General features: G+C 35.4%; 4 protein-coding genes across 5 annotated transcripts; 3 read left to right on the forward strand and 1 right to left on the reverse strand.

The window, feature by feature from the left end:
- Positions 1 to 6,829: 6,829 nt before the first annotated feature.
- Positions 6,830 to 8,198, forward strand: LOC136815023 (RNA polymerase sigma factor RpoD-like). The gene is made up of 3 exons (XM_067071457.1): positions 6,830 to 6,898; positions 7,086 to 7,352; positions 7,706 to 8,198. Exons 1-3 carry the CDS (start codon positions 6,847 to 6,849, stop codon positions 7,972 to 7,974), a joined length of 588 nt encoding a protein of 195 aa, XP_066927558.1. The 5' UTR covers positions 6,830 to 6,846; the 3' UTR covers positions 7,975 to 8,198.
- A 22,645-nt stretch (positions 8,199 to 30,843) lies between these two features.
- On the forward strand, positions 30,844 to 36,468 carry LOC136815054 (ATP-dependent RNA helicase ddx24-like). Its single transcript, XM_067071494.1, has 2 exons — positions 30,844 to 31,494; positions 34,983 to 36,468. Exons 1-2 carry the CDS (start codon positions 30,891 to 30,893, stop codon positions 36,314 to 36,316), a joined length of 1,938 nt encoding a protein of 645 aa, XP_066927595.1. The 5' UTR covers positions 30,844 to 30,890; the 3' UTR covers positions 36,317 to 36,468.
- A 255-nt stretch (positions 36,469 to 36,723) lies between these two features.
- On the reverse strand, positions 36,724 to 54,247 carry LOC136815053 (uncharacterized). 2 transcript variants are annotated; one of them, XM_067071492.1, is made up of 16 exons: positions 54,098 to 54,247; positions 53,531 to 53,693; positions 52,289 to 52,393; positions 51,638 to 51,835; positions 51,063 to 51,183; positions 49,441 to 49,553; positions 45,472 to 45,543; positions 44,052 to 44,273; positions 42,433 to 42,615; positions 41,390 to 41,578; positions 40,783 to 40,926; positions 39,950 to 40,221; positions 39,341 to 39,449; positions 38,047 to 38,148; positions 37,226 to 37,354; positions 36,724 to 36,866 (listed from the first exon to the last, which is right to left on the reverse strand). In XM_067071492.1, the coding sequence occupies exons 2-16, from the start codon at positions 53,661 to 53,663 to the stop codon at positions 36,760 to 36,762; spliced, it is 2,199 nt and encodes a 732-aa protein (XP_066927593.1). In that variant the 5' UTR covers positions 53,664 to 53,693; positions 54,098 to 54,247; the 3' UTR covers positions 36,724 to 36,759. The 2 variants fall into 2 exon arrangements, with proteins under 2 accessions (XP_066927593.1, XP_066927592.1); XM_067071491.1 differs by having other exon boundaries at positions 54,073 to 54,247.
- A 4,156-nt stretch (positions 54,248 to 58,403) lies between these two features.
- Positions 58,404 to 60,548, forward strand: LOC136815079 (uncharacterized). The gene has a single exon (XM_067071523.1). The coding sequence runs from the start codon at positions 58,404 to 58,406 to the stop codon at positions 60,546 to 60,548; it is 2,145 nt and encodes a 714-aa protein (XP_066927624.1).
- Positions 60,549 to 60,948: the final 400 nt, after the last annotated feature.

The following is a 60,948-nucleotide window of genomic DNA, read 5'->3' on the forward strand; positions in this document are numbered from 1 at the left end:
CGTAATAGCCAACGTAAAACTTGTGAAAAATCTTTGAAATGAGAAAACATCCAAAAACGGTCAAAATCAATTATTGGAGTTCCATAGCCCTTTAAGAGCTCCTTAGTTATTATGGTGATACCGTGAAAGGCGCAAATGTTATCTAATTCCACTCTACCTTTTGAAATGATAATGTTAAAGATTCGGTCCATAAATAAATTTCACTCTCGTTATTGGCTTTAACTGTCAGCAATGAGTTGAGTTGACAGAAGGTCATTACAGTATTAAAAATAGCGGATATAAAAGAAAGCTCTTTTTCGTCAATGGCACAGCGCTCGATGGAGATTGAGACTGATTCAGTGGAGTCTATAGGTTCAACATTGACAACATTGGTTTTTAGTTTGCAATGTATACGAGATTTGAATTCGAAAGCCAGTATTTTGATTTCATTTGCAAATGTCAATAGAAAAGCAATGGTCATCGGAATTGCGAAAAAGAAGATCCAGAAGAAGACTCTACTGCGTGGTAAACATTTTGAATTGTGAATACATTTGTTATTGAGGTTAACGAAATGGTTTTCTTGGCATTTACCACATAAAGGTCCAGTTCGGTTGAAATTAGAAGTTGTTGGTGAGATGCATGCATTTGTTTCACGGTTGCAACAGTAATCGTCAGGACACAATAAAAAGTTATATTCTTTCTTTGTGTTTATGAAACCATAAAAGTTATCGCGAGCTTTGATAGAGCCATCGGTGCACGTAGCACCGGTAGGGCAATCTTGACATACCAAGACTGTATTTTGTAAATTCTTGAAAAAGTGATTCTCAGCTTGATTGATCTTTGTGGTGTTGATGTTAATTTGTTCACCGATTGCGTTTGTTGGATAGGAATCTTTCTCGCTCTTTCGACAACCAATACTTAACAATTCGTTATCCAATTGTTTTTTGATCAATACAAGCCATAAAAAGAAACAAATCACCTGGACTGGACTGTGGAATCACTCCAGAAGCTCTTCTTGACGGAGGCGATGCAATGGCTTCCATTGTCCATGATTTTTGCCACGAAGTTTACGTTAACAAAGTTCCTCCTAAACAATGGATCACCAATTTAATTATTCCTGTCCCTAAAAAGGGAGACCTATCTTTAATGAATAATTACAGAGGTATAACACTTATGTCAATCTGTGCTAAAGTCTACAACAAACTCCTACTAAACAGAATATACGATATCGTCGATCGTAGACTTCGACCAAACCAAGCTGGTTTTCGATCCGATCCGCTCCCACTTGTTGCTACCTTTATCGACTTTCGCAAGGCTTTCGATTCCATAAATCGAGATTCCATGTTCAAGATTCTACGATCGTATGGTATACCAAAACCTATTGTATGCTCCTAGTCTACTTCACTGGACTCAGCGTCATAAAAATTTATCAAAAAGCAAAGTTCAGCCAGAGGTAGACTCTGGTATGCATAGGATAGACATGGAAAATTTCATCAAAATGACATAAAAGATAGCCGTCAATCAAAAGTTAATTAGCTTTTTTTGCTTTGAAAATGTTCTATCGCGACTTCTTTTAATCTCCAACTTGGTGTGCTTGAAGCTTCATACCTTAAAGGAAGAAATTTTGGCGGAAAGAAAATTTGGCGGATTTGGCCCGAATCCGCCAAATTAAGTTCCTGCCAAAATTTCTTTTTTTCGCCATCCGCCAAATTAAATTCCCGCCAAATTAAACTTTTTGAAAATATGAGCTCCTTTAAGGTGTTTTTGCATTTTTTTTGCTGTTTTTACGCCATATTAAGAATAACTTTTTCAGCCAAATTAAATTCCCGCCAAACTTAGTTTTTTCGTTCATCCGCCAAATTAGATTCCCTCTAAAATACTTTTTCGGCCATCCGCCAAATTAAATTCCCTCCAAAATTTCTTCCTTTAAGGTATCTCTATAACAAAGACTTCATTTACAATAAAATTTTCACCGTAGAAGAACGCTGAATAAATGCGCCTCCAGCTAATTCAAATTTTAGTTGATTGAGCTTTAAGTCTTTTCAAAAATTGAGGTGAAAAGTCTAACATCCTGACACCTTCATTGCGACTCTTCCCGCTTTTTAAACAAGATTTTTATTTTTGCGACACGTAGAGGGGTTTCTTAGGTCTAAAAAAGAAACATCAATTTTTCTCCCCCCAAAAAAACACATCAAAATTCCTCCTATGGCACAAAATAGAGGACATCACGTCAATTTTCTTAATCCGGGGGGGGGGTGCTTATAAATAAACTCTCTCAAATGTCATAAGTTCTTGAAATTTGAAAATTTTGGAGGAATAGTCGCTCTAACAGTGGCAAAAACATCAAAAATTTTCCAAATTTAGTCGATTTCGAATACCCTACGTCTCGATAACGTAGTACCTCTCCCCGCCAGGAAGTTAACTTACGTGGGAAAACACAAGAAAGAAGACTTCTTTGTGCCTTGTTCTACTTCTACTTTACTCAAAAGTCATTTTTGACATGCAAACTGTAAGTCTAATTTTTTTGGCAATGATTTTTGTATCCTAATTAAGATATTAGGAGAGCAACAGTGATTTTGACGAAAATGACCGAAATAACAACTTTCTGACCAAAAGTTATTACCATTCCAGCACGCAACATTTTTTGAAAACATGTTCAAAATTTCCGACTTATTTTTTTGAAATCCAAATTTTCAAACTAACTTGTAATTTGAGAGTTAGACAATGATTTTGGTATCATTAGAAAGATTATTTTTATACTCTTTCTAAAAGCAGTTTATGCCCTTTTAAATCAAGTGGTCAGGGGTTATAGCATTTAAGTCTTGGACTTGGTATCTAATATACCAAATTTAAAACGTGTATACACGTCTCCCAGGTTTTGAGGGGTTAACAGGACTCCTAATAGGACTCACAAAAAAATTGCCCTTTCACCGATAAACTGCAAAATCTAATCCTTTTATCCGACAATTAAAAGTTCCAAATAAAACTATCACCATCAGAGACAAAGATGCATTATGGATGACTCCTGAGATTAAGCAGATGCTTTTGGATAAGGCTAAGATATATCGTCGTTGGAGAAAAAAAAATCCTTTAGATGGTCAGACACTTGATGACATGGTTGGTAGGTGCAGATTGGCCATCAAGACTGCCAAGGATAGTTATTTTTCTCGTCTTGGGGCAACTCTTTAAATGATCCAAACATAGGAAGTAAGAAATACTGGTCTACTCTGAAGCAGTTTCTGAACGTACGTAAAACCCCAAAAATTCCACCTATTCGAAATGAAAGAAACGTTCTTGTAAGTGATGTTTCTGAGAAGGCCGATATTTTTAACTCTTTTTTCTCAAACCAATGCTCACTTATCGATACTGGCAGTGTTTTGCCACCTGAACAATTTCTTACTAGCTCTAGACTGGATAATCTTGTATTTGAAGAAGAAAAAATCGAGTCTATTATTAATTCTTTGAATGTTAACAAAGCCCATGGATGGGATAATATTTCTACTCGCATGGTCAGAATCTGTGGTAAGTCTCTAGTAAAACCTTTGCTTAGTATATTCAATCTTTCTATCAACTCTGGCATCTTCCCATCACAGTGGAAGAAAGGAAACGTGGTTCCTGTCTATAAAAAGGGAGACAGGAGCATAGCCAAAAACTACAGACCAGTGTCTCTTCTTCCTGTGTTTGGAAAAATATATGAAAAGTGTATTTATGATACACTTTACAGATATTTTGAAATTAACAACTTATTTTCTCCTTGTCAGTTTGGTTTTCGGGAGGGGGATTCCTGCATTTCTCAGTTGTTATCCATAACGCATGATATTTATACAGGGTTTGACAAAGATCCTTCTCTAGATACCAGGGGGGTGTTTTTAGACATTTCAAAGGCATTCGATCTTATGGGGTGACTGGACCATTGCTTTCCTTAATTCGCAGCTTTCTTGACGATAGGCATCAGAAAGTTGTGTTGAATGGGAAAACATCTGAGTGGAAGCGAATCAATGCAGGGGTACCTCAAGGCTCGATTCTTGGTCCATTGTTCTTTTTAATTTATATTAATGATCTCCCAGAAAACCTTGAGTCAAAACCCAAGATCTTTGCTGACGATACCTCTTTATTCTCTCTTGTGATTGATCAACTCTTGAGCCTTGATGTACTTAACAGAGATCTCTCCAGGATAACTGACTGGGCTCATCAATGGAAGATGTCTTTTAACCCTGACCCATCTAAGCAAGCCATTGAAGTCTATTTTACCTGTAGACTCACTCCTCCTAATGCTCCAGTAATCTCCTTTAATAATTCTAATATCGCGACCATTGAGTACCAGAAACATCTTGGTCTAATCTTAGATTCAAAACTTTCTTTTGATCGCCATCTAGACGAGAAGATAAAAAAGGCCAATAAAGGAATTGGTCAACAGACTTCGCAAGCATGTGCCTAGGAGATCTCTACTAACCATTTATAAATCTTTCATTGGGCCTCATCTTGATTATGGTGATATCGTATATGACCGCCCAGGAAATGCTACCTTTGTGCAGAAGCTTGAATCTATTCAATATAATGCATGTTTAGCTATAACAGGCTGTTTTCGTGGAACGTCTCAAGAAAAACTATATTCAGAACCTGGTCTTGAAAGTCTTGCTGACAGGCGCTTTGCTAGAAGAATGACATTCTTCTATGGAATTATTAACAATTTAGCCCCTTCGTATTTACGTAACTACCTGCCAGTAAGACTTACAGCACCAGGTGGCCTTAGAACAAGAAATCCTATTTATCCTCTTAATATACGAACTGAGCGTTTCCGTAACACTTTTTTTCCCATGCAAGACAATCTTTGTTCGACAAACTTCAGACCCTAGGCATAATTTTTCATCCGCCACTTAACACTCCTTTTTTCTGTCGGCTTTTATCATATGGGGATGAAAGTTTGACTTCAAATCTAGATAAATCTATTCTTTGTTCTGTTGTTGAATTTCTTAACGAAACTGGAAGGTTTAGCGGTGCTTTATTTTAGGCTTTTACCTAATAATTGTAGCTTCCTTCTCCAAGATTTTTTCTTTATTTACTTATTTATTTATTTTTTACATAGTCTAGTACCTCTGGCGATATAGCGGGGGGAGGGACTATATTTTATGTTTAAGTAATGTTTTGTAATATATTTTCGTAGTGTACACGTGTTTTTGTTTCAATAAAGAAAAAAAAAAAAAAAAAAAAAAAATTAAAAGTCGGCGAAACCAAAAGTTTATTTTTGTAATAAGTGCAGTACTGTTTTTTAAAACAACCCCATTTTTTGTGTCAATAAAGCCCTTATGTGTTCTATTTGAAAGCAAAATTTTTACTTGATTAAAACTATTTAAAATCGGGAAATTTTTGAAAAGTTTAATTTTAGATCCCTCAAAATCCCTCTTCATCCCGCTTTAGATCCCTCAAAATCGGAACCGAATTAATTCCCGATTTGGAAGGGCTAGAGTTCTCAAGTTTTCACTGGATATTCGATTTTATCTTCCTTATCGGATAAAAGAAGGATCGTGTCTTAAATATTGTCAATTTTTCTGTACAACCAAAAATAGGCAATTTTTTAATCCGATACATAAAAGATATTACAGATTACCTTCTTGCTCATAGTTATTGTTGTAGTGTTACAGTCCAAAATTGATTAATTTATTTTAGGGGTCGAAAACCGTAAATCCGTATTCATGGAGCTCGCCTTTTAGGTTAGGTTTTAAATAATTAATAATAATAACAATAATCTTATTCTTAAGGCTTGGGTACACGAGAAAAAATGTGCGTGTTACATGGTTTCTTTTTTTGTTTTATGGGACAAAATGTGAGGGAATACCCAAAAGACACGCTGATTTTGTCCCTAGGTGTGAGAAAAGCAAAAATGTTATTAAAACAAAAATAGGGTGGAGACATGAGAAAGTGTTTCAGGTTGGTGGGATGGAGCATGTTGCATTGCACCAACGCGAAAAAAACTTCTCATGTCCCCTAGACTGGCACGCCAGTCGGGTTGGAACGGTATCACGCGGGAGCTAAGGGCTGAAAGCTTAATCAGCAGGCTCTCACCAACTTTTGCTCGCTCTCCTACGCAGCTCCTATTCTAGCAAACGCCCAGCGCCTTTCTGTTCCCACCCTCTGACATGATTAATTAACAGACTAGTTTGCTAGTCTATATGTCCCCAAACCTTTAAACTTCATTGCCACTTATACCGTAGTTATTTGCTGAAATAGTTCTAATGAGTTGTATCGTGTTGGCTTATAATATACCAAGACTAAAGAGTGTAACGTTAGTTAGTGCTGGCAAGGGGGGATTTCACTGGTGACTTCCTTTTATTCCCTATAATCACCCCTAAAATTTCCAGGAAAAATTAAAGTAAAACAATAAGGTGGCACTTAAAGTTCGAAACCGGCTGAACCAAGAATTCGATTTTCCGTATGCCCACACAAAATACACCTTGCAAGAGAGTTTCTCGTTTAGAACCATTAAAACTAAGTAGGAGTCAAGGCATTCTTTGATAGCATCCAATTGGTCGTTAGATTAGAAATAATTGCACTTAAAAATTATCAACAGAAATTGATTTTGCATAATGATGTGAGGGATCCTTTGTTAATATAGAAACTATTTAGGGAAAACCACAATGGCGAGAGCAAGATTGGTTTTTGGAAAAAGATTCAAGAATTTTTTTGATGGCAATAATAAGTACAATGTATTTCTTTCATTCCACCCCCTGACAAAAGTTTCGAACACTTGAGTTAGAGGTGGAGGGCATGGCTATAAAAAGAGGGGAAAAAGCTTTTAAGAATCATTTAATTCTGAAGATCACCAAAAGAGAGATATCAAAAAGAAGATTTGAACAAAGAAAGTAAAAGATGAAAGTTCTTTGCTTGGCATTACTTTGCTTTTTCATATCAACTGCAAAAGGTATTCCTTACTTCAATTTTTTCTCTCCTAATCAGTAATAAACTGATAATGACCATTACTAACTACTCATTTACGTTGCCTTCCAGAAAAGTTACGATTGTCCGGGAGAATAAATTGTGGACTGCTCCCATCTCGATTTTATGTTGAAGGAATAAATTTTTTTTTAAACCTGATTTGTTTTACTTAGCTGACCAAAATGCAAATGAAATATCGCATGACGGTGAAATTGAGTCAAGATTGAAATTTGAAAATGTTGAAGATGCCACCATAAACGATGATAAAGAAGATCAAAAAGAAGATTTGGAAAATGACGATAATGATGATAATGATAACGATGATGGCGATGAGAATGAAGAAGAAAATGAAGACGAAGACGACACAGATAACGATAATGGCGATGACGAAATAAAAGATCTCCAGCTTCAATATGCCGACACAGATCATCCTCTTAAAGGTAATAAATACGTTGAAAGGTTCCGAAGGTCTTTTGTCAAATAGGAAAATATCACCAGGTAGAAGAAGGGGTTCAGAATCTTTCAAAATTTATGAACACAATCTACATAAGCTTATTTCCACTTTCTTAGTTAGAGGCTAATGTTGAATATATTTTTACAGAACAAAAGAATAATTTTCTCACAATAAATAAATTTTGTAAAGCCAGAAAGTATAAATGACTTGATAATAAAGTCAGTCGAGGAAAATTGCTTAATTCATTGTAGCGAAAAACATATTTTCAAAAACCAAATATTGCCTGTCTTATTAAAAGAGGCTGTTCCTAAAATAAAAAGTTTTTTCTTTTATGGATAGTACAAAAGGATCCCATAGTCGGTGGATTGCTTATACACGGAGCGAGAAGTGATGCCTTCCGAAAATTTCGCCGTGGTGGTTTCCGAGGACGTCGAAGCTTCCGTCGAGTTCGACGTGCGTTTAGAAGGTCTAGACGTGGAGGGCGTCGATTCAGACGTAACAGAAGAGGTGGACGCCGTGGAGGTAGAAGAGGACGCCGTGGTGGAAGACGGGGACGCAGAGGTCGACGTGGACGTGGACGGGGAAGACGTGGAAGACGATGGGGGTAATTTTGAGACTTGAAGAAAAATTTTACTACAAATTAGTATGATTATTCATTCTTACTAGGGTTATATTTTTATTTTCTATGCTAATTAATTTCTTTTTGCTTATTACGAGCCTATTTCATAGGATTCGTGCATTTGTTACATGCTATTTTCTATTCAATTTAAAGGGACATAACAATACTTGCAAAATTTGTAAACAAACTGTACGCAGCGGATACAAAATCAAAACAAATGTCACATGTCAAAATAAAAAATCAAACCAAATATGGCTAATTTTGATTGTTCAATTGTTTTACAAGTTTGTTTTGGACACGTGATTTTAATTGTTCTCTTTAATGACACGTGGTTCGCGCAATGTTTACATTTTACTACTTTAATGTCCCTTTAAAGGGGAAAAATGCACAAGTCTAGGAAGATCTCCCTTTAAGGAAGACGTTGAAAAAATAAAATTTTGTTTTCAATTCGCTTGGGAATTCAAGAACTACCTTAAGTGGATAAATTGTGGCGTGGATTTAATTTGGCGATCGGCCATAATACGATCTTTGGAGGGGATTTAATTTGGCGATAGATCAATTTCGTAAAATTTGGCGAGGATTTAATTTGGCGAATTGGAAATTTTTGTCACACTGAAATGGGTGAAAATTACTCAAAAATATACTAAAAAGTTGTGATTTTCTCTTTTTGTTAAAGTTGGCGGGGATTTTGGCGAATTTGGCGAATTTGGGAATTTTGGCGGGGATTTAATTTGGCGAATTTTGCCAAAATTCGCCAAATTCGCCAAAATCCCCGCCAAAATTTATCCACTTAATGTATTTGCTATTGTTGTTACCTTTGTAAAACTTATAATCTCAATTGACAAGCGACGTAGAAAAATATCATGTACAAAGACACGATTCCTGTTATTTTCTTATCCTATAAACCTTATCGGAGTTTTTTATTTTTCTAAAAAAGTGATGCATTGTGGGATTGTTTCGAGTGTATTACAATAGAATTCCCTTGAGGAATTCCTAAGAGATTTCTATTGTAATACACTCGAAACAGTCCCACAATGCATCGCTTTTTTAGAAAAATCAAAAACTCCGATAAGGTCTATTATATTCCTATATTTCAAAACAAGGGCAACTTGTTATTGATAAAATACCTGTGAAAGTTCAAAAAGTACAAAAAATATCAAAATCATCGTTGATAATAATACTCTCTTGTTCAAAATTCCGTCCACGGTGGGAAATTACCCTAAAATTTCAACCCTACTTTGAAATTGGGAAATTGGCTTTTATTTCAGCCCAACCCAATGAGGGTTTAGATGGTTGGTTTTCATTACGGTTTTTTATGGAAAAGTTTGTTAGCGTATGATTTTGTGGTTCGGTAAATTTGAAGTTTACTCCAAAAAAGGAAATGTGTATGTATATAGGTATTTGAACCAGAAATTTATTGGTATATCGGTATTGAAAAGTCCCGTACGCTTACAACAGAGCTTCATACCCCCATTTAAATCGGAAACTTTTTAAAGTATTTTGATCAAAGATATTTCAGTCATTTTGTCAGAATTACTTAGGTTGTCATTTCATTTGCGGTGTTCTTTTGAAGACCTCATTCAAATAATTTGGATACAAGTTTCAAAAAATAAATTTAAAGCTTTCATGTCAATAATGATTTTTGAGTCATTGAAAGCTAAAGCACAAAGAACTGCCCTTTTCATGTTTTTTCGTATACGTTATCAATTAAGCAAACAATTGCTTCTTTTAGAAATAAGGCAGTAGCGTGATTATATAACAGGGGCGGCAGAGGCCAATTCTTTTGAGGGCGTAGAAAGACGAGGGGGGGTAAAAAAGACACCTTTGACGACTAGTTTTATCATTTTTAAGTCAAAAGAGGAAAAGAAATGTCGAATGAAGGTTCGAAATACCAACTTTTGATAGAGTGGAAAATGGTTTTTCTTACATTTCATCATTGATTTTCTTAACCCTTCGAGCATCTTGAGGGGAGGGGGATGAGCAAAGAGTTTTTTTGATAACTTTTGAAATATTCATCCAATTGACTTGAAATGTTATCAAGTGTTAGGTATTGATGAGACAAGCTTGCACCCGAAATTTCAGTAAAAGCTGACAGTTTCAGTAAAAACGAACCGGTATGTAAAATATCAACCACTTATGTGACAAGATTGAAACTTTTCACACTGCTTAGGATGGTAAATATCTATCACTGGTGAAAATTTCAAATCAAAAGTTCCAGTAGTTTTTGAGTCCCGGCAGGTGGTCAACGTGTATTTTACAGACCGGTCTGAAAAGTACCAAATACTCAAAGATGATCGAAGGGTTAATATGTTTTATGATAAAGTATAACTGAGAACTCAAGACCTTCTTTAGGACAAAGAAGGTATCAAATGTTCAAATATCTTGGGTGTATTGATAAAAAATAATAGTTATTGAGTTTAGCATTGAATTCTCACTCCATAACATAGACGTTTCATTCGCTTTTTCATTGTACCCAAATACAACAAAGGATTAGCAACCGAATTCAAAGTTGCCAACAACTGGAAAATCATAATCAATTTAATATGTTCCATATTATATTCATCCAATTGACTTGAAATGTTATCAAGTGTTAGGTATTGATGAGACAAGCTTGCACCCGAAATTTCAGTAAAAGCTGACAGTTTCAGTAAAAACGAACCGGTATGTAAAATATCAACCACTTATGTGACAAGATTGAAACTTTTCACACTGCTTAGGATGGTAAATATCTATCACTGGTGAAAATTTCAAATCAAAAGTTTCAGTAGTTTTTGAGTCCCGGCAGGTGGTCAACGTGTATTTTACAGACCGGTCTGAAAAGTACCAAATACACAAGGGAAGGAATTTTTTCTATTACTAGTCTATTCAATTTGACAAAACAGCCTTCAGAAACAAATTCAGCCAAATCGAACGAGTCAATCAGTCAATACATGATTTTAGTCAAGTTCACATTCTGGTCTGTAAAATACTAATTAGACAGGTGGCCGAACCAAAATTTTGTACATCATCTTCAATTATCTATATCACTGGTCAAAATTTCAAGGTCATAACACTTGTTAATATTGAGATTTTAAGGGGAGGCTTGAGGCCCCAAGATGATTTAGTAAAAAAGTAAAAGAGCGAAAAAAATAGGAAGATGCTCGAAGGGTTAATATGTTTTATGATAAAGTATAACTGAGAACTCAAGACCTTCTTTAGGACAAAGAAGGTATCAAATGTTCAAATATCTTGGGTGTATTGATAAAAAATAATAGTTATTGAGTTTAGCATTGAATTCTCACTCCATAACATAGACGTTTCATTCGCTTTTTCATTGTACCCAAATACAACAAAGGATTAGCAACCGAATTCAAAGTTGCCAACAACTGGAAAATCATAATCAATTTAATATGTTTCATATTAATGTAATTGTATCTCGCTAAAATATATAACCCTGCCAAAGGTAACCAGCATATTGCAAAAGTTACAATTATTAACGTTGAAATCTTCGTTAATTTCTTTTCTCTAAGGGTTAAAGCAGTCTGCCGTTGCCTTTTCAAGGTTTCTGCAATTTCATTTGTATCTTGGTTATTGCCACTTTCGAGTGTATGTCTATTCTTTATCAACCGTTGCCATATCAACAAATAGCAACAGCAAAGCAAAGCACAAGTACTGAAGATCAAACATGGCAATATAATCAGATATACTGAAAGGCTAATATAAAATCCTCTAATGATATATAAATGTACTACTACAGAAATTATCAATAAAGCTAATACCCATAAAGATACACATATGCACACAGCATATTTTCGGCATGAGTTTCGGTACTGTATTGGTTTCATAACACACCAGAGTCTATCCACTGTGATTCCTACAAGATTCATTATGGATATAGCGGAAGATCCCTCAAGGAATAAGAATATCAAATTTATTGAAGTTGATATATGACGTTCAGGTAGAATGAAAATAACAACGATAATAACCACCATTACAAAACCAACGAAACCATCAGACATACAAAGACTTGTTAAAAAAATTGCTGAATTCCCAACTCGTGTGTTTCTTTGATTTAAACTCTTCTTGACGATAAATATAATTTGTAAAACATTCAATACAAACGCTGTTAATCCAACTATAACCCATATTGCTATATACGCTTGGTAAAACAAAGTGAATTTTATAGGGCCGTATTGTATGACGGTTGTTGAATTATATGAAACCATTTTTTACTTTGCTCAAATTACTGAGATTTTTCTCTTCTCTTTCAAGCTGAAAAAAAACTAAAAAACGTTTTAATGCGTAGATTGTAGTTAAGAAGTAGCTGAAAATTCGATGAAAGTTTTAATCAAAAATATTTCTTAAGTTAAAATATATTTTTAACATATCTAAAGTTATTAAAAGAAGCGCGATATAATATGTGACTATGCACACTCAATATTTTTACAAAAGACTATGTCGTTTTATTGATCAACAAGCAGTGTGAAGACTATTTAAAACTTATTTCACATTTACGCAAAAATAATCGTCAAAATCCTTCATTATCACTGTCATTTTTGGAAATATGTTATACAAATAAGGGCTAATCTACAGGGCAGATGTCGTGAAACATCCCAGCTGGCACACAACGTTGTTTTAACGTTCATCTAACGTTATATGGATGTTGCGAACGTTAGATAAACGCTGAAACAACGTTGTGTGCCAGCTTGGATAGGCGCTAAGTAGGCCCAAGTTTCTTTGTTTTCAAAGATAACTGATTAAACTATGTATTCAAAATCAATCACTATTTAGAAGTATAAAGGTCTCTTTGACATTTTCCTCTTCATTTACACTTCATTTTTACTTTTATAAAATATCCGATTTCGAGATTTTCAATTATTTTGAAGTGTCGTAAAGTTCGAAGTTATTCAAAATGCTATCAAAAATCCCTTCAAAAAACCAAGTTTTTCGGACCTAGAGATTACACAATTGAATTTAAGGTCATAAAATCTATACTTTTTAGTCACCTAAATACGCTCGGGGGATTTTGCTTGCGAGTTCCTGTTATTCCTTACAAACGCCCTATTTCAGACTTATTTTTTAGGATTGAGGCTTTCCAAAGTCGGATTCGTGTAATTTTTTCTAACAAAACAATAACGGCGAACTTCTTTCGGTATCTAAATACAAATTGTTTGAGGGCAAAAATATTGCGGGTGTACTACATGTACTATATTACGGCTCTTTACTGGTCAACTAATGAAAAGTCCAGTTCCATGTTTAAATTGTTAGCTATAAGGCTAAGTTGTTTTACGGGCCCGACCGACCCTGAAATTCCAAAAATCGAGTACATTTTTATCATCATTGCTTTACAGACTCCCAAATTTTCAAAAGGTGTGTTTTTTCCAAGGTTTTCAGAATTTTATGATCAATTATGCCTTCTTACAATTTATGTAAATATACAATCAAAATTGAAGTTAGTTTGTTGTGAAAGTTAACAAAATGTACTGTTTTTTCAAGAGATTGCATCTCTCATTCCAAACCAACAGAATGTAAACGAAACATCAAATCCAGAAAGGATAATGATAAGAAAAGTTCATCATCGATCATTCCTTGTGACAATCGTACAAAAATCATGATCCAATTCAACTCATTAAAGCATAAAAACCACGAAAGAGCAAAAGTTGTTGTCTATTTTTTGCTTCCATCTTTGTTTTGACGGTTAGAAACAAAGCAGTATGGTCCGACCAACAATACGCTTCCGAAACGGGCAACGTTGCCCGATCGGCAAGGAGAATAGAGCATATACGCATACGTACGCATATTTTTTCACATACATTTCTGGAAGAAATGACGTCTTCCACCTCGAAAAAAAAACATCCTACTGTTTTTACCGCCGCAGTTTGATTTAAAAAGAGACTCGTGTACAAACTCACGAAAATAACTTTTCTAAACCTTGGAAAAGGAAAATGCCCGTTTTAACAAATATTTCCTTCTCTAAGGAAATATTTAAAAAAGTTAATGAGAAACTACAACAACCTATTTAATAATAATAATGATTTTTTAAGAATATTAGGATCAATTATTTGGCTAAAACCTAAGAACAAATCAATGATAACTACAACTAAAACACGTTTTTATTTTAAGCACAGGAATAGGTAAAATTCGCTAAATTTACTTTTGCATTAGTATGCAAAACAAGTTGATTTGCTAACGCAAGCTCAAACAAAAGCTCGACTATGGTTTCATATCCATTTGCTCAAAGACTTTAATAATGATCTTCATATCAGGTTTCTGTATGAGCCAATGAACATCTGCATAGACATATTTATGTAAGTTACCTACTGTCTCAAAAATTAACAAAAAGATAAATCTATGAATACTAAATCAGTTTTTGAAGGAGGAAAGCGGAGAACAGATGGTTTGTCAAACTCGTGATTATACTAATCTTCAAAATTCATTCAAAAAAAGATTTTTAGAAAACCAAATCCTATTTAAAAAAGGGGAAAGCTGATCACTGCAGTTTGTCAGAAACTTTCCTAAAGAGTCATACTATGTGATTTCCTATTTTGATCAGAAAACAAATTACAGCAAAACACTCGAGATTTATTGGAAAATTTATCTCCAATCATGATAATAAAATACCTTATCGTAGATCGGATTGGTTACCCTAAACATTGAAAAAAATGAACGAAATATTTTTCATTGACTTTGTCATGTTCAGTAGCCTGTATCAGATGGCCATAGATTTACCTGCTCCTAGTTTGCCTAACCTGATAACAAATTACGTTTTTCTGACCCAGCTACGCTGAAGCTCTAAAGATATGAGCGTTTTTAGCGATCTTTAGAGCTTCAGCGTGTCGCGTCAAGAAAACAACGTCACAGCTGCTGTCATTTTAGGTTTCCCTTTAAAGTCTATTAACGATAAGTGCGCACTCTTTTTTCATTCACCTATAACTTTTCAATGAATTCTTTATAAATTTGGTATTATTGGAAAGATATTAGTGAGTGGAACAATTTGAAATAAAAAAATCTTTAAAAACATTTTAAAAATGAAGATGAAAATGAAGGAGAAAAAAATGAAAATCTTGTAGAAAAATGCAATAACTATCATTTTCACTGAAGTGAATCCTTGATCATCGAACGTCATCACTGTGAAAAAATTTCTCAAAAATAATTATTCAGTCAAAAGATATCAAACAAAGTTATAAGCTGATTGACGTCTAAAAACGCTGTCTTCTGCTGTTTTTTGGGGTCAATCCCTTACTAACTTTCTATCATAACTTTATATTGAATAAATATTTTAATGAAATTTCTTCACAGTGATGACCTCCTAAGAAAATGCATTCAGTTTTCTCTATTGAGACTTGGACTAGAATTTGAAAATATTTGGGAAATAGTCTCTCTAAGGGCGACAAGAACATCAGTCGAGTTTCGAATTTTATGGCTCGGGCATACCCGTCATCTCGATAAAGTAGTAATCCCCTCACAGGAAGTTAACTTACGCGGAAGAACACGAGAAAGAAGACTTCTTAGTGCCTTGTTCTACTTCTTCTTTACTCAAAAGTCATTTTTGACACGCAAACTGTAAGTCTAATTTTTTTGGCAATGATTTTTGTATCCTAATTAAGTTATTAGTAAGGAAAGCAACAGTAATTTTGACAAAAATGACCGACATAACTTTTGACCAAAATATACATTTTTGTGATTATTTCTTAACTAGTGTCAGACGGCTTTTCACTATATTTCGTTAGCTTTATTGAAGACTACCAGTGGATACCCCTTTAAACCACATACCCCTTAAAACCCACAAAGCTCCACTTTGGGCTGTCGTAGCCACCAAAGTTAATTTAATATTGTATAATTAACTTTTTTACAACCTCTTATAAATTTACTTTTATAAAATATCCGATTTCGAGATTTTCAATTATTTTGAAGTGTCGTAAAGTTCGAAGTTATTCAAAATGCTATCAAAAATCCCTTCAAAAAACCAAGTTTTTCGGACCTAGAGATTACACAATTGAATTTAAGGTCATAAAATCTATACTTTTTAGTCACCTAAATACGCTCGGGGGATTTTGCTTGCGAGTTCCTGTTATTCCTTACAAACGCCCTATTTCAGACTTTTTTTTTAGGATTGAGGCTTTCCAAAGTCGGATTCATGTAATTTTTTCTAACAAAACAATAACGGCGAACTTCTTTCGGTATCTAAATACAAATTGTTTAAGGGCAAAAATATTACGGATATATTACGGCTTTTTACTGGTCCACCATGAAAATTTCAGTTCCATGTTTGAATTGTTAGCTACAGTATAAGGATAAGTTGTTTTACGGGACCGACCGACCCTGAAATTCCAAAAATCGAAATAAAATTAAAATTTCTTTTGGTAGTACATTTTTATCATCATTGCTTTACAGACTCCCAAATTTTGTGTGAGTGAGTTTTTTCCAAGATTTTCAGAATTTTATGATCAATTATTTTTCATTTTATTGATAAATTCGACCTTTTTGTGCCTTTTTAATTTCTATTTCGCATTTTTGTCAAGATGATGTAATGCTTTTTTAGTAGATTTTATATGTGAAATTCTACTTTTATTTTTATTTTTTCGCCGACCGACCCTCATTTTTGGGTAGCTTGGCCCGCAAAACAACAAATTAAATTGGCCTCGCCTAATTGGTTCATCAATCCATTGTTGCATTGTCGCATTGGTTGGGTGCAAACCTTTTTAATGTTGCAAGTATGTAATTTTTCATTTTATTCACATAGTCACTTGCCTTCTTACAATTTATGTAAATATACAAGCAAAATTGAAGTTGGTTTGTTGTAAAAATTAACAAAAATGTACTGTTTTTTCAAGAGATTGCATCTCTCATTCCAAACCAACAGAATGTAAACGAAACGTCAAATCCAGAAAGGATAATAATAAGAAAAGTTCATCATCGATCATTCCTTGCGACAATCGTACAAAAATCATGATCCAATTCAACTCATTAAAGCATAAAAACCACGAAAGAGCAAAAGTTGTTGTCTATATTTTCTGCCATCTTTGTTTTGACGGTTAGAAACAAAGCAGTATGGTCCGATCAACAATACGCTTCCGAAACGGGTAACGCTGCCCGATCGGCAAGAAAAAATGACGTCTTCCGCCTCGAAAAAAAAACATCCTACTTTTTACCGCCGGAGTTTGATTTAAAAAGAGACTTATGTACAAACTTGGAAAACCTTGGAAAAGGAAAATGCCCATTTTAATAAATATTTCCTTCTCAAAGGAAATATTTAAAGAAGTTAATGAGAAACTACAACAACCTAGGATCAACTATTTGGCTAAAACCTAAGAACAAATAACTACAATTAAAACACGTTTTTTATTTTAAGCACAGGAGTAGGTAAAATTCGCTAAATTTACTTCCCGCAAAATTTAGATTTTTTGGTAATTCGCAAAAATCCATCTCGTCAAATTTAATCTTGTTTTCAATTTGTTCCAGAGTTTCTTAAAAACACTCTTATTCCTTCCTCAGAGATTCAAAGAGGCTTTAAATACCTGGCTGAAAATGTCAAGAGACAGTCTCTGTGTGACACAAATTCTGGAATTCATCAAAGGCTCATGACTACAGTAAGCGAGGTTTCATCTACAGTGGGCGAGATTTCATCATGGGGCCGTCCACATAGTTCGTGCGCACTAAGGGGGGAGAGGGGGTTTTCTCAAAAGCGTATGCTTGCGTACGTACTTACTTACCAGTACATACTTACCAGGAAGGGATATAGCTATTTGCGTACGCTTGCGTACAGGGGGAGGGGGTACCCAATTTTTGATATTTAAGTGCGTACGTACTATGTGGACGGCCCCCATAGTCATTATAAAAAACTCTGGTCTAGCAACTAGCGATTTGTTGCGATTTGCATACTTTTTGATCACGTTACCAAAATCTCCTCTTGGGATTGGTCTAATTTCTAATCACATGATCAAAAAGTATGCAAAACATGTTGATTTGCGAACGCAAGCTCTAATTGCTAACAAAAGAAAGAAACAAAAGCTTTCCAGACATGGGTATTTTAATATTGACTATGGTTTCATATCCATTTGCTCAAAGACTTTAATAATGATCTTCATATCAGGTTTCTGTATGAGCCAATATACATCTGCATAGACTTTTATTTAAGTAAGTTACCTACTGTCTCAAAAATTAACAAAAAGATAAATCTATAAAAACCAAATCAGTTTTTCAAGGAGGAAAGCGGAGAACAGATGGTTTGTCAAATTCGTGATTATACTAAAAAATCTTCAAAAATTCATTCAAAAAAAAGATTTTTAGAAAACCAAATCCTATTTAAAAAAGGGAAAGCTGATCACTGCAGTTCGTCAGAAACTTTCCTAAAAAGTCATACTATGTGATTTCCTATTTTGATCAGAAAACAAATTACAACAAAACACAACATTCTGCAGGGACAGGAAAAAAAATATTTTGTACAGAGAGAAATATTTGGGTAACAAGTCACAAAATACATTGAACTTTTAGCAGAGATATTGGAAACTTTTGGTATTCAGCAAAGGTTCGAAGACGGTAGTATAATCTTAACGATTTATCATACTTAGTCGGACGACAATAATCATTTTGCGAATTTTTCGATTATCCTTTTAACTAAAATGTAAAAATCTCAAATCTGATTGGGAGTGTTAAAACAAGTTTCTATATGTGTTGCGAACGTTGAACGGGCGTTATACTTTAGGAAACTAATTTTAGCGAGAAAGAAAATTTTGAAGGGCTAATTTTGGCGAGTGACAGGGTAAATTGATACTTTATTGTCTAGATATGAGTGTTTTGGACCTAAATCAGGGCTATCATCAAAAAATTATTTTGTTCAGAAATCACTAAATTCACCAAAATTAGTACCCTCATAAAGCATTAAAGGTTCTTCACCTATCTGCTTGAAAAGAGAATACGAAAAGATAATAAAGATACAAATAAAGTGAATACCTTTTCATCGTCATGATAAATTCGTTTCCATTTATTGATCCATTGTAATCTTCTTTAAATCAAATACAAATTCGTGAAATTTTTTTTGATACTTGGAGTCTAGATGAAAACAAAATTAGAATATTAGAATGACAATGCTTTAAGTAACGATCTTTTTGTACAGTTTCTTATTTAATCGTGTGTACAGTTTCTAGTCTACAACATATCAACCCTTTCACAGCAAGGAGGACTGGGTTCGAGTCTACCATGGTCAGAATGAGTTGACGTCAAAATTCTAAAGTTATTGGTTTCACATACTCTTATTAAACGCAGATATTTGACGTTAACATTTTATATAGGGGAAAAAAATATAACAATATAAGTTGAAAATTACAGTACGGGTAACGACCCAGGAAATTCTAATTGTACATATAAAACCATTTTGAGTTTACGTTTTATTTTTATTATGTAGTGTAGTTTTTGTTAATAATATACATAGGGTGATATTTGATATTTGACGTTATTCGGTCTTGGTAAACTCCAAGCCACCAGGGTCGAATACGTCAAATGTCAAAATATGCAAAGAGTTCAGATTTCATTCTAAACTCTGGTAACTTGAACCTGATTACCCTTTTAAGAAGTTTTTAACGAAAGCTTTTAGATAGGTATGTATATCTTCAATCTCTAAGGACAAACACTGAGCAGTAAAACTGAATTCAAAAGAGACCTTAAGCAAATTTGGTTACATAAATATTAATTTAGAAAATGACTGAAATTAATTGAGAGATGATTAAAGATGCATAAAAACTAGTCAGTAGAAATAAAGGACAAAGAGACAAAAGACATAGTAGTAGAGTATTTTTTGAATATTTTGATATTGCTGCTCTTAAGATAATAAACTCAAAACAATTACATACACTTATATTATAATAGGTCGTTAAAAGGACACCATTTTCCAGGGAGGTCATTAAGGGAAATTTTAGCAGAGCTCGGGAGAAAGTGTTATGTGTTTTTGGGCTCGTAATAATTATAAATAAAAATCTATTTACATTCAAAGGATTTCCAACATATATTTACAAAAAAGACAAAAATAAAAAACGTGTCTGGGTAATATTGACCTTGACATTGAACAATTCAGCAAGAGCTGTACACTTTGAAATTCAATCCAAAAAAACATTAAAAACTCAAAGTCAAAATCTTAATGAAAAAATTCGACTTCATTGAATTGGATATGATTCTTTTCAAGAATGTATTTTCCCTATCCATTAAAATCTTAAGGCCATGATCCAGTAATGAAACAATATTGAATTTCTTGTTAATAAAATCTAATGTTACAAAATTCCATATAATTTTCAGTCTTAAACAACTTTTCCAACATTTTCAACATTCAACACCAGATTCATCATAAACCAACAACTGTAATATAACAAACAAACAAACATTTCAATAAGGTCAGATAATGTACACAAGGTTAAAAAAAAACACAAATATTATAATACCAAAAAATCAATCAATTTATTCAACACATAATTCATGCATTTCAACTTCTTCAAATTGTTGTCTCAAATTCTCCCATAATTCATCTTCTTGTTTTTCTGGTTCAACTTTCTCTTTTTTCTTTCTCTTAGGCCTCTTTTTAGGCTCCTCTATTGGGATATCATCGAACCCAGTATCAAATTTACGTTTACTACGAGAAGAATATGTTTTAACCATTGATTTACTACTCGAATTTAATACAGAGGTACTTGCAGATGTTATTGTAGAGTAATTTAATTCCTTTTCAACAATATCATTGAATCCAAATAAAGAATTATCAAGGTTTTTGGCAACTTTGGAAAGATGTGGTGTAGAATGGTTATCAGGAGGTGTTACATTCTCTTGGTCCTCTGGATGCAATGAAACAATATCTCCAGGCGTTTGTATACATTTCAAATTTTCCTTACTATAAACGCAATCATCCAAATTAACAGTACACTCTTGTAAAACTGTCACATTGACTGATTTCTCTTTACTTTTTGTAACCTTAGGTGATATCTTAAGCTTGGTCAAAGATATTCTTGGCTGTAATTGTAGTTCTTTGCAGGGAGATGGTTTTCCATTCCTCGTCAAATCAGTTTCAGAGTCTGCATCATAATCATCACTTACACCTTTCGTTTTAACCATATTCCGAGAGCCTGTTCTTGCTCTAAGTACTTTTCTTTTGACCACAACTTCACTTTTAGAGGCCTCCTCGTCAGATTCACCACTATAAACATTAGATGAACAACTGTTCTTCTCTCTTGAACGTCTTTTCTTACCCATTATTTTTGAAAAACTAAAATCAAACTGAAATGAAATGAAAACATTACCTTAAGTAAACTTTTGTCAAAGAGATTCCCAGTCTACAACAATTTGATATCATTACCAGATCATGACATCAAAAATACTTTTTAATCTACTCCCTCCCTTATATACCAGGTGCACCAGCGAGAAATCGTCAAAATTTGCCATGTCGGGGGGGGGGGGGGGGTAAATTTACTCTGTCCGGGGGGGGGGGTAAAAACCCGTTGTTTGGGGGCAAAAGTCACTTTGTCCAGGGGGTAAATCACTGAAAATTGTTATATCCTCCACCCCCCCCCCCCCCCAATTTAATAATTTAATTTTTTTTTGGAAAAGCCCATTTTTTGGCCTTCTTTGACAAATTCTTTTCCTTTCATTTTTAATGACTGAAACGAAAATACTGATGGATGTTTCTTCTGTTTAATTTGAGATATTTCATGCGCAAGTTCCACTTTTTGCCACATTTTGGTTTAAAATTGACCATAAATTGCATCTTCTGCGTGAATTATTTCGAGTTAGGTAATGAAATCGGCTATACCTGTTTATAAATGTTGTCTGAAAATGAGTTTGAAATTTTCAAAAATTTTCGACCTTAGGGTTTTGCCTGGGGAAAAAAGAAATTGCCCAAAAAAGGGATGTTCCACCAGTGGGATTTTAGGGGATTTTTTCCTGAGGCATAAACATCCTATAGAGAAGGTCTGGAGAAAGTTTCAGTTAGATATTATTTTCCTACAAACAGCCCGAACATTTGTAACACGACCACACTAAAAAAGTTTCCCAATTTTCCGATTTTCGGAAAAAATTTTCCCAGATTTTCGATCTTTTGGAATAGAGTTTCCAGTTTCCGAAATCGGAAAATTTGGCTAAGATTTTGGAAATTTCGAAATTTTTATCTCACGCACGCAAAATGAACATCTCAAGTTGGCAGGTCTGCAAACTCGTTATTTGGAAATCCCATCGGGTGATAGGCAGTTAGGCGGTCGGGCGTTCTCTAATTCTCCAATTGGCGTCCAGTCATTTTGAATGAAAAAAAAAGTTAAAAAGGGTGCACTATTAGTGAAAGTTATCGTGATATAAGACCACAGATTTAAAAAACAGTGTTTGTATATTTATCGGTGGTTATGACAGAAAGTATGATTGGTAAACTTGGTGGAGTTATCAAAACAAATTTGTTTGTTGTCAAAGAAATCTTTAACAGTAGTGAAAATACAGACCCTGAATATCAACAGTCCCAGGTTTAGACCAATCACCCCAAGTTAGAGCAGTTGACGGTATGTGCTAAAAGACCTCACTATAATTATTTTTGTTGTCACAAACAGTACCGTGAGTGATCCTAAATCCAACAGCCCTGTCTACATCCGACCCCCCAAATAACTGCTATGAAAAAAAATTCTATGTTTAGAAACATTCCCTCTCCAAGTTGAACAATAATAAACTATTGCAAGGAATCTTGAAACAAAATATCTAACAGTAACAAGATGACTATAATGTCAAGATGTCAATTAATGTGATCAAAAAAGTGTGAGTTGTAAAAATAATTACCTTTATTTATTATTCTGAATCTGTTGCTCGTATTTAAAACGTTAACAATTTTGTGATATTTTCATCAAAAATATGTTATATAAGGCGAGACCAATTTAATTTGTTCTTTAATATATTATTAATTGTCACAATATTTCAGCAGACAACTCTAAAAATATGCAAAAAGTTTGGTCTGGTGTTAGAGACATCATATCCTCAAAAACAGGTAAGTCTCCTTCTCCCATATCAATATCAATAGGTGACACAGTGGCTTCTAACTCTACTGATGTAGCTAACTGCTTTAACGATTTTTTCACCTCAATAGCCGACTGGGAGCTATCATTTATTTTTTATTTAACCAGATATTTAAATTTGGGCTCTAAAATACTTAAATAAATAAGTTAATAATATTCAATACAATATACTATTTGTATCTCTCAGAAAATAAACACTTACAGAACGACATCGTTTATCATTTGGAATACCCCCGTATTTGGACCATAGTGGGCACAAAATAGGGCGGAAACTAAGTAGCACCCTCAGTGCAAGATTGCCGCCTCATATTTAATCGCCCGCGCAAGAATGCGAGCTAATCATTTTTTTCTTGCGCGCTCAAGGGACAAAGGAAAGTGATCGAGATTTTTTGAAGGAAAAACGTCAGAAACAAACCCAAAGACCAAAAGATGTATTTTGTTGCTAAGGATCGATCCTGTGAAGATGAAAAAGTTTAGTTTCTAGAGAGGTCAAGACCCCCCCTTAGGTAAGAGGACGACCCCCCCTTAAGTGCTAAAAGGAAATTCATCTAAAATTTCACACCCCCCCCCCCTTAGAAAATCAGTATAAATGAAACGATTGTACAAGAGTCATAATTCAAGGAAGATTCCCCTATCTAAGAAGACCCCCCTTAGGTAAGAAGACCCCCCCTTAACTGGTAAACCCCCCTTAGGAAAGTCATACTTTTAACACCCCCTCCTTGCTTTTGGTTCATCAAAACCGAAGACCCCCCTAAATGTAGGGGGATAGAAACTATGGTTTCTGCCTTGTGTTTTTTTCGGAACGCTGAAAAACTCTAATTTTGATCTTCCGTTAAGGTAAAGAGGTTGCGAGATTTGGGTTAGCAAGGCAAAAATCGCTAAAAAGCTGGTAAAATCGTAATCCTCGAAAATCGAAGTTCCAGCCTCCTTGCTATTTTGCAATTATTATTTTATTTCTTTAAACATTTAGGTCGACCCCTGTATTTTTTATTAGAATTAAGTTTCTATTACGGGTGATCCCTCTACCTAACCTGGTAGTAAATATATTATTCAATTCAATTCAATTATATGGGCCCGACCGACCCTATTTTTGCTAAAATCAAAAAAATAATAATATCGAATTTCCACTACAATATATTTTACACATTAGTTATTGGTAAGAATTAAACTTGAATAAAGCTGAAAAGAAGAAAAGAAATTGAAAAATCATGCATTCCATACAGTAAAATTTTATTATGATCTTTTCATTGAAGATAAAAAACAAAGTGAATTTTTGATCTAGATACTAACATTTTAGAAAATTTTCTTGGTACCTTAACCCTGACAGTCAGGCACATCCTGGCAAATGAACGGGGTGAGCATTTGCATGGGGTATTCGTCACCCAGTGTAAATGAAATAGGACGTCTCAGGCTAAAAGCGTGAAAATGAATAAAAATGAACTTCACACTGAAAAAGGGAAACAAGGAAGAAAACTGGGAACTTTATTTTTTCGTTAAAAGTTTCTTCAATCTTCGAAGACAAAATTGACCCATGGACAGTGTAGACCTAAAGCTCTAAACCAGCATCTAATAACATGAAAACCAGAACATGATTCTTCAATGGGAATCAAAACTATAAAGTGCACTTACATACATCAATTTGTCAGATCTAACAAAATTAGTAACCGCACTGTCATCATTGACAATAAAACAAACAATTTTCTGTCAAGAGCCTTGTAAACATTCCAACAACTTCCATCGAAATGATCTATCCCAGCTTAGTCTACCATTTTTAGCACGGTCCGAGGATTGAGCCGAGTACGCTCCGCGAACTCCTGCGCGGGTGAAAAACTTCAATCTGTCAATCATTCTCTCAAGCGAAGAGTACGCGAAGCGATTCTAGCTTTACGATAGTGCCGGGGGTCATCAATGGATAGTATTCAATTATCATTATCCCTTTATTTTCATTCCTAGAACTTTTGCAAAAAAAAGGAAAAATAGAAAAGTTGTATTTTTTACTGCTCTATTCACATACTGAATTTGAAAGATCTTCTATGTGGCGTTTTATTGAAAATTTCAAAAAACTGATTTTTGTCCCGCCTTTGCGGGACTTTGGCTTAAGTGCTTGAGTGCAGCATAGGGTACAAAGTCCAAACATGTGTTTCCCGTAATTTTTGTGTTTAGAGTTAGGTCTATACTGATGGAAAAAAAATTTCATCTATCTGTCTATGCAGTTCTTTGAAATGAAGCAAAATATTTCCAACCCGGTTCAATTCAACTGGGTATTCGGCGCTATTACGTCACTATCGTTTTCGACCCCATTCATTTGCCAATGGTCGCAAGTGAAAAATACCCCGTTCATTTGCCAGGATGTGCCTGACTGCCTGATTTTAAATGAAAAAATTATTCTTATTTTGCCGATCAATCGACCCATATTTTTCTGATGATCTGTCCGTAGAACAAAAATTAAATTGGTCTCGCCTATAAACAGAGTTTATTATCAAATTTTTTGAAACGTAGTTTTTGCAGAATTTGAACAAACTAAAATTAATTGTGTAAAAAAGAAATTCATTCATTCAGTGATCCCCTGGATTTCCCTTTTTCAGATGTGTTAAAAAGGGAAATAAATACTTACTTACTTACTCATCACAAAACTTAAGTTGGTCTATATCAACATCCCTCTTCTGATTTTGACACCCTTCCTTTTATAGAGTAGAGATATATAGATATAGAAATGAGATTTTTTCCTCTCTGGTTGCTAAGCAAAGAAAATTGGTAGTTTATTCTCAAGGGTGTGTGTGCAAAATTTCAGCGCTCTCCGTCGCAGCGTGCTCCCTCTAAAAATTGGTAACCGTCAAACCTCATTTCGGCCGAAATGACAAGTTGGGCTCCTGTGGGGGAGAGCGGTTATCTTTGGAACTGGAAACTATTGGAAGCCAATAGAGTTTATTCTCAAGGGTGTGTGTGCAAAATTTCAGCGCTCTCCGTCGCAGCGTGCTCCCTCTAAAAATTGGTAACCGTCAAACCTCATTTCGGCCGAACCTCATTTCGGCTTCCAATAGTTTCCAGTTCCAAAAGTAGTCACAAAAACTTCAAAATGCAAATTTGAGAATATCAAACGAATATCAAACGTCAAACGTAGAATATCAAACCAACTTCAACTTAATAAGCTGCTAAGCTAAGCCAGGCGTAGTTAATCGATATAATCGATAATCTTGAGTAATCGATAAATAATCGATAAGTAATCGATGGATTAGATATCGATTAACCGATAGAATCGATAGGTAATCAGACTTTCAAAAAATCTTGAGTATCGATCAGCGATCGATTATTTCCAAACTATCGATTACTTATCGATCACATATCGACTACATACAACCTATCGATTACATATCGATCATGTATCGATTGTTAAGAATCATCGATTACTTATCGTTCATGCATTGATTACTTATCAGTTATTTACTTATCTTCGATCACGTATCGTTATCGATTATATATCGATCGTGACCGACTATCGACTACATTACCGGCCCTTTTTACGCCGACCCTTATTCCACCAACGAGCCCAAAAATAACGCTAATAAGGTCCGTGGTAAAAAGGACCAAGATAAGGTATTTAATGAAGTAAAGAACATTTCTGGAATTCGCCAAATCTCATACCGATCGTATTACTTTGAATAAACACCCGCTTTCGAATTAATAATGCTCCTCCAAAAAGGCAAACCATTCAATAACGCCCCTTCTCTAAATAAAACGGTACATAACTTCTTTTTTTTTAACTTTTTTTGTTCAGCCTATCAGAGGGTTTGAGAATGCTTCAGCCGAAATTTACCGCATGCTTATAAAAAAAATGAGTGTAGTAGCTTTTCTAGGCCCTATGCTACCAGGAGATTGGATTCAATTCAAAAGTACATCTCAATTGAGATCAGCGAAAAATGCTGCTTTTAATTTCCGTAGGACGGGGTGAATCGGATACCCGGGGTGAATCGGATAATTTGTTTAATCGCCTCTCATACTTCACTGACGATGTCTTTTTCCATTCTGTTTTCAGATCCCGTTCACTGATCGATCAAGCTATCGGAAAAATATGGCTTCGAAGATTTGGAACATGTTCTTCGGAAATTGAAGAAGAAAACCTTCTGATTTTCGGACCCTTTTTTGAAATACCGAATAAGAAATAATGAAGCGACCGTGATTGAAGATTCCTTTGGCATTGTGTTCTACGAAAGCCAGTTGTATACAATCTTTGGTTCACTAAACAAAAAGCAATGTCTATTCTTCGTATTTTCATTCTAAAGTTAGGGCGGAAAATTGTTCGCGTTAAAACACGAATCGCCCATTTGCGCCCCAAGTTGAAGGCGTTGTTAAGTGATACGGAACCGAGAAATGGAAAGGAGATAATTATTGAATAATCAAGAAATATCAAATGCCGTCATCATGTCATTTTTAATTACTCCCACACTATCCCAAGAGGCTTGTTAGTGTTCAGAGTAGCTAGGAATAAATGTTCAAATGTTAATACCTTATTGGTATATATTTTCGCGTGTTACAAATTTTCGCGGGTACTTAATTTCGCGAGTTTTTTGGTCAATTTTCGCGAAATTTAATACTGTTTAAATTGTTCAAAATTACAAAATCGGGAAATTAAATACACGCGAAAAAATTTTTCTTAGTATTTTGTTAGTATTTTTACATCAAAAACGTTGTGTTTCAAGCAAAATCAGTCTTTTTCTTGCTTTATTTATATTCCCACTTTCTGAAAATACCTAGTTTAGTGAATCGCGAAATTTAATACACGCGAAAATTTTCCAGAAGTCGGTAATCGCGAAATTTAATACACGCGAAACACGTTTTTTCGAAAAAATTTCGCGATTCGCGAAAATTTGTAACACGCGAAAATATATACCAATAAGGTAGTCACTCATTGTTCATGTGAATACAACGTCTTTGTATATTTTGTATAGTGATAATTTAGCAGTTTATATGTCATGTATTATTTTCCAGAAGAAGATAGTGGGAAGGATAAGGCTACAAACACTTTACAACAGGATAAGATAGAACGTTTATTAAAGAAATGGACGCCTCGATCTCTCGTCCTTCCTAGGAAATATCTTTGACGAAAGGGATTATTTCTAAAGGCTTGATAATGAGACAAGGTACAGTATGAAGCAAGACATAATTTCCCGTTCGTTCATATGCTGTTCATTCTCTCGGAGGTCTCGCATCCCCTGGCTTAAATCATCTCTGAGACAGGGGTACAAATAATTCTGCAAGCGGAAATTCGAAAAAGGGGCAAACAAGTATGACACGGTGGAGCCCCTTCCTAGTGGAACAATTGGCAATAAATAATCGACCCGGTGAGAAAATATGCCCCAGACATTTTTATGTTCTATTTTCCTTACCGTTTTTTTTTTTTATTATCCTTCATTTTCCCAAAGGGTATGAAAGTTCTCACCGGGCACTGGGAGAGACAATGTTATAAAGTATTTTCTTTCGCTAAGAAAAGAATAAAAAGTACATATTTTCCAAATAAGAGCTTAAATAAGAGCTTTTTAACGAATTTTTTATCAAGCGCTTATTAATGACTTTTTTATTTGTAGATAATTAGGCAATTTTGTCAACATTTTAGATACAAATTTGTGATTTTTTACCATTCTTGTATACTGATGATGGCGTAAGCCGAAAAGCTTCTATTTTTATGTAGTGAAATAAATTTTGATTTTTTAGCTTAAAAAGTTTGCTGCCAACTACGAGTATACTATGCATCTGAGCATTGAATATCATGTAGAATTAATACTGTCTCCTGTCTTTGTGTTCATGGCGAGTCCACACTGGCGAGTAGTCCACACTGAGTCCACCATATAACACCCCTGTCTCAGTAACTCAGTGAAAATTTGAAATCGACCATCGGAGAAGTTATGAAACAAGTAAAACGTTACACACGCCGGGTCTGTATTTTTAATTTCTTAATTCTCGCTGGAGTACGGAAAAATTCACTTTTAAGCATTATTCCTAGAATTCATTAATAATTTTTTTTCGATTTTGACCGGCTTGACCTAGTTGTAGTAGAGGTGTCAAAATACCGACAGTTCTCCAATAGGGCCATAACATTTGATACAAATACTTTTGCTTGCTTCGTTTTTGTATTTTTGGAATCTTCCTTAAATTTCTGCGTTGATCGGTATACAATTTGTAGGCACTTAAAGCAGAACCAAGGCCACCGGAGCTTTTGAAAGTCACTTTCAATGAAAAAAAAGAGTCAAATTTCTGAAAATGGCTTGACAGTGAACGTGTTAGAGTTCATTCTTTGTAATTTTTTTCACCGGTTTCCATCGAGACGGGATCTGTGACCGGGTCACTGATACAGGGGTATATCATACGTTTTCTCTTATCATTTTGTCGACAAATCTTAGAGTTAACCAGAGCGTTATTGATAATCTTCTCCCGCCTAAATCTTCTCTCTAAGATTGTTCAGTACCACCTGAAATAACGGGAAAACAAAAATATACGATGAACAGGTTAATTTCTCTACTCTTTTTATCGGCTCAGGTATATCACACCCAGTATCACTGCGAATAAACTGGAAAAAGTTAGCTTTTCATAGGGCATTAGTAGAAGTCCAGTGGATACTTGAGACGGGTATTCTATGGACGCTAAACGTCAAAACAACGTTCTTTTATAATGTCCGTAAAACAATGGAATATGTACACTGGGTTTTTTGGGCGAATTTTCTATCAACCTAACCTAGCCTGTGAATGTGAAACAGGGGTGTGGGTATGCTAGACTCTTCTGGGGTTCAAAGAAATACGCACCTGCTGGGTTATGATATTTTTCTGCTTTTAAATTCAATGCTATCTATCCTAACCGCGGAATAACGGCCCCGTCAAATGCTATCCACTTCACCCCGAAACGAGTGACTCGATTTTCTTGTATTCGATTGAAGATTGTTTTTCGTAGAAGAAACTTTTGAAAATGAAATTTTCTAAACTCGCGAATTAGACCCCACTCGTCAAGTTCTGCGGTTAATTAGATGGTAAATCTCGTCGGGAAGAGACTATTTGCCCAAAACCTTCCAATCTAATCTCGCGAAGGCGAAAGTTAATCCAATTAAAGTACCACTCCCTAAAATCTGATAAATAATCGATCACGAATCGATGATTAATAAATTTTTGATCGATATGTAATCGATCAAAAACTGTGATCGATAGCCGATCGATTTTTAATCGATACTTAATTTAATCGAAGTATAATCGATCTATAATCGATAAACAATCGATGAGAAAATTGATCGATAAATAATCGAGCTTTGAAAAAATCTTGAGTATCGATTACCTATCGATTCTATCGGTTAATCGATATCTAATCCATCGATTACTTATCGATTATTTATCGATTACTCAAGATTATCGATTATATCGATTAACTACGCCTGGGCTAAGGTACCCTATTTTTTCTTTAGCTATTCTGCTGAAAAAAACACGAAAGCCCTGCAGCATTTTTCAAGGTTGGGGATATTAAGAAGGTGAGGGATCAGATCAGACTCTTTCCTACAAAATGACATGGTAAATCAATCATAAACCAAAGCTATAAAATAGCAACAAAGAAAGAGAATCTCCATGCGACTTCCACTGCAAATTTCCTGATCCACTACCTGCAGCCATTTTTGAGGACAATATTTTAGAACTTTTCAAATTCCTGGCGCAAATTCGTTCCATTTTAAGAACAATTTACAGACCTTCTAATCGACAGCGAACTGAAGTACTCTCTGCCTCCGATATCTGGTCTGCAAAATAGCTTCAGAGTAAAATAAAGCCCCATTTATTTATAACAAAGCCCTATCTACATGAGCTCACACGTGTAACGCTAAAAAATCAAAACAAACTAAACGAGATTTTGAAAAAGCAAGAAGCAAGTGAAAATGGGAAAACAGAAGAGAACTTGGGTAAATGTTGATAAAACAAAAGGAGATAGTTCTGAATTTGATGATCTTGGCATTGTGGAAGAACTAGCTGATTATAATGATGAAGATTTAGCAGATATAATTGCAGAATCAAACAGAAACGGTGACCAGCCTCCAAAGAAAAAAAAGAAAAAAATTGATAAAGACATTGTAGAAACATCTGAAATAAAAAACCCAAGCAATGAATGTGACAAAGATAAAGCTTTAGAATCAGAGACTCCTTTGCCAGAGAGAAAGACTAAAGATAAAGGGAAGAAAAAGAAAATTAAAAAAAAAGCTAAGAAAACCAAGAAGAAACAAACCGAAGTCAATGAAAAGAACCAAGAAGAAGTTAAATCATCCAATGAAAATCTCAACCAAGACTTTTCTGATACTGATGTTGTTATTCCCACCACAAAACCTGATCTTATTGACATCAAGGATAAATGGGGAAACATGGGGATTCATGATGAGATTTTGCATGGACTTTTGGATAAGAAATTTATGTCGCCAACTGAAATCCAGAAGAAATGCATTCCAAGAGGAATCGGGTTCAAAGATATTGTTGGAGCAGCAGAAACAGGTATCTACTACTGCTTTCTAGCCTTGCTGTCATCCAGACGTTATTAATCGATAAAATCGATAGCTAATCGATAATTAATCAATTGATTAGATATTGATTAAAAACGATAATCGATAAATAATCGGCACCTACAGTTAGTCACACTAGGAAATCTAGCTTTCAGAAAAAACAACATCAGTCATCTACAGGATGTATTTGCACAACAAGGATGAGAGTTACCTGAATCAAGTTAGCAAGACAATTATATAATTAAAACTTGAAACAAAATAAAACGTGACGCAGCAGCCAAAATCAACCAACCAAAATTTGTCATTCAATTCCGGAGACAGGGCTTCGATTTTTAAGGCCTGGTTTATACGCTAAAGTAAAAATAATTCCTCATATGTAAAAGGGTCATTATTTGAGGTCTGGCAAAATTTCCGGGAAACAGCCTATCTGGTGGTGCGCGGATCTAGGTGGGTTCCGCCTCCCCCGTAGATCTTTTTCTTGGGAAGTTGATCTTCAAATTAGTTTTCAAGGTTGGCTTGGCTCAAATTTTTTCACCTATGGCCGCCAGGAAATTTTCGATTTTGACCTGCCTTATTTGGCTAAAGCTTCCTTTTTGTTCTGATTTTCTGAAAGATAATAAATATTTACTAGCTGGTACCCGGCGTCGCACGCCGGTTTAACTGTTTGCTGAACGCATTTAAAGTCCTTTGAGGTGTTGGGAAGGTGGCTACTTAAACACGATGAAATCAAAATTAAAGGGAAGAATTCTCTTCAAAGTTTGACTCTATCCCTCCCGGGTGACGTATCTTTTAACCATATTTTGAAAAAGATTTTTGTGGCAAAAATAATCAGAAAACAGAATGGGCGTCATTCCCAAATTACACCATACCGGCGACCAGCGACGTCCGAGACGGCTCTGCAATTGGATTTTTTATCTTGCCTCGCTCGTGTTATATTTGCCGTAGTTCTTGATGTTTAGGAAAAACTTTGATGTCAAGATAAGCGGAGTGAAATAATAGACATGACACGCGATTCTTCGAAAAGAGGCAGCCCGGGGGAGGGGGTACTTAGGCAAGAGAAGGGTATGGGTATGTGCCGGCCTTAAAGGTGCCGAAACATGAAACATGGCAGTTTGAAAAATCGGAAAATCTAACTTCAGTCCCACTAAGAATTGGAAAAATAGGAAAATTTCAACTTTTTGCCCCCAGAAAATTAGAAATTTGGTCAAATTAGTTCCAAAAAGTGAATTAAAATTCACAAAATTTCCCTTGTTTCTTCTCCTCTTTATTCTGCTAAGGGTCCGAGGGGCAGGGCCGAAAGTCAGCTCGCAACCATAGTCCCCCCGGAAGGAGCTAGGACACGCAGACAAAAAAGCGTGATAGCGCAATTTCAACAATGACTTAGATTTACAGTAAAATAATTATCGACATACATGTTTAAAGGTCCCTTTTTACGAAGAAAGAATTCTAGCTTTTACCGCCTTTTGAATGTATTTTTAATGTTGCTGTTCTAACAAACTTGTTATGTGATTCTTGTGTTTTATTTTATATTTGTTCTTTTCTTTAACATAACAGATTCTTTTTAAAAGATTTTCTTTTGTTTTGAAAAGAATTCGAATGTCTCAAATCAAATAAGGTCGTTAATTACTTTACATTCGAAAACATAAAACAAAAGAAAAGAAAGAAAAAAAAGAAAAAGTCTAATCTATCAATCAAAACAAAGTCTTTATAAAACGGCGCGAATCTGATTTAACACATTTGTGGAGCAAAATTTGTCGTCCTTATAAGGGCAAAGATGTCATATGTGTTTGAAAATTATAAAATTGCATGGTGGAAAAGGTTTTTCGTTTTTTAAAAGTACTCAATAACATGAAAAATTCTAAAATAATATGTAACAAGATCCTGCATCGATGCCGAAACACAGTCAAAAAGAGAAAACAAATCCCCCGTCGTAAGTTTGTTTACATATGACTCGATTTTGCTATCTGCATTTCCGGGAAAAACTAGTTGAAAACAAAACTGAACAAGACACAATGGACCTATTTATTGCGAGGGTGTCAAATACCACGTGTTCAATAATAAAATCAACTTTTATTTCCAAAAACAGTAATTGCCGTTTTTATCTTAAACACCCAACTGCCTAATACTACAGTCAGGAGTTTTTGCCTAATTAGGAAGTATTTTACCATCTTACCAACTTTTCCTGACTCTTTAGGCTATTGTGATGGTCTAATAACAAAATACTCCATACTTAGGTGGATGCGATGTGATGCAAGTGAATCAGTGGGAAATTAGATAAAAATACTTAAAAATAAGTTTTGTTCAAATAGGCGCGTTAACATTCTCCATAATCCATAATTGTAATCCTGAGAGGATTTGATTTCACTGTATGAAGTCAGAGGTGTATCTAAATGTATGTGAAAAAACTTATTGGACTGTTTTTTGAAATTTATTGATGAAAAAATGGTGAAAAATTATTGTTTTTTCGCTAATTCTGGAAGAAAAACAAAATCTTTGTACCTTTTTGTTCCAAGATGCCAAAAATGGACAAGACTGACTTAGGAGTGACCTGTTGAACCTCAATTAACTTTTTAAACACCCATTGCATGGTTTTTGTTGGTACTGTACGGTGAGGACGAGTAACTTGCATCAGCTCAAGACTTGCTAACATTTTTCCTAAGCTGGCTAATGCTATAACTTAAGTAGATAGAAAGCTGCCATTTTTCTTTAATTAAAAGTCAAATTTCGCTAATTTCAAGTCAACCAAAATTACATTCAAAATATTAAATAATACTTTCGCTTTTGATCATCTGATACAAACGTAAGATATTTTAAGTTAGACTACACCAAATGTAAAAGCTGCATGATTACTTCCTCCGACAATTATTTTGACACAGGATTTATTTACAGGTGGAATAACTTGAAATTTTTACAGCTTCCTACTAATATGGTTGTTGTTACTTTAATCGTAGAAATTTTAGCGAGAATAATTTTAGTGTTTTAGCGAGTTTTCCCTATTTTCCCCAAAATAAATCTCGCTAAAACACGCCGAATCGACAGATCGCTAAAATTTATCCGCACAAAATTTCTGGTTATATTGCCTGAAGGGTTTCAGCGTAAAGAACTGCTAGAAAACGAATTCAGTCGATAATTAAATACGAATACGCTAAAATTTATCCACGCGAAACTTTTTGAAATCGTGATTCGCTAAAATAAATCCAAAAAAATTCAAGATTTTCTTGACTCGCTAATATACGCCAAAATTTGTCTCGCTAAAATTTCTACGATTAAAGTAGTGGAATACGTATTATCTAACTTGCCTAACCAATATCGGTTGAAACTTTTGTGCTGGATTTTTCTATAGCACTACCTAGTAGAGGGTTTACTGATTAGAAACTCTTTTTTGCCCAACGAGTTGTGCCCTCTTGAAATATATTGGTAAAGATTTTAAAGAAAGAAGAAACATAGTATTTTAACCGAACCCTTCGTTTCTATTGATAGGCTCTGGTAAGACTTTGGCTTTTGGGATTCCACTAGTGGCGAACATCTTAAGCATCAAGAAAGCCCATCTCGAACGAAACAAAAGAGATTCCATTGGAAAATTATTTGGTGTAGTCATCGCACCGACCCGAGAATTGGCTTTGCAAATACAAACGCACTTGAAGGAGATTACCAAGCACTGTGATGTTGCTGTGTGTTCGTTGGTAGGTGGTCTGGCACCCGAGAAACAAGAACGTCTTTTGAGCCGTTGTCCTGATATCGTAATCGCAACACCGGGTCGCTTGTTGAAAATGATCGAATCCGGTAATGAGCACTTGGAGAAGATTTCCGGAATACGTTTTTTGGTTATTGACGAGTGTGACCGGATGTTTGAAAAAGGACATTTCCGGGAGTTGAAAAATATATTAGAGAAAATGAAATTGAAAGATCGGAAGGTACAAAAGTATGTGTTTTCAGCCACCTTAAGTGTTGAGCAATCACCTAAGAAGCAGTTCTATGATGATTTGTGTGCCAGCATCTCGTTAGATGCGAAAGCTTGTGTTGTCGACTTGACAACTAGACGAATCACAGTCGAACAGTTGAGACAGCTGAAGGTCATCTGTGAAACCAACGAGAAAGAAATTTACTTATTTCATTTCTTGTTGACTTATCCTGGGCGTACCATCGTTTTCGCAAATACCATCGCCTGTATTGATCGATTATCGAGGTTGTTACGTGTTTTAGAGTTGAATCCACTCTTATTGCACGCTAAGAAGCAACAGAAACAACGTCTGCAACGTTTAGACGCTTTCAAAGCATCGAAAAATGGGCTGTTGGTTTGTACCGATGTAGCAGCACACGGTCTGGACATACCCGAAGTCGACAACGTTGTTCATTTTCAACTCCCTAAAGATCCGAAAGTCTACATCCATCGATCCGGACGTACGGCCCGCGCGTCTAAAGATGGTCGTACGCTGATAATAAACGGACCGGAAGATTTCGAAGCTTTCCGATCAATCTCGAAAGTATTGAAAGAAAACGAAATGGAATCGTTACATATCGAAAGTCATCTTATGAGATCGTTAAAAGAAAGAATCGTCCTTGCGAAAGATATCGAACGCAAAATGTATAATCAACAGAAATCGAAGTCAGACGCGGCATGGCAAAAACGTGTTTCAAAAGACATTGGGATTGATGCTGACGACAGCAGAATTGATGTGGGTGATAAGAAAGAATTAAAAGGAAAACAGACACAGTTAAAGAGACTTCTGAAAACAAACCCAGTTGCTAATCAGAAAAAAGAACAAATGTTTTCAAAATCGGGTACCATTACTATCTCAGGAATCGCATTGTGATAGAGTATTTTTATGCGATTAGAAGTACAGTGTGCCTGGAAAACAGTAGAATGGCTTTCCTTATTAAATCATAATTTTGACTATAAAGTGTAATATTTTTAAGGCAATTAGTTTATGTGGAAATCTAATAATCTCTACTAAACGCATTAGAAGTACTTCTCTTCTCCTTTTTACTTTGTTTTGCTTAGGTTTTAGTCGACCCAGAAAATAAGCTGAGTGAAATAAAAATCAATTCGACGTTTACTTTTATAAACAATAGCCTGGATAAGTGATTTTAATATTGACGTTCTATTGTTTACCGTTAAGTGATTTCGGCAATTTAGAACAACTTCGTTAAAATTTAAATTTTATCTGCCATTTTTTTTCGGTTCCTTTCCAAATAGCAAACATTGATACAAAAGAAGCAATATTGTCTCAAATACCTGAATTATATTACGAATAATTTAAATTTTACATATATTACAAGAGGTTTGACAATTCTTTTTCATCCAGGGATGGTCACAATACTTTTTGGCCCAATATTTACATGATGGCCTGTAGTCGACACATTCTAAAAAAGATTAAAAACAGGTTGAATTACTCTTAGGTTCCAGACAAACGGGACAAGCTGGTATTTTTACAAGCTCTCGTTTGATTTGATTGGTCGTTAACCTGTAATAAAACAATTTTGTTACTTTTTCTAAAGAACGCGTAATCTCTATTACTTCAAAAAACCAATCAGTGAAGTTTCTTGTAAAAACTCCAGCCCATCCCAAATAAACGCCCTCCCCCCCCCCCACTTGTTAATTTTTTTGAGTATTGGTCCATTATTCTTACCCCACTGGCTGATAAAATCCCACCGGGTCTGTGAGAAGGTGGTGTTGTAGTGTAGAGTATGTTATGATTTTATTGAATAGAATTTCAACTCACTTCGACAAGATTTACAACAGTTTTTCCACATCCACTTTGGATTTCTTCGACATTCGCCCTTTTTCACCCATTCTTCACATTTTGTCGTCTTGTTTCGATAATCGTAAATATCAAAACAGTACGCCATACCTAAAAAATAAGAAACACATCTAGCCCATTTATCTCCAACTTCTAATCTTTTATGCCAACATTTGTTGATGATTTCTTTGAATAAAGTTCCTTTTCAATGGGAACATTTAAGGAAACTCGTAACAAAGATTTCTTTTTGTCAGGGAGAAAATATTGTCATCAAAGAGCTCTGTCACGCCCTGCTTGACAGGGGAAATTATCTTCAACAACAAATTTGGCAATTCATGATATTCATGACGTAATGTTTTCTACGGAAATACCCCGCTTTAGCCAGTAGTGGCAAATTTAAACTAGACTAAAGTTGTATAAAATTTGCCACTACTGCGGCAAAAACTGGGGTCTCACCGTAGAAAATACGTCATGAATTCGCGTTAAAACTTTGCCAATTTCTTTTTCAATTTCGTCAAACGTATTGCCTCCAAAGGTATCAAAAAGAACCATCCTTACACCCGATTCCCATAGCGAACATAATAAACTTTTTTGACCGTAGCCGCCAATTGCCGCGCGGGCATTTTTTTGTCCGTTTTACCACCCTAAAAACACCCCAGTCTTTTTTTTTGCACCTAAAGACAATAAAAAAGGGTAAAAAAAGATTGTATCGAGTTTAGGGTGGTAAATTAAACAATAAAGTGGCACACTCCTTACCGCGCGACTACGGTCAAAATGGTGTATAGAAATTATGAAAGTCTTACTTGTACACGACAGACAGCACGATTTTAACATCCATCGAAAGTTTTTATGACATTCACCGTATTGTTTCCACCATTTACACATCTTATAGTGGTTTCTACAGCCTGAAACGCATTGAAATTAAAATAATAGTGGTTTCTACACGCTGAAACGCATCGAAATTAAAATTATAATCCATTCACGATAAGTGTGCACTCTTTTTTCTTTTACCTATAACTTTTGAAGAAATTCTTCAATCTTTATAAATTTGGTATCGTTGGAAAGAGATCAGTGAGTGAAACAATTTGAAATAAAAAAATCTTTGATAAACTTCTAAAAACGAAGATGAAAATGAAGATCTTGTAGAAAAAGGCTATGACTTTCATTTTCACTGAAGTGAATCCCTGACCATCTGCCGTAGCATCAACTGGGGGGGCAAGGGGGGGCCCCCCAATAATTTTTTCAAAAATGGTTATTTGCAAACTTTGCAAAATGCAAAGTTGTTCTTTTTAAATTTGTCATAATTGTCTTTATGTGCATGTTTTGAGTGTATTTTTAAGCAATCTAGAGCTCAAATTTTCAAAATCCCCCCCCCCCCCGGGCCAAACCGGTTGGCCCTCGCGGTGTCACTAAATTTCAGCCCCCCCCCCCCAATATGAAAATGCTTCCTACGGCACTGCATCGAACGTTATCACTGTGAAAAAGTTTCTCAAAGATAATCATTTTGTCAAAAGATATCAAACAAAGTTATAAGCTGATTGACGTCTAAAAACGCCGTTTTCTGCTGTTTTTTGAGGTCAACCACTTATTCACTTTGTATCATAACTTTGTATTGAATAAATATTTTAGTAAAATTTCTTCACACTGATGACGTCCTAAGGTCAAAGAATCTCTCCAGTTAAATGAAAGTCATAGCCCTTCTCTACAAGATCTTCATTTTTTTCTTATTCATTTTCATCTTCGTTTTTAGAAGTTTTTCAAAGATTTTTTTATTTCAAATTGTTTCACTCACTGATATCTTTCCAACGATACCAAATTTATAAAGATTGAAGAATTCCTTCAAAAGTTATAGGTAAAAGAAAAAAGAGTGCACACTTATCGTGAATGGACTTTATATTGGTTTTTGCATCCTGAAACATTACCCAAAATTGTTTTTGAGAGCATGTTTGATATTACATCATTTCACTAAGGACCACTAAGCTTTTATCTTGAAAATCATTTTTAAAGTTTATAGATAATGCAACTGAATCCTTCTTCCATGCATTTCTCTATGTTACTCATCCAGACACAGTCTATCATCTGCATATCTGTTATTACCTTCGCTTCCTTCGTTGCTTCCTTTGACACAGCTCCCTTTTTCCACCCTTATGTCATCAATGGCGATATCACTGGGCGGGTCGCGCCCAATCCGCCCTTCTACTATGATCTGAACAAGAGAAAAGCAGAATTATCTCATTTTGTGGTATGGAAAGATGTGTACAACAAATTCTTATGTCATTAAGAGAGAGGGCATACCCAGGGGGGGGGGCAGCTTGGCAAAAGGACCGACGGGTATGTGCGGGCCCTAAGGGTACCTTTTCCAATATGTTCAAAATGCACTGTAAGGGTCGGAAAAACTAGAGATGCACTGTAAGGGTAGAAATTTCAGAAAATTCTTGAAAACCTAGATATTTTGACCAAAAATGCTAGGATTTTGACCATTTTTTGCACGAAAGGGATCGAAAATTTGGGGGAAAATGCACTCTAAGGGTATGATTTTCACTGATTTTTGCTGCACTGTAAGGGTGCAATTTTAAAAGCCAATTTTTGGCCCGCACATACCGTCAGTCCGCAAACCCAGTGCCCCCCCCCGGGAGGGCATATTATCTTCGTAAATCCCGAATCATTCCGACCAAAAGAATTATTAGCAAGAAATTTCAAACTGACCTCGTATGGTTCCTTTTGTTCATCTATGGTGAAGGCACCTCGTTTCCATGAGTTACCTTGGTGACCTTTTAGGGACCAAAAATTCTTGAATCCACCGCTTTTGATTAAACGAATATATAAATCCATATGTTTAATGTTTCTACCGTTTAGTTGATAATAAAAAGTCACGCAGTGTGTTTGATTGAATTCGAAGATTGGTTCGCTGATTAAACGACCATCCTTATACTTCACGTTTGAATCCTCAAATTTCCCAGAAAGGAAAGCATAATGTTCTGAGTGTGAAGAAATAATAGAAAATTTGAGCAAAAGTCTGGTCTGTAAAACAGAATTGATACAATGGAGGTGTTTTCCATGGATCTGCTTACCCAACTCAAAAACACTTTCGGTTATTCAAACTTTACTTATTCAAACCTTCAACTATTGGAAGTGATTCCTATTCCCCTTGGGGTCTACCCTGAGTATCAGAGGTTGAGTTTTCGCAAATAACATATCAACATATTTCGGCCTGTGCTTTTCACGGTACTTGGGTTCAATTATACTATAGGCTAAACCATCTATAGTTAATCCTATTGAGCGCTCGTCGAGTGATAACACTTTTTCTTTTAACAATTTACTCAGAGTCAAATTTATTCTTTCTATCAAAAGTAAAAGTAGAAATTATTTGTGATTGTTGCGCTCAACTGAACCACAATACCTTAATTTACTTCAGAAAACCATCTCGTTTACCTTTAAGAACAGGTTGAGAATTTTTCAGTTATTCGAACTCCCGGTTATTCGAATAAGTAAAATCTCGTCGCCCCCGTTGGAGCTATATATTTCAAAAGGATTCTTACTAGTGATGAATGGCTTTTCGGGTCCAGTCTTCTCATTTGGTGTTCCCCTATCACTGATCCTCCACGGGATGATGTTTAGCCCTTTAACATCCATTCGCCATGGCTCAAAACCACTTTCGAAATCAACATCATATCTAAAGTAATCTGATGAAAGAAGCAACAATATAAATCCAGTTTTGAGGACGTGTAGATTTTATAAAGGTATCGACAAGCTCTCAATTTCATTGATTCTCTCATGCATAGTCGGGCCCTAGATAATGGAGGATAGAAGTTAATACCCTTCACTACAAAATTAGCTTAACGTGACATCAAAGGCTATGTTTTTAAATAAGAGTGATATCGTTTGCTTACTCGTCATCAATTTTAATTTACAAACTTTTTCACATTGAATTGACACTGCTTTGGAGCAAAATTGGTTAGAAAGAGGAAAAACATTTATTTGCTTAAGTTAAATCAGCATAATATAACAATAGGTAGACACTGTCCTGATATGGAATATGTGTCTGATATGAAACGGGAACAATAATGTAAAAATAAAACCTTTAATCTAAAGGAAAGTCCCTCAAATAGATTTTGCATTATGTAATAACAATAAAAGGTATCTTACCGGGACTGCATCTCTTATTACGGCATAACGACGTCTCGTATTTTATCCCTCGGCATCGATCACCACTATCTTTGGCAGGTGGCGGATTATCACATTCTCGACTTCGTAGGTGATAGCCTTCTCCGCAGTCCCGTGAACATCTGGTGTAATGACTCCATCTCCCCCAATGAGGTGCTAATACCTCCTCTTCTAAAAGGTTATGATAGCATACACCATTGCAATACACGTTTTGTTTATAAGAGTATTTCAAATATTTTAAGCCTTTGGATGTTCTTAACTTTTTTAGTTTTAAGCCTAAAAATGTTTGTTATTAACATGTTCTTATTTTTAACATTTTTTTAGCATTTTTGTCCTTTTTCCTAAAAAATTGGGTATTTTAAAGTCCCCAAAATGTTCTTAACTTGTTCTTAACATTTTGGCTATCGAAACCTTGTGTTCTTATAGCTAGAAGAGAAGCTGATTGGTTGTAAATGACATAAACTCAGTCAATACGTAACTTACGACCAATCAGCTGTTGGGTCTGTGATGTAATGTAAGAAGAGGTTGAATTGACGCATATAATGAATAGAGACAAGGTTTACAATAGAGGGTGTTAATAAATGAAAGGATGATATAATTTCTTTCAGATCGAGACACAATGAGCCTTTTCAAAAATTATTTCGTGACATATTTGAAAGCAAAGCCTGTCTCATCTTGAAACCATTGAATACTCCTGTGTCATAGACTCCGAAAGATTGACAAAAATTTCGTCCCCGGTGGGAAAATACCTTAGAATTTCAGCCCCACTTGGAAATTAACTTTTATTTCATCCCCATTCGAAATTCAATTTTTAGAAATTGCACTTGTAACCCATTGCCACTGAATTTTTTAACCTTGAAACAAAGGAATTTCTATCCCCATTGGGATTTCAATAGGAATTTTTATCCCCGCCGAGAAAACAAGTTCCACCGGGGCTGTGAGACAGGGGTGTCATTGTCCAAGACGAGCAAATAGAGCAAACTTTTTAAAATGCAATTTTAGGCGCTAAAGAAAAAGTGACTTACTGCACATTTTTTCATCACATTTTTCAGTTTCAGCTTGTATTCCAAATTCGTTGCCCTCTTTACATTTTTCAGGTTGTGAATCGAATACAAAACAAAATCGCTGTCGTTCTTTCCTGCAACCAAATACAAAGTGATCGAAACAAGATGTCCAATCGGCCCAGGCAGACCAAATATCAGTGTCATCTAAATGATAAATAGATGATATATTACATTAAAAAAACCATCATAAAAACCGGTATCATGAAGGGGTTTTCCTGCATGTAACCGAAATCTATGAGGTTTGCGGGTCGTGCACATCGAGAAAAGCTAAAGTAGTTGTCATGGATAACAGTGGTTATGGGTTAGTAAGATATTAGTTCGGCTGAAACCCACTATCTTAGATTTTTGAAAAATCATGGAGGAAATGACGTAATAATGCAGACAATTAAAAGAAAACTATCGATTGTATATTCTTGAAGGAAAATGTGTAGAATTTTTTGATACGTATTTTGTATTTTTGAAGGAAGGTGTGGTAAAAAAATAAATTCATGTGAGAAGGCAATAATATTATGAAAAAGGCCATCGTGTGTCAAACTTGTCCAGTACTGTGGGAAAATACATACAGCAAAATATAAAATATATCAAATTCAGGATTGAAACAGCAGTTTTGTTTCGTTTTCTTATTCGATTTCCAACTTCATTTTTTTTCAATTTTGGTTTGTTAAAACTCTTTCGAACCAGATATTCAAAACCGTTCTCAAATGATTATCAATGCTACAACAAAACCTGTCAGGAACCACAAAGCATTATAATGCGTAGTTAAGCTGAATGTAGGCTTGTAAGTGAAAGACTGAAAGACACATAACAAAAATAGTGTGATTTTCCAGCAAAACAAAAAGGAACAGATCTTCTTATTCGAGAGTTTGTAAAATGGACTTCTTATGGCTAAATTGCGTAAGAAAGATATCAACAGAAAGGTCCCAAGACCAAAACCAAACGTATGTAGCTTAATACGGCCATTACAATAGAAGCTGTTGTACATGTCCTAGCTGAAGTGGTATTGAAAATGATAGAGCAGGGCATAAAGTAAAGAACGTAAGAGCGTCTGTAACTGAGAGATAAATATAAAGTTTTTGCGATAATGTCAATTTTTTGTTTGAGATAGATTAGACTCATAACAAAAAATTTGGTTGCATCAGGCTCAACTTTGGACACAACATTTGAACTTTTGGTGCTAGAAAATATTACATCATAAAAAAGTTTCGCGCGAACAAAAAAAGTCGGAATGGAATTGTTTCATTTTTCAACCGACCAATGACCTTACATAAACGTGAAAAAGTTTCCGGACTCACTATCAATTTGGTAGATTTAAAAAATGTACAAGAGCCGCAAAACCGCAGATAATAATACACTCTGAAATATCTATATTGACGGCTAAATCGGAAAACACATCACATATTACGGTTATACTCATTCTCTTACAAAAGAGTTTTTATAAGAAGTTTAGTTTAGTTTCAAATAGAAAATGTATCAATAGAGGTATGCGAATCTGACTGTTAACATTATGTTCGGAAACTCTCTAAAAACCAGACTTACTGTTCCATTTTTTGAATGATGCATGAAATATGAATAGAAAATACCTTTGTAACATTGATATCTTTTTGTTAACTCAGCTCGATCACTATAACTGAGCACATCACCAGCCAGGTCAATATTATTAGGATCAAATTTATCTATAATCGTATCTTGACCGTTTTTTGAAAACGTACGGTGTCCGTAATGCATAATACTTTTTGTATTGTACGCCGTCGATTGGGAATCCAGGCTGTACGCCGTCTGGCGATCGAAGTTAGATTTGAATTCTGAAAGATAAGAAAAAAATGTCTTTTATAAAGCGAACACCCATTTATTTCTTATCGGTGGAGGAGATACAATCATGGTCAAAATTTATTGAGATTTTAGTGTATTTTAAAGTTTTTCAGAATTTAAAATTCGGACGAGAATTGCTAATTTAGTATTTTCACTTTCTTTCATTGAATATTTCGATTTTAGAGGGGTTCGGTGGCTTCTAGGTTATATTCCAAGCCTTATTTGAGCAAATTTGAGCTTTTAAATCATGTAGATCCTAAGGTCCTAAGTCTTAAGTCTCATGTTAAAACTCAAAGTTAGAACACTACTTTCCAAATGTAGTTTAAGACACTTAAAAATCATTTGTGGTGTTTAAAATTTCGCCGGTAAATCCCCTTTGTTTCAAGTATTTTGTCCATGATTATAGATTATTGGAATATATGTGTTAGTATTGACTCTTGCAGTGTCTTGGGAAACTGAGCGATACGTCAACTTCAAATACAATTTTCTCGGCTTTGACTATAAAGAAAAAGTCATGTTTTAGTTCGTTTGAAAGTTCTTTTCACGAGCTATCTTTTCTGCAATTTTCTCAATAAAAATTATTGGCAGCCGAAAGAATCGTTCATAAATGAAAGGAATTCAGCCGGGTAGTACTGAATAAGATTTTGTTGACGGTCTTCTTGTCATTTGATTATGTATAACTCTTTAAAACTCTTGTTTCCATATTCCACAAATTAAAAAGAATAAGACCATGTTCAGACGTTACGGTTCCATTTCGAAACGAAACGAAACGAAACGAAACGAAACGAAACGAAACGAAACGAAACGAAACGAAACGAAAAGGTTCCGAACCAAGTGTGAACATAAAAATTCGAAACGTCAAAAAAGAAGACATTACACAACAATACAAATCGAAACGGTTTCGCTCCACTTTTTTTATCGGAACGGAACTGCTCCGAAACAGAACAGTAAATCGTGTGAACATGGTCTAAAACAATATTAAACTCGTGGATGTAATGCATATTTACACTATGAACAGTACACCAATTCATGATATGCACCACTGCAATGTCTTCTGACATTACATCATGGACCCAATAGGTCATTGGTTGGAAGTGACGTAAAAGCAGTCAATACGTCACTTTCAACCAATCAGCTATTGGGTGGAACGGAAGACATTGCAATGGTGCATATCATGAATACTCGACTTACTTTCATTGATATTTTCCCAGTTGATTTTAACGTAAGAATCCCTATCTGGTCGTGCTTGCTCATGATAGAAACCTAAATCGACGAATGAGAACATTAATGAAGAATTATAGATACAAATGAGAAAATTCTAAATTAAAACATTAAGGTGATAAAGGAACACCAACATCAATCCCAAGGGAAAAACCAAGAACCTTTTTTGGATTTTTTTGATGAGTTTAACCATATTCATACTAGGGGAAGGGGCTTTTTTTGTTCGGGGGTTAAACTAATGTTAACAAGAGCCGCAAAGATGCGGATAAATATTTCCTTTACAAATGTTAAAATAATAATTGATGTCCTCAAAAGATTTCAAAATGCTTTAAATCTCAGATAACATCAAGCAACACAAGTCCCTAAGAATTTCAAAATTCCATTTATGTTATTGCCAGTATTTACAGGATTATTCATAAGATGACTGTAGGTTCAAAGCTACGGATCACGGAATATATCCAAGCTGAACCCGACTGAGAACAACAATGCAGTAATCAAATTGGCTGGAACTTTAATTTTCGTTAGGTGGACTTTAAATGGATTTTAGTATTATACTAGCGGTCACCCGGCGTCGCACCGCCAAAGTAGAGTGTTGTTGAATACATCAAAAGACCTGATCATATAATTATTATTTTAAGCGCTGATTTCCAGAAATATTATATAGCCAAAAAGGGCTAATATTTAAAATGAAAGAATGACAAAAAGGAGAATATTTCACAGTAAGAAAACCAAAGAAAATTTTATATATTTTCAAAATGAGATGAAATATTTTGCATTATACTTTCATATATAAAATATTGTAAAAAATGTAAAAATTTAAAGTAACTTTTGGAGTTTTGTGAAATAATGTATGTGCTAAAAAGTAAAAATCTTTCAAAACAGGGAAAAAATTTCATATTATCCGACAGAATAATCTCATTTTTATATACAGTACAGGGAAACATTTCATAATCTGAAAGAATGTCGATAGGAAAAAATTCCCCTAACACAGAAGCCATTTTATGATTTCCAAAAGCATGCTGCAAGAGCAAAAAATGTCACATACTTGGAAACAATCAAAACTTCCAAAAAAATGTCAGAAAATAAAATAAATTGTCATGCAAGGAAATCACTTGAGTTTTCTTCATTTTTTAAATGCATGTGGAAGAAAATGTCAAGTTCACGACAAAAGTTTCCACGTTTTAAATGTACATACCGTCAACTGCTTTAACTTGGGACGATTGGTCGAAACATGGGACTGTTTGATATCTGGTCTGTATTTTCACTAACTTGTTAAATCTCTTTGACAACAAATTTGTTTTGATAACTCCACAAAGTTTATCAATCATACTTCCTTTCATAACATGTCACGATAACTTTCACTGATAGCGAAGATTGGAGAATTAGAGAATGCCCGCTGCCTAACCGCCTATCGCCCGATGGGATTAACAAATAACGCGTGTGTAACTTGCCGCATGAGTGACGTCAAATGCTTCATCGTTTTGCCATTTTTTAATACGCCGTTCATTAACTCAAATCAAATGACTTTGGAGGTTCGGTGAAATGGTGGCCAAATTGTTGTCCCATGTTTTGTCAGATAGTCCCAAGTTGGAGCAGTTGACGGTAAAAAAATCTCCAAATTCACGACAAAAGTTTCCACGTTTAAACACAAGTTGCAAAAGATTTCTAAATTCAAAACTAAAGTTTTCCACGTTTTAAAATGCACGCGGGGAAGAAATCTCCAAGTTCAAGAAAATTTTAATTGTACATGTGAGGTGATTTCAAATTATTTATATCCATATTCAATGCAGCAATAAACCTTTTAAGAAGTATAACATAACATTCTTCATATTGGGGCCGTGGTGTTCCAGATCCGGTTATCAGCTTTAAAATTTGAAATTTATAACCACAACGAGTTTTCACTAACTGTCACTATAGCAGTTACAGCAGTTAATTCATTGTTGTATATAAAAAAACCAAGCGAAATTCAATCATTAACCAGTCAATTTTGCTCCATGTTTAAATTTCTAGCTAAAATCAGTTCATCAACCATTCCCATTGTTGCATTGTCGGCATTGTCGAAATTGCATTCGTTAGGTGCAAACTTTTTTCATGCGCCATACTGCTGGAAGTAATTTTTCAGGTATAACATGGTCAGATTTATTCACAGTCACTTGTCTTCGTACGATTTATGTAAATATACAAACAAAATTGAGATTAGTTTGTTGTTGTGAAAGTTGATAAAATGTCCTGTTTTTCCAAGACCAAGAGCATCTCTCATTCATTTTCCAGCTAGCTCATTCCAGCCAAACCAACAGAATGTAAACGAAACATCAAATCCAGAAAGGAATATTAATAAAAGTTCACTATCGACCATTCCTTGTGACAATCGTACAAAAATCATCATCCAATTCAACTCATCAAAGCATATAAACCAAGGCAAAGAAAAGTCAAAAGTTGTTTGTTGTCTATTTTCTGCCATCTTTGTTTTGACAGTTAGAAACAAAGCAGTATGGTCCGATAAACAATACGCTTCTGAAACAGCCGACGTTGCCCGATCGACAAGGAGAATAGAGCGCCGTTCGGATATTTACCACAGACGTTTCTCGAAGAAATGACGTTGTCCGCCTCGAATAAAGAACACCCTACTGTTTTTACCGCCGGAGCTTGATTTAAAAGGAGACTCATGTACAAACTCACGAAATTGACCAAAACCGAGCGTTAGACTTGGAGGAGAAGAAGAAGGAGAAGAAAAATTACCGTTTTAACAAATATTTCCTATATAGATAGGAAATATTTAATAAACCCTGAAATGATAGAGCTTTTGGCATGAAATTTTATGTAATTTTCTAACTTTTATTTAGCTTCAAAAAAAAACTAATCGAGACCTAAAAATTTTCACACCTTAAGCATGATGACATTTCTGATAGTAGGGCTTCACAAAAATTTTAAACAGGGATGGTTCGGAACAGCCCCCCTAGTTTTGAACCGCCCCTAAAAGCCTAGTCTTAATAAGCTATGGTCTTAGATTACGTAATTTAAAAGTGATTATGTCATTTTCTTATCGCCATGAATCGTGTCTCTTGAAATGTTGAATTGCTTTTGGTAATGAGACCATCGTTTTGTTGTGATTGAGAAGAAACAGACCAAACTACTCCCTAGAACGACCGTAGAGCGAACGTAGTGCAGTGGTAGAGCATCCGGCTACGGTTCGTAAGATTGCGGGTTCAACCCCTTGCAGGGTCGTACCAAAGATTCTCAAAATGGTACTTGATGCCTCTCTGCTTGATGCTCAGAAATTAAGAGAAGGATCAAGGGTAAGTGGAGAAATCCAGGGAGAAAGAGGGGCGCCCTCCCCTACCTTCGGGTAGATAGCTATCGAAAGAGGAGCCTTCCGGTTGCCTCCGATTGCGGTCGCAGACTTACTAGAACCATTTGCGCTACATTTTGATTTTTTCGAATGGACGTGATCTTAGCAGCCAAGGAAAATGGTTTTTCATAATTTATTTTTTGGTAACTAGGTTTTTCTGTGAAAATAATTATTCGAGATTTTGGAGCTTTTCGAAGATAAGGATATAATAGCATTGTTGAATTTTCTCCTCATCTACCAAGTCAAAATATAGAAAGAAATCACTTTTAAAGGGATAGTCAGATGGCTTTGAGATATTCAGATTATACAAAAACCTTCTGTGGTCTTGGTAAAACCTCAAAGAACTTTTGTGTAATAATCTTCCAAAATCGAGATATCAAAATTTGAAATTTTTGAAAATGGACTCTTACATGGTTCTTACGTTGAAATTTTATTGTTTCATTCTAAAAAACAAAAATTTGTAACTTAAATATCTCGACTTTGGAAAATAGTTAGGCAAAAAATATTTTGAGATTTTGCTCAGGCCAATAGAAGGTTCAAACATATTACAAACTATTTGTTTATCCCTTTAAACTTAAAATGAAAACTACCGAGTGCGTGTAATATTTCATGCAAAATGATTGGTTGATTGACACATCCATCTCCTAACACCAAAACTGTCTCCTTTCTCAGCCAATATTTTCGCCCAAACTCTGAATAGCACCTGAAATAAGTAAAAGTAGAAGTAGTAAGTAAAAAAGCAAAAAAAGGACTCCTTTATCAGTGACCCTGTCAGATACACCCCGGTGGATGTATAATCTTTATTAATATACTTTTTCATAAATTACGTCATGGACATCACTTGCCTCGTATTCAAATAATTTCCATGGTGATCATATCTTTTGAGACATTAAATGAATTTTTTATGAATAGAAAGTAGTTGTAATAGAATCCGCTGGGAGTTAATCACCATAGTTCGTATGAAGAAGGGAGAATCAGAAATTTTCATGAAAAAGGGGGGGATAGCAAGGAGGGGGGGGGGTAGTTTAAGAAGGGAGGCTTACATATATATTGCAGCAAAACATACGAGGATGTTTCCTTCAGTTATGAAATTTGGTCTTCATGAAAGGAAGTTTTCTGTTAGAGTGGTCTGAGTCAAAAAGAAGAAAGCAATTTATTATTTGGCTTCCTCTCTCCAAAGATATTTCACCATATAATTGTTAGCTATTTTTGTCCAAAATCCTTGGGGGATTAGCATTTTTTAAATCTAGGGGGCGATGACAAGAATGGGGGATTATTTAAGAAGGGGGGATCAGACCCCTTTCTGCACTATGATCACCATCACAATAATTGCAAAGCGAGGCAAATGATGTCCGTGACGTAATTTATGAAAAGGTCGAAAAAGAGCATTTTAATGAACTCAAAGAATGATACTTTAATATCAAATGTTTTCTCTACCTCATTGAAAATCGAGATAAATGTTCTCACCCATTGATTTTAAATTCTCACCGGGCCACTGAAACAGGGGTGTAAGAAAAATAGACGTTTTTAGACCATGTCGAACTTATCAGGGGAAGAGATTTGTAATTGTAATTTTAATGTCTTTTAACGAGCATTGCACTCCTTCAAATGTTTCCGACGTACTTGCTCTATTGCTCTACCCGTCAGCGAGAAAGTGAGAACGGTCGGTTTTTTCTTGAATCACCGCAATACCGATATCCTTTTCTTTCAACAACAACAACTCGACCAAAAGAGGCTAGTCGTAAAGCCCCTCCCATAATCAACAACGCTGGACAAAAGGTTGTAGACAAATGAAATTTCAGTGAAAAATGATGAGAAATAGAGCAAAATGACTCTTCTATGTGTCTGAAAGGGGATGGAAGTTAAGAAAAACACTTTTGAAGTCGTTGAAGTCGAACAGCTTTGAATGAGTTTGGAAAGCACCCAGAGCCTCTTGGGAACTTGTTTTTGATCGATATTGAAGTATTTTGCAAATTATTGCAGAAGTCTACAGACCTTTTGTCCAGCATTGAAGGATGCAGGTCGTTTAGGAAGACAATGCAAATGAACATACCGAGCTGGCACACAACGTTTACTTAACGTTTATCTAACGTCCCTAACGGCCAAATAACGTTATATGAACGTTATAACAACGTTGTGTGTCAGCTGGATAACAAAAGAACCTGTAAATGTCAGCGCTAGAACGTTTTTCTGAACGTTTATTCTCACTTACCCTGCTTTCTTTTGTATCGATAACCAATTTTTGTCAGAAGATGATCGAGGCCGAAATTTGAGACAAGGTGCAGCATTGGTGATTGTTTCGAATGCCTTCTTTACTTCTCTAATAACATCCGCTAAAGTGAAAGAAATTAACTTTATTTTCTATGAGAGCATAGTATAAAAATAACAAAAGGCTTAGGCATTATAGAAAATTGCAGAAAATTCAAGAACAGAGAGACTTAATGCATTATTTAGAAATTTTAGAAAAGTAGCCATAAACTGTTGAAAAAATCAATCCAAAGGGCTATTTCCGAACCGAAAAGATTCACAGATGTGAACGAAACTCGCCTGAGTAGTAATTGAAAAGTTTCAAAGTACAAGCCAAGCCCGGCATAACAAGCCACTCAGTTAACTCATTCCAATTCAAACATCTATGATTTAAATCTTTAATTTGAACTGAAACATTAGCCTTCTCGGGCTGAAATATCTTCGTAAATCTTCCTCTAAATCGAAGAAGAGATTTTTCGATCCCCCTAAGTATCGAAATAGAGAGGTTTAACTGATTGAAATTGTGCAAGCAATCCTCACCAGTAGATTGACCCAAGAAAGTTCCAGGATGATAAATCTCATAAGGAATAACTCGCGAAATCCATAATTGTGTTGAATCTGACAACATGCCTCTTCGAACAGTTGTAGCATTGGTTTGTTTAGATGTCGTGTTTAATTTTCTTTGATCTTTCGGATCGGGTAGGATGTCACCTTCTTTTAATTTCGCCATATTGTCATCTATACAATTAGCATACAAAAAAGGAAAAACTGTGATTCATAAACTTGTCAATGTTTTTCAGTCATTCTGAGTGTACAGTTAAGTGCCTAGTAACTAACTTCGTCCCCAAGCCACTTGCACCACCTTTTAATTTTACCGATGGACATTTTAAAATCGTAAGCGTTTTCGTGAGTGCTATCAAAACCATAAAACATTGAACCAAGAGGTGTGTATCAAATTCTTTGAGTTTTTGGAGGGGCGTTTATTGGGGGAAGGGCAGCGTTCAAGAGAAGGGGGCGTTTATAGAATATTTTAGAACCGAGGCCACTTTAATGAATTGGAACCTTATTTTTCTCTTACATTATAACTTTTTATTCAAAGGAGGGGCGTTTGTTCGAGGGGGCGTTTAAAAGAAGGGAGGCGTTTATTCGAAGTAATACGGTATGAAAATAAAGCATGTAAAATGATTATACCATCACGGTAGAGCGACACAAACTCTTTATCAGTGTGTTCGGCCACCAATTGATTGTAATGTGTGATGTCATCTATGATGGCGTGGTCTTCTGCATAGGGATGGACTGAAAAATCATTGAAAAGCCGAGTAAAAAATTTGCCAAACTGGATTGAATTAACAAAATTAAATCTGTAAAGGTTATTCGTCCTAGTGTATTGAATGTACTTTATCATCGATGACTTTATAAACCCTTTGATTATCCAGTGAAATTGTTGCTTCAAGGCTTATCTTTTTTGTCGCTTTGCCCTATCAGAACTTCCCTCTTTCAAGCAAAAAGTTGTAAAGTCCGAAGGGATAGATGGCGTGCTTTAAGCTTTTCCAAGCAAAAAAAGAAGTGAATATCGAAAAAAACTTTTTGATTCTATTTCGAAAACCTACGAAGCTTCTGATTGGTCAAGCGTTGAAATTTCATTGTAATATCACGTGACCTAGGTAGGATTTCCTACCTAACCACGGCACACTTTTCACCCAAAGGAGTTCTATCTAGCACTTCGGCTTCATAGAAATCTGTTGTCCTACCCAGACGAAAAAATTGTATCTGGGAGTTTACGGTTTCACGAACTTTACCCATGTCGATCATAAAAGAATCCCTACCGTGAAAAGCACAGCTCAAAATCATATATTTACGCTGTGCCGACGAATCGAGATTCTATTCATCGCGCAATCAGCGAAGACAAAAGTAACCATGACGACCATCCAAGATCTTGGATGAGCGTCATAGTCGATATTTTTATTCCCGTCGTTGAAAATACAACTTACAAAAAGTCATCAATGCTTTGTAAAAAGAGTCAGTGATAGAGAATTATAACATAAAGTCTGTCTATTATTTCGATTCAATTAAAGTGACATTTCCATAATTAAAAGTTTAGTAATTACTGTTATACATTTGGGGATCATGTAAAAAATTTCTTTCGAAATAAACTCATTTCAACTACACTTGGAGGTTTCTGGGGAATTCGTAAATAGTAAACTGCATACTGATACAGTCTGCTAGACATTAATATGGTAATATTTGCTCTTCATCTTTGATTTTTTCTACAGTGATTAGATTGACACATGCGCGATAAAATTTCTATTATTTGTCTTCAGAGGTTACTATTTTCTTTGAAAACTTAACCTCTGATACTCAGGGTAAAGAATCCCTGGTTTGGTAGCCAAAGTAAAATTATGATAGGCGTAAAGACTTTTATCAAAAATATACCAATTTTTTTTAGGTCGTCCTTTTGTGTTTGGTTGAGCTGAGTTGATGATTCATCAGTAGATGCAACGAATTCTACATAGAATAACATCAACAAGAAAAACAACACCAATTCTTTAATTGACATCCATTTCATCTTTCCACCATTTCTGAATCAAAAGTTTACCTGAAAATAGATCATAGTAAAATGATGCAAAACAGACACGCTACTGGAGGCTTCGGTGAGTAAAACATCTTGGGCTTTCTTTGAAATACGAACTGGTTTGATTTTAAAAGCATATAGATTTTTCCAGTTGTCATGGATACTTTAGTTATCCAATGAATGCATGAGACCTGGATACGCTATCATAGCATGATGCACTGTTATGGTAATTGTAAAATCCCAAAATCCCAAACTTCTTTTTATCTAGCTACAACCAGCCCCATCACCCGGAGAAAATTCAGTTACTCCAGGCTCAGTATTGTTCATTCACTCAAAGTTGAGAAGAAAATTCAATTTCCTCTAAATTTAAAGCTAAAACGAACCAAACGATCTAAATAATTACTTTATACACATTATTGCCAACATACAATTATTCTAATGTATTTTGAATCTGATCTATCCCAAAAGCAATGCACGATATTCTCAATTTCGAATGATTTTCGACACAATCAATTTTTGCTTATGAATTTCTAAAAATTATTTTATATAACATTTTTAATAGAATTCGAAAAGTCAACAAAACATTATCAAAACTATCAAACTTTGCGTTCACGCATGTTTCTTCAAGTGGAACAAACGAAATTGAAATATTATACAAACAAAAGAATATGTGCTCTCCATTTTCGAACTTTTGGGTATTAATGTGATTTCTCCACAGTTTAATTTCCGAGAAAGCTAAGCTGCGACGTTCACAGTAACAACATCAATGGAATATCAATTATTCAAAATGCTGTAAATATGGCTACGAAAGATAAATGAGAGAGTATTACAGAGTCAAAATTGTGACCATTTTTGTAAAGAAATTCATTTCCCAAAACCAACTCTGAAAATGTTTAGGATGTTGCCTTATAAAGTTCAACCGCGAGATAGAAGTGAGCTGCTATTGTAATAGTCAATCAGGGCCACAGATTTTTTTAAAGCCCGAAGGGTTAGATGTCGTGCTTTAAGCTCTTTCAAGCAAAAAATAGTGAATGTCTAAAAAATATTGCTACTATTCTTTTCGATAACCCACTAAGTTTCTTTCTGGTCTTACTGGCTTTATGCCTGATCATACATAAACCTAAGTGAAGCTTAAAGTTGGTAACAGGTAACAGAGTATATGACGGGTGGATGACGGTTGATTTACAGGAGTTTGTTTTTGGTAAAAAAATACAGTAAAGTCTCCATTAACTCGAAAAGCAAGAGGGGAATTAAACCGTTCACAAGTTTAAGAAAAATTTTAAGCTGATGTGTTTAATGCGTTTAATTGTAAAATTGTTTCGTCAATATAAGAAGAAAATAATTTTTAGTACGGTACTTGTTGCTGAAATGCACGTGGAGCGTTCAAGCGAAAGTAATGATTACCTTGTTTTCGTGGGGTAGATCATAGTCTAAGTTGCTTCCGGTCACTGAAGGAGACCCCCAAAGCGGTTTTCGCGATGGCGTGATAGGGACTTTTTCTAGCGTGATTACGTTATTTGGACATTTTTATTTTTGTGATGGGGTTCGTGATAAGAAGTCAATTGTAATCGTGATTTGAAAATTTTTTGAGCCGTGATACGTAATTTGAACTTTTTGAAAGGGATGCGTGTCACTATCCTAATTTTTTTGATTTTGGTGATCGTTATTGAAGACAAAAGATTGCGTGATATTCGTGATCAGAAGGGCCTTCTGGGGAAGAACCTATGAAGATAGAGAATACACTTAACTTGCGACTTACAATACCTTGAGGAAATTTACCTCGATCCAAATTAATGTAAACTTTGGTTATCACAGTAAATGGTGATTAAAATCATAAGTCAACTTCGTTCCCATGTCTAGTATATTTTTGATTGATGAGGATATTAGCCCTGGATTCGGCTAGATTTTTATCACCTGTATAATTAAGTTAATATCACCAAAACATTTCGTGTATTAGCCTCAGTTTTGTCAGAATTAAAGATATCCTTCATCGCATGAATCACTTCTTCAGCTCCAGACTGAAGACCTGTTGCAACTTGAAGAGGACCGGTATTGTTTTGAATGTCTTTCTTCAAAACCCATTCGATGCGTTTCACAATGACTCTCCTGAATATCTCTTCTACGGGTCTTTATCATAAGGATACTAGACGACATGTGAGGTACCATACTTATCTATAACAATCCAAAAGTTCTCTTGACAATCAAAAATACCAAAATCGCAAAACTCGGATGAATGCTCTTTTTTGCGATTTTGGCGCTATTGATTGATTGATTGTTAAAGGGACATTAAAGTAGTAAAATGTAAACATTGTGCGAACCACGTGTCATTAAAGAGAACAATTAAAATCACGTGTCCAAAACAAACTTGTAAAACAATTGAACAATCAAAATTAGCTATATTTGGTTTGATTTTTTATTTTCACATGTGACATTTGTTTTGATTTTGTATCCGCTGCATACAGTTTGTTTACAAATTTCGCAAGTACTTTTAAGAGGGAACTTTTGAATTGTTATAGGTTAGTATAAGTAAGTACGGTAAGTAAGATCCGAGTTTGGACGGATCAACACATTCGGCATCCACTAACAGATTTGTGCCCCAGCAAAAAAAACAAAAAAAAACAGCGATCTTAGTGCGAGGAGCGGAATCACCAAAATGAAGCTAGATTCAAATTGAAAGTGATATCATGCATAGCCAACTTAGATCAAACGGCGCGTGATCCAAACATAACATAGTGGTGGACAATAGCTATACCCAGCAATAGTAACCTTTTGCAAAAAAAATCTTCGGGTATAGTTAAAAAATGAGCTTTGGAAAGCTAGGCAGTTTCGTTAACGTTAGTAAACAAAAGATTTTCCACCCTCGACTCCATGGCTTATCTAACCCCCTTACGCTATTGATGATTCTGATGGACGCGTTGACGGGGGATATAAACGATTCCTCCAATTATACGGTACTGGCCTCTTTAAGTCGCAGAATCGTTTATCGGCCCTGGCTCGCGAGGGTGAAGATTTTCCGTTTATAGATTCTTTCCAATCGCTTTCCGCTTATCCCAGGAAAAATAGCGGAAAGATTTCGGAAAAAGGACAAGAATCTTAGTGCGGAAAAGCGACGGTCGAAAATTCTGAGAAATCATCTATTTTACGGCTGCCTGAAACCTATTCCATTGAATACAGGGGTTGTCTTTAGTTAGAAATAATTCAAGTAATTCACTTTCTTTCAAAAATATATTCTAAACTATTTGTACAAAACATATTTTGAAATATAGTGTTCACTACCCAAAATATAAATTGCATATATTCTTCAATTTAGTTTGTGAAAATACGGACCCCACACTTTTTTCCTTACCCCCGTCTCAAAAACTTTATACTATTTTCGACAGATTTTTGGATTCGATTCGCCTTGTTCGCTACACCCTATCTGGAAGAATTCCTTGACACCAGACTCTTGGTAACGATTACTAGAGAAGGGCTTTTTCGTATTGGGTAGTAAAGCGAGTGTGATAAATTGCGTGGGTTGCGTGCCTTCGTGGGTCGGAAAAAAATTCGTGGGTCCATGAAAAAAATTCGTGGGTCCATGAAAAAAATTCGTGGGTCCAAAAAAAAAATTCGTGGGTTCACAAAAAAAATTCGTGGGTCCATGAAAAAAATTCGTGGGTCCAAAAAAAAATTCGTGGGTCCAAAAAAAAAATTCGTGGGTTCACAAAAAAAATTCGTGGGTCCAGAAAAAAAATTCGTGGGTCCATGAAAAAAATTCGTGGGTCCAAAAAAAAAATTCGTGGGTTCACAAAAAAAATTCGTGGGTCCAGAAATAAAATTCGTGGGTCCAAAAAAAAAATTCGTGGGTCAAGAAAAAAAATTCGTGGGTCCAAAAAAAAAATTCGTGGGTTCACAAAAAAAATTCGTGGGTCCGAAACAAAAATTCGTGGGTTCACAAAAAAAATTCGTGGGTCCATGAAAAAAATTCGTGGGTCCAAATAAAAAATTCGTGGGTAAATAAAAATTTTATGTATTGCGTTTAAGCATTTTTTTCGCGTAAAATTTCAACATCAAGATCAAGAACAAAAAAGAATTTGAAGAAAAGAAGAAAGACAGATAAAATGATTTCTCGTGTTTTTGTACACAAAATATTTAGGTATGTGAATTTTTTTTTCGACTTCTTTAACTTTAAGAAAATTCTTATTCATAAAAAAACGTCGTGCACTTTGTATTTTAAACTGTATATATATAAAAAAACTATCAAAGTAAAGGAAATATTTTTAGATAAACAGGAGGTTGAAGGAATTTACTTTAGTTAAAAGTTAACAAAAGAAGAAATTTTATGGAAATAGACGACAAGACACGAGCCATAAGGTGTCAAAATATTAATCTTTTTATAATAATACAGTTTACGCTTTAAATTTAATACAATAGAACAGAAACTTGGGCTCTATTCAAAAGATTTATTACGGAATCCTAGCTAGCAAAGAGAGAAATTTTTTTCAAAAATAATGCAATTTTTACAAATCGCGCGAAAGTGGTGTTGCGATTTTTGTCATCTCAGAGAAGAAGTCATTGCATCGTTTTTTCGCTTGAAATCAAAACACCCAGAAGCACAAGAAGCAGACGAATCCGTTTTGATCCATGGTCCAAAGCCTTTTGTCGACCCGGTGATGTTCGAAAGTATAGACGAATCTACCATCGTGAAATCTGCCATTCGAACCAAAGGATCTAGCGGACCATCTGGTTTAGACTCTGATGCTTGGAGAAGGATGCTGGTTTCAAAGAACTTTGGCAAATTTGGTTCAGATCTGCAAAAAACGTTGGTGGTATTCGCAAAAAAAACTTTGCAGAGAGAATATTGAAACAGACGGTACCTCGTCAAGTCTCGAAGCATACACATCTTGTCGTTTAATCCCTCTCGACAAATCTCCAGGAGTAAGACCGATTGGTATTGGTGAAGTACTTCGTCGAATAGTGGGCAAAGCGGTCATTTCTGTCATCAAACCAAACATCCTCGAAAGCTCTGGTGATCTGCAGCTGTGTGCTGGACAGAAATCAGGATGTGAAGCAGCAGTACACGCTATGAGGGAGATCTTCGAAGAAGAAGAGACCGATGCTCTTCTTCTTGTTGACGCCAGGAATGCATTCAATTCAATCAATCGAAAGGTCCTTCTTCACAATATACCGTATCTTTGTCCCGTCTTGGCAACATATGTTTCGAACTGTTACAAAGTTCCTTCGCGCTTATTTGTACAGGGAGGACTAGAAATCTCATCAACTGAAGGAACCACGCAAGGCGACCCAATGTCAATGCCATCGTACGCCATTGGTATATTACCACTTATGGATGCTATCAACAACAACGAGTCGGTGCAGCAGGTAGCCTTTGCTGACGATTTGGGTGGTGCAGGTAAACTCGATCGCGTCCGAGATTTGTGGGAAAAAGTCGTTTCTTTTGGTCCATCCTTTGGCTACTACCCGGAGCCTTCGAAATCGTGGCTCATCGTCAAAGAAAGCAAGCTTGAGAAGGCCCGTGAAACTTTTGAAGGTACCGACATCAAACTGACAACCTCTGGACGAAAATACCTTGGTGGCTTCATTGGAAGAGCAGAAGGAAAAGATGAATACGTGAACGGGCTTGTCCAACAGTGGTGCTCTCAGCTAAATGTACTGTGTGATATTGCCAAGTCCGAACCGCAATCCGCCTACGTAGCTTTCATCGCTGGCTTCAAGCACAAACTCACATACCACATCCGAACAATCCCTGATATGCACCAATACCTTGCACCTTTCGACCTAATCCTCGACACGATATTCATTCCAGCTATCACCGATGGTCACCATTGCTCCGCCGATGAGCGCATTTTACTATCACTGCCACCAAGAAAAGGCGGTCTTTCAATCCCTATCTTTACCACGTGGTCAATAACAGAATTCTCCAGCTCACAGAAAGTAACTTCCAACCTGTCCAGTCGAATAAAGAGCCAAAACGCAAGCAACGTCGACATACCCGACGACGCTAAAGTCAAGAGAGAAATCACCAAGTCGAAGGAAGATCGAGAAAACGATACGTTGAATGTACTTAGGGAGAGGATGAGCGTTGAGCAGCGAAAAGCAAACGAACTCGCTTCTTGCAAAGGTGCTTCAAGCTGGTTGACGATCATACCGGTTGAAAGCGAAGGCTTCTGTCTGAACAAAAGAGAATTTGTTGATGCCCTTTGCTTGAGGTACAGATGGACACCGAAATACCTTCCGATCAATTGTGCATGTGGCCTTCGATTCGATGTCGACCATGCCCTTTCGTGTCCGAAAGGAGGTTTCATCCACCAACGCCATGACGAGATGAGAAACCTCTTGGCCAACCTCCTTTCACAAGTACACACTGACGTCTCCATCGAACCTCACCTACAACCTCTAACTGGAGAATCACTACCAAACAGCTCCAACAAAACAGACGAAGCCCGACTTGACGTGTCAGCCAGAAGTTTTTGGCAGAGGGGACAACTTGCATTCTTTGACGTAAGGATCATTAATCCGTTCGCAAAAAGTCACCTTAACCAGAAACTTCAAAACACATTCCGATCGAACGAACAAGAGAAAAAGCGGAAGTACAACAACCGAATCATCACAGTCGAGCATGGTTCGTTCAGCCCGTTCGTTATGTCTCCGTACGGAGGACAAGGAAGAGAAACGGAAATGATCATCACGACCCTTGCAAAGAAGCTCTCAGACAAAAAAGACATTGAATTTGGTATCATGTTGAATTGGTTGAGAACTAAGCTCTCATATTGCTTGCTACGATCAGCTATCCTATGCTTACGTGGATCGAGAACTGTTAGGAAATTGAACATTGATATGAATGAGATTGAAATTCATGAATCTACTAGGAGAAATTTTTAGTCAATCTCTTTTATTATTCGTCGATTTTGAGATTATTTTTTTTTCAGACTTTTGCATTCTCGTTAACCCCTTGTTTTGCGCCCGGCGTGACCGCAAGGTTATGCCACTATCCATGATGTGGATTTGTGATACTTGATTTGTTTGCCTCTTATTATTCGTTTTTAACTAATTTAGTCTTATAATATTTATATTTATTCTAATGTATATCTCTTTACAAATAGCAGTGTAGAGTAGAGTCTTTTTTCGCGCGCGTTCTATTTTGTGCCAATCAAATTGCGTCACGCATTCGAAAGATTCGAAAATGTTGCAATCAAAATCAAAACAAAAACTTTCATTTGAAAAGAACACATTGAGCTTTTCAAAAAATAAAACCTTATCGTGCTTTAATTATTACTCTCAT

Source organism: Clytia hemisphaerica, unplaced genomic scaffold (assembly GCF_902728285.1).
Source record: "Clytia hemisphaerica strain Z4C2 unplaced genomic scaffold, Clytia hemisphaerica genome assembly, whole genome shotgun sequence".
In the NCBI taxonomy this organism is placed as follows: domain Eukaryota; kingdom Metazoa; phylum Cnidaria; class Hydrozoa; order Leptothecata; family Clytiidae; genus Clytia; species Clytia hemisphaerica.

Bases quoted from the DNA above. Each gene is read 5' to 3' on its own strand.
- LOC136815023 (XM_067071457.1), top strand. From the start codon at position 6,847: ATGAAAGTTCTTTGCTTGGCATTACTTTGCTTTTTCATATCAACTGCA. The intron at 6,899-7,085 runs GTATTCCTTACT...TGTTTTACTTAG, and splicing joins TTTCATATCAACTGCAAAAG to CTGACCAAAATGCAAATGAA. The intron at 7,353-7,705 runs GTAATAAATACG...TTTTATGGATAG, and splicing joins CACAGATCATCCTCTTAAAG to TACAAAAGGATCCCATAGTC.
- LOC136815054 (XM_067071494.1), top strand. From the start codon at position 30,891: ATGGGAAAACAGAAGAGAACTTGGGTAAATGTTGATAAAACAAAAGGA. The intron at 31,495-34,982 runs GTATCTACTACT...TTCTATTGATAG, and splicing joins TGTTGGAGCAGCAGAAACAG to GCTCTGGTAAGACTTTGGCT.
- LOC136815053 (XM_067071492.1), bottom strand. From the start codon at position 53,663: ATGAAATGGATGTCAATTAAAGAATTGGTGTTGTTTTTCTTGTTGATG. The intron at 44,274-45,471 runs GTAAGTCGAGTA...CTTATCTTTCAG, and splicing joins CTGGGAAAATATCAATGAAA to AATTCAAATCTAACTTCGAT. The intron at 38,149-39,340 runs GTAATAACAGAT...AATGCGTTTCAG, and splicing joins AAGCAACGAAGGAAGCGAAG to GCTGTAGAAACCACTATAAG.
- LOC136815079 (XM_067071523.1), top strand. From the start codon at position 58,404: ATGCTTGGAGAAGGATGCTGGTTTCAAAGAACTTTGGCAAATTTGGTT.